This window comes from Mytilus galloprovincialis, chromosome 3 (assembly GCF_965363235.1).
Source record: "Mytilus galloprovincialis chromosome 3, xbMytGall1.hap1.1, whole genome shotgun sequence".
NCBI classification, from domain to species: domain Eukaryota; kingdom Metazoa; phylum Mollusca; class Bivalvia; order Mytilida; family Mytilidae; genus Mytilus; species Mytilus galloprovincialis.
The window spans coordinates 12,643,578-12,704,860 of record NC_134840.1 but is presented as its reverse complement, the minus strand read 5'-3'; the positions used below and the strand labels follow the sequence as shown (position 1 = coordinate 12,704,860).

Sequence of the window (61,283 nt, the reverse complement as noted above, 5' to 3'; positions counted from 1 at the left end):
ATTTTACTTTAGTTGAAAATTTATCAACAAAAAGTTAATATTTATTTAAGTCTGCCATAGACACTTCTCTTTATATTGTTCCTCTGAAACTGTACTATGCTATTCCACCATATTTATTTGACAATTTTGTGGGATTGATCAAACTTGGACTATTAGCTTATTGTACCATAATCTTGCTAAAGTGTGTAGCTGGTGTACCACAAGTCTACGCTGGTTTGTGACAGGGGAAATTACTCTGGTTTGTGACTGGTTTTCCATAAGTCTACTGTAGTATGTGTCTTGTCATTTGGCTACAATACGACAAGGTTTACTTACCATGATCTTACAAGGTTAGTGGCTACAATGTGTTTCTGGAAATCCATAGTCTACTATATTGATTGTGACAAGGGGCAGTTAGATACATAGCTGCTTGGGGAATTGTGTTCCAGAATTTAACCTTGTTTGGGACAGTGAACAATTGACCACAGTCTAGCTGGTGTACCTCAGTCTAGATAGTATACCTCAGTCTAGCTAGTGTACCACATTCTAGCTAGTGTACCACAGTGTAGCTAGTGTACCACAGTGTAGCTTGTGTACCACAGTCAATTTATGTATGTGACACAAAATATTTGGTTACAATTAAGCAATCTTGTAGTTATGAAAAGTCATATTTTATATTAAAATTATTTCATCATAAAATATTTGAGAATTTTGATTCAAGTTAGGAGCTAACATAGAAATGACAAGTTTACTTTTACTGTTGTTGAAAAATTAATCAAATGTATGGTATTTCATTTTTCTGGCTGAAATCACCTTAAAAAAAATTAAATGAAAAAAAATATATTATGATGGAAGTTTTTATTAATTTCTGGGTATCGAATTTGATATACCATGAACAAAGCACATACATATATACCTTATACCCATGCATAAATACTTTTCATAAAGCTTAAAAACATTCATGTATTTTACATTTGAAAAAATATGAATATGTCCATCTGCATTAAATGCAAAGCTTGTTTTATATAGACCACCATTGATATTGTAATTACTGTTGGGATTTGTATAAATGGAAATCTCAGTATTACTTATAAACATATTCTTTATCTTTTGTCTTTCTTTTTTATTTATGATCTTAAAATTTCTTAGGGCCTCGATGGCCAAATGGTCTGAGTAGTTTTGCTATAATCACTAGCCAGTCAACACTCAGGTTGGGATTTCTAACCTTGCCCGGGTTGGTGCACTCTACTCCAATCTTAATGGACTAGGATTGTCAGTTTTAGCCAAAAGAAAAGAAGAGGCTACAAAAATATTGAAAAACAACTCCTTAATCCATTTAGAAATAATGGACACAACAGCAAACATAGTCGACATTAAAATTCGAATGGACAAGGATGAAACTTGAAAGAGACAGGATGACAATTTATGTAATAAAAAAGTCAGGACACACTAATAAGAAAAGGGTAGGACCGAATAGAGTGAAAAATAAAAAGGCAGGACAGAGATTGCAAATCTCCCCGTAAACATCAAATGGTAGCTCTCAAATATGAATGATTCTAATCTTTGATCGAGTCCATTTCACTTTCTCAGATTAAACAAAATCAGTGGAGACCTTGTCATAATTAAAATCTTATTTAATTTCATTTTATTTGAGATGACATTTAAAAAATCTTTTACAATTTATACCATATCTTAATAAAATACTGTTTGATACAATGTTTACCGACGATAAAGCGAGTTACGGTCGATCTGAATTTCATTCAAATTGTGTTTTTCACTAGCATATTTTCGTCTTGAACATGCTGTCTCATTGGCACTCAGACCACATGTTCTTATATCTATGGAACATTGTAAAAACAGTGACAAAGAGAAGGAAGGAAAACAGCAACACAACTGATTATTCATAATGGAGATAGTGTCAGTCTCATTAAATTCCGATGTTCTGATACGCTAGCCTCCAATAAAATCCGATGTATCAGAAGTGGAGGGGTAGCGTATCAGAACATCGGATTTTAATGAGATTGAGATAATGTAGGCCTATTGGATCAACATAAGGTGTCTGCAAAATATAGAGGGAATCGGAGGCCGAGTGGTCAAAGTAGTCGAACTTCCTACCACTAACCTCCTAACAGAGGTCATGGATTCTCTCCTTTACTCAGACTTTCTCCACCAATAAAAACTAATACATCGAAATAGCACAGTTGTTGTGAAACTTGTGTTAAAACTTGTTAAAAATAGCAAAAATAATCAGCAAGACATCTACAAATCAGGCCGCATGACTGACAAAAATCGTTAGTTGAATTCTTATTGAGGTTATTGCGCTTGAAAGAAGATTTTTCCAGTTTTTTGCATGTCTATCATCTTGCAATATTCAACAGATAGATAAATAGATCGAAACATTGAATAGAACTTTTTTATCAGCAAGACAAAATCTACATATGACCATCATATCTGAAATCTTCAGTCGACTATTATTGGAGTTATCGCTCTTATTATAATTCGCCTTTTATCGTGAAATTTATCATTATAATCAAATAGAAACTATAAAAAAGGAAATGATCAGCAGGATAAGATCTATACAAACGCAAAAACGTGAATGAAATTGTCAGCTCTTTATAGATGCTTGATTTCTTGATTGACAACATATTTTTTGCGTTTGGAGGAAATGTTTTTCAACAGATTCGGAATTCAATGGGAAACAGTTATCTTACAAAACGTAATGTCCGCCTTATATGGTTTATGGTCTCGCCTTGACGAAGTCAAAAAGCGAGAATAGGTATGCTGTTTCCGGAGTCGGCGGCAACGTCAACAGTGTATAAGTATGTGATGAGGTCTAGCTTATGGTAAACCACTAGTGGTAGACCAATGATATTTGGTATGCAGTTATAAAGGCATTGGCATATCTCATTTCAACGGAGATATTTGCCCTGCCCCCTCAGTCATGGTCTATTGACTTTGAAACTTTTGCTTAGTTTAGATATATGACTTTATGACTATATAAGTTTAAGATGAACCACTAATGTCAAGTCAATGAATTTTGGTATGCAAGTTCATTGGCAACTGCGAGTCTCATTTCCATTGAGATTATATCCCCCACCTTTTCATCATGGTTTATTGGCTTTGAAACTGTTGCACAGTTTGCCGGAAGTTAATTTTTTTTGTGTTTAGATTTGTTTCAAGGAAAAGACTTATGAAAAGTCAATGGTATTTAGTATACAGTAGTATAAGCATTGACACATCTCTTATTCAGGGAAATGTTTTAACCATTGACGTTCAGCTCAGGCACTTGTCTTATATTAAGGTTTGCAGGAAAAAAAATTCTGAGACAAGTGCCTGTGACGTTCAGTCATAAATCATTCAAGTGTCATTGACTTTGAAAATTTGGATATCTTGAATGTTAAAGTAAATGCTATTATAATTTTAACATTTGTATTAACAAAATTTGTAAAACGCGAGAAATGTCTATGGGTTAACAGTTTATTAAACACATTGATGCATTGCTTAAATAGTTTAATGTCTTTAAATATCACACACCATTGGTTATAATATATATAATAGCGGTAGTTCGTAAAAATTGTCAATGATAGTGTCAACAATCTAATTATAAATCGAAAGGAACCTCTAATACTGTGGTAATTTCTCGTCCGGCCCGAAGATTTAAAGTAACATTTACAAGATCAGGATTGTATACTCCAAATGTCGGCCACAAAGGTCGACTAACATCGACATTTCTGAATCTAAAGATAAACTTTCTACTTTTTGCATCTACAACAATCCATTGTTTATTTCTTGTATCAAGCAAGAACCCGTATGTTGTTTTGTGGGTAGTGCCTGGAGGAGAGTTTTCTGTTGCTGGTGTGTGAAACAAACGCTGCCCATTGTTCCAACACTGAAGACAAATCGTGCGGCAAATATTACATCGACGTGCACAGAACGTCCATGCAAGGGCATGGTTGTCCAAAGTGTAATTCATATCAACTTCAGATTTGCGAGCAATTCCAATTTCAAATATCAGATCTTGGCGTAGCTGACGTTTTACGAAGAAGTGGACCGAACATTCGAAATAATGTTGGTTTGTTTTCCCCAGTGGTTTAGTTGCTATGGTTCCTCTGTAGTTTTGGAAAGCAGTAGACAAATCACGTGATGGTGGTCGTCTTGACTTCTGGTTGATCAACGTTTTATAATCTTCCGACAGTTCATACTGATGATAAGTGCTTTTGAGGTCAAACGAAAATTCTGGGCCTGAAAATATATATAACAATATTTCAAATGTTAACTTTCAGGTATTTTATTGAAATATGTAAATCAGAGAGACGAGAAATTGTCTTGTTGAAAAAAGTGGCTTATTATATTTATATACATGCATTGCGTTAACGTTAAGACTGAAAATCCACATTGTTTAGAATAAAAATATAACATTAAATTTTACCACCATGACGTTTCTTACTATACAAACTGTCGAAAGAAAAGGGGTAGTTCCATATTAACATATGTTATACGTTCCGAACAAGAAAAAGTCTTCTGTAAATACGTATGGTCATAAACACTAAGCATACAATATAATGCGTTTGCTTTACGGTTGTTCATATGAAGCAGAATTTCTTAACTTGCAAGATGAAGAAAAAGTTTGGTTAGATAATTTCCTTCAAAATTTGATATTCACAACTTTTCAATAGATATCTACCATGTTTACTAACCTTGACTGCGCTAGTTTAACTGTGACCTTATTGTATCAAGATTAAAATTTTAAATAAGTCTTCAGAAAGGAAAAGAAACTATTGCTACAAATGTTAAAACATACAAATAATTTCTCCTACAGCTCTGTAAGGTGGAAATTCGTTAACATTTGAATTTCGGTCTGCATTTGAATCGGCATCTGTGTCTGAAATTATAAATGGAATTTCACAGCAAATAAAAAAAAAAATGATTTGGCGTAATAACAACGAATTGACTTATTGGAATTGATTTGAAACATAGAAAACTTGAAGGAATACTAGTACATTGATAATAGAATGGGATACATAGACAATTCTATATAAAAAATTGTCGTTTAAAATTTAAATGATGGCTTATTCTAAGTAATTTAGTATTCAAAAACCGTATTACGCAAAAACATGTTTACCGACTGAAAACCACACAAAAACAAATCTAACCAGGAGAAACGGCAAGTGGAAACCACGCACTATTACACCATACATATAACCAGGAGACAGGATAATTGGAAACCGTGCAATAGACAATTTAACCTGGAGATAGGATAAGTGGAAACTTCACCAAATACAAATCTTACCAGGAGAAAGGATAAGTGAAAACCACACAATATTCAAATATAACCAGGAGATACGATTAGTTAAACCACACAATTTCAAATCTAACCGGGAGAAATGGTTAGTGAAACCACAAAATGTCAAATCAAACCAGGAGATGTGGTTTGTGAAACCACACAATATCAAATCTAAACAGGTGATGTGGTTAGTGACACCGCACAATATCAAATTTAACCAGGAGATGTGGTTAGTGACACCACATAATATCAAATCAATCCAGGAGATAAAGTTAGTGAAACCACACGATATCAAATCTAACCAGGAGATATGGTCAGTGAAACCGCACAATATCAAATCTAACCAGGATATATGCAAAGTGGAAACCCCACACTATTACACCAAAATAACTAAGAGATTGCTTTATATACTGGAACCACAAAATACTACATTCAAATTTAATAGTAAATATAGGGTTTGTTAATAAAGGCCAAGTTTGAAAACAATATGTATATATGTAGCTAAACAATACCAGTTAATTTCCAAATTTCCATAGTTTTGAGAACAACAACCTACCGCTCATCATTCCACTTGTGACTCTAATATCAGTAGATCTGTCCGATATTTTCCCTGTTAGAGGCTGTGATTTTCTAGCTGTTTTGGTCGCTGTAAAAATTAAAACAGTTAAGGATTAGTACTAGTGGAACATTACTTACCCGCGTCAATTTAGATTTAATTATCGTGTTTATTTGTATGTACGTGAATAACATTCAGGTCTTTACAAATTAGTATGAAAAATAAAGAGATTTGTTATGGTTGTATATTTTGTCGACATAGAAAAACGACTGTTCAAAATGGCCAGAGTGCAACCAAGAAATAACCGATCTCACAACAAACCGCTTAAAATTTTCAAATGCTTATAGTTGTAGTGTTTTCTTGTAAACAAAACTGTCAAATATTTATAGTAGTGACAGATTTCAAATAGTTATGCTTACACGTGGATTTAAGGTTAATACGAAGATCGGCTTTCTTCACTGTAAGGTCTTCGTTCACCATAAATCCAAAACCGTCCTTTGATAAAGTTAAACCAAGCATTGTTACATAAGCCCTGTGCTCTCCAGAACGTACAGGTGTAAAGTAGACTTTGTAGGAGCCAAATTTCTTCCCATGATCCACTACAATACCTTGGTAACGTTTTCCTTTTGAGTCGAGTATATCCACTTTGATGTCAATTCCGCTTTCGTTGATTGGTCGATTGTGAGAATCGTGAGGCGAGATAATGAGAACTACTTGTTCCTTACCCATAGAAATATCGAATGTTTGAACCCTTGTCTTCGGTACATAAGCGGCTGTTGCCCAAATGTCACCCATTACTTTTCCAAATTCCCTGAACTCGTCCTCCATGTTTACCAGCTCAAAAGCCATCTCTGCTGTGGTGTGTGGTGTAGTGTCTATCTGTTGATCACGTAGAGCATTTGTCCTACTGATAATCTGATCCTTCATAATCAAGAATTCTGCTCCGTTGCTGTAAGCTAAATGGTCTTCAGAAAATTTAATAGCTTGATCTATTGAATCTTTCTTTGTCGAAAGTTCATCAAGTTGGAGGTCAAGAGCGTTCTTCTTTTTACCAGACACATCAGAAAGCATTTGCTTTAGAACTGCCTTTCGCTCATCTAGGACATCAAAGCATTTTGTAAAAGCCTGTTCAATATCTTGTTCAATGGAACTCTCTTTCAAATATAAATTCTGAACTTCATCATTTAACAGATCTATGGCTTCATCCACTTTGGTTTTCTTGTGTCGTATGTCTAAAAGATTATTTTCAACTATTCGTTTCTTTTCTACGTATACATCGTTCAAATATTTTACGTCGTGACCATCATCTCGCTGATGAAATTGGACTAAACACAAACTACAGATAGGTTTGTTGCAAGACCTGCTTTCACAAAAATGTGAAAATGGCTGTCCCTCGTGTCCTTCTACGGTGCATGTAAGCTTATTATGGAAGTCTTCTAGTGGCGATTCTTTCAACATATCCAGAGATAAAACAACATGACGTTTGGTTAACTTTGTACGATTATGTGCATCGGAGCAAGTTTTACACAGAAATTCGTCGCAGTCTTTACATCTACTTGCAGCTACCACTTTGTTAGGATGGCACTGGTTGCAATAGAATTCCGCAGACTTCTTCTGCACACGGTAACAGTCTACTACGTGACGTCTACCGCTATCAATCGGGAAAGCGCTGATGTCATTTCCTCTTGCTTCGAACGTTTCGTTGCAATCTGGGCATTTCACGTTCTGGTTTTCTATCCGTCTTTTCAAGCAGTTCGAGCAGACTGTATGTAAACATGGTAATACGTGAGGTGATCTTCCTTTCTCCCCAAAGTATTGTTGACAGTCAACACAAGTTAGAAACGATTCGATATTTTGTTTGTTGTTAGCCATTGATCTGAAACGAAGAAAACCTTTACAATAGAAAATAAATGTCTATATGTCTTTTAAAAAAATTCTATGTCAACACTTAAAAACCAACATTCTTCAAGACAATTCTGTACAATCTTTTATTCCATAAAATTGTGATCTCTATGAATGTGTAATGTGGTTCGATATTTATTGCTTCGGTTTAAATGCGGTAAACATATTAGTTTTGTCTTCTTTTCTATATGCACTTGTTTCCCATTTTTATTTCTTTTTTGTATTGAACGGGTTTCGGTGGTGATTATGATATTGGATTTGTGTACAATGCTGATATTGCTGGCTGTATTATTATTGGGTAATTACTTATTTCCTAATAAATGTACAGTGTTTTGAATGTTGCAAAGTGGTACATGTAAAATTATTGTCATTTTAATTTCCTGATGAAAGTAAATAAAAAAATACGCTTCCGACGAACCAATTTCGTTACTTGTAATTTTTCGGGCATTGTATCAAAACAAGTTCCAGCATTGATTTTAGAATAACTTTGTCTTGTTGCTGGGATTTGTATGTTGTTTTGAATATTTGTATTGTCAGCTGCCTTACGCAACTGTAGTAATAACAAACGTTGAACAGTTTTCGTCAAGCTAAAGTGTATTATTTCACATGTTTTAAAAGTATTCAAGTTCAACTAGGTTATATTTTGATGTTGACTGAATAGTGCTACCAATTATATGTTCATATATAAGAGCTGTGTGTTTTTATTATAACTGAAATTTGGTATTTTCAAATATTTTTTTGTCTTTAAGTATTTATTTGTCACCTTAATGCATAATGTACCCTACTTTATCTGTCACTTTATATAAAGTGTATAAAGTATAAGTCTTTTAGATTTTTTGGTCACTTTACGTAGTCCTGTAGACTTTTTTGTCACCTTACTAAAGCTGTCATAAGTCATCTCGACTCTATCGGTCACTGTACCTAAGCTGTAGTCAGTCTGTTAGACACAGGGTATTACATTTACTTTGCAGCGGTTATTCTTTTAATCCTGTCGGTCAAGTTACTTTAAGCTCTATAACTCCTGATATAGATTGTCTATCATCTTACTTCAGTTATAGTAATAACATTGTTAAACCTACATAATACCACAAGTCCTATGAATTTACATCATTACTAATAAGCCCTCTCACTGGTAAACCAATTTTGAACTGAAACAGGTCATAAAGGTCATTGCAGTAAAACCAGTACTGTTCAGACAATTGGCTTGTAGTCAATCAAGATTGGTTAACTTTTTAGAATTGGATCTTTAATGCCCTTCTACTTAGTATTTTATTTTGCCTTTTCACATTTTTTTTATTTGGGTCACTGGTGAGTCTTTTGTAGACAAAACTTGCGTCTGGCGTACAAAAGTTATTAAGACTAGTACATTGGTGATTTATTATTTAGTCTATTTTCAGACAGTTCAGTAGTTGATAATCACCTGACGTGTACAGAATAACAGCATACTGAAATTCCTGTAAAAAGTACTAAAGTCTTTAAAAGACCAAGGTGTTCCTTCCCCAGAAATAAATTACATCAGCTGTATTTAGCAAAACCTTTCGAAATTTGGGTTCTCAATTATCTCTAACTTCATAGTATATCTGAACTTTTACTGTTCTTATTTGAGTGGCGATGATGAGTCTTTTGTGGACAAATCGCGCATCTTATGTACAAAATTTATATACAGGTATCTACTATTAGTTTATTTGACGGCAATCAAACTTTCTGAACAGTACTGAATTTATAACAAGAAAATGTCTAAAAAAAATAACTTTAACTCGTAAGAAGACTTAAAACTTATTGTTTCAGACTTTTCAATGAATTATAAGACCAAAATTACCATTTAAGACTAAAATTAATTTACTAGTGTCTTGACTTGTAAACTGAACCTTAACTGTAATATGTTATCAGGTCTTAAACAATAATGAGTACGCTTGATTATGTTGTTAACCTTAACAGGGGACTAAAATTTTATAAGTCCCCTTGATTTTGTCGTTTACTTAAACGATAACCATAATAAATCCTTTTTTCTAGTCCTTCTTATTATGTCGTTAATCTTACCTCAGTCGTTATATGTCCAATGTACCTAACCTTTAGAAGGTGTTTTCACTTTGAGGTCAAGACGCAAATAGCTGTATCCACTTTGTAGGTCTCTTACCTTATAAAAATAAGTGCAAGCAGATATAATTCCTTTACTACTATATATCAAATGTCTCGTCAGTAATATTTCCCAAATTTCATTTTAATGTTGTTCTTAACAACTATCTTTGTCAAGTTTCGTGTCCACACACTGAAAGTTTTCACGATCATATGAAACTTAAATCTTAAGCGGTGGAAAAGTGATTTTCAATTGAATCAATGATGCGCATGGAAAGCGCGATTGTTGTGAAAATGGTCGTAAGTAATTTTATATTTCTGTTATATTGGACTGGTGAAAATATATAAAGAATTTGTGCACGTATACAATCATTATACATCACGTTGTCAATAATCCCAATTAAAAAGAGCTTTTATATTTTAGAAAATGAAAATAACACTTTTTAGCGATGATATATAGTGATGTTTTTTTAAGTCATTGATTCAACTGCATTGAAGATGTTTATTGTCTATTTTGGTCATTAAGAGTGCTAATATGAATAATTAATTAAATTTGAATTTATTGAAATTGTTCATTGTCTTTTTAAGTCATTATCTGTGTTCAGTTTATTGGAGTAGTTTGTCTGTTCGGGTCATGTTTTTGGTTTATTGAAGTGTTTGATTGTTTTCAGTCTTTTGTTCTGTTTATTGGAGTAGTTTGTCTGTTCGGGTCATGTTATTAGTTTATTAAAGTGTTTGATTGTTTTCAGTCTTTAGTTCTGTTTATTGGAGTAGTTTGTCTGTTCGGGTCATGTTTTTGGTTTATTAAAGTGTTTGATTGTTTTCAGTCTTTAGTTCTGTTTATTGGAGTAGTTTGTCTATCTTATTCGTGTAATCAGTTAATTTTAGTTGTTGATTGTCTATTTAAGTCATGTATTTAGTTTAATGGGGTTGTAAAATATCTACTTGGGTAATGCAGTTGAGCTGCTATTGGAGTTGTTAATTATCTATTTAAGTCCGATATATTCAGTTTAATGGAGTTGTTGTTTGAGTCATGTATTCAGTTCGTTGGAGTGGTTGATTGTTTATTTGAAATATTTTTTCAGTTTGTTGGAGTTATTGATTGTTTATTTTAGTCATTAATTCAGTTTGTTGGAGTTGTTGATTGTTTATTTTAGTCATTAATTCAGTTTGTTGGAGTTGTTGATTGTTTATTTTAGTCATTAATTCAGTTTGTTGGAGTTGTTGATTGGAGATTTTAGTCATTAATTCAGTTTGTTGGAGTTGTTGATTGGAGATTTTGATTGTAGTCAACAATCCAGTTTGTTGGAATGCTTCATTGTTTATTGGAGTCATTAATTAAGTCTATGTGAGTTGTTGGTTGTTTATTGTAGTCATAATTTAAGTCTATGTGAGGTGGTGGTTGTTTATTATAGTCATCATTTAAGTCTATGTGAGTTGTTGGTTGTTTATTATAGTCATAATTTAAGTCTATGTGAGTTGTTGGTTGAATATTATAGTCATAATTTGAGTCTATGTAAATTTTTGATTATTGCAGTCATTATTCAAGCCTATTAGAGATTTTGATTGTTTATTCAGTTGTCAATATTCAGTTTATCACATTAAAAATAGACTAATAATCTTACTTTTTTAAGATGTTAAACCAAGGAAATATGTCTCTAGTCAGTTGAAACACAGACATATCGTATATGTCAAACAATTCTGGATTGTACTGAGTTTCTATAAGATTCTTTATTTGTATAATCCACAGTGAAAGATCCAATCGCGGATATATGTGCACTTGAAGTAGAGTACTTTGTTCAGTACCCTCGATTGTCATTGAGCAAACGATGTTTTTTCATCCACGTGCTCCCTCCATTTCGTTACTGTTTTTGAAGAAAAACTGAGTTCTGTTGGTCTTTGTTTTATGATATATTGATTTAAGTTATTTGTTGGGTTTTTTGCTTTTGTTTCTTATCTTTCCACAATATTTGAGTGTTGGAAATTACCACAATTATTAGCTTTGACTTGACGTGTATCTCTTATCGGTGTAAGTTAGTTGGTTGATTAAATAGCGAGCGCCAATCCCTCGAACACTTTATAGAACTTCATCAATATCTTATGTTTTTCGCCGTTCATGGAGAGATAAGATCTCTAGATTCAATTCAAAGCACAGCTGTCACACATCCTAAAACTCTGGATTTGTAGTTGTGCAGGATGATTGTTTCGCTCTTTTCTGTATGTTTCCAAACTTCTCTATTTCGTTGGATCCTAACTCAGCACTATACTTCATTATGGATCTTACTTTTTGGTAGGTTGGTCAGTTTGATGCTCTTTTGTTCTTTTGTTGACATATTAATTGATATAAGTTTCTTCTCAGAAAAACTAGCAGTTTGTTTTCCTAGTAATTTTCGTATATGGCTAGTCGGCTTAAGATCATCTGACATATTAAGACTAGGTAAGTTTCTGTTTTCAAAATCTTCACCTATTTGTGGTTATCTATAACTGATAGAAGTGTGTCATTTGTGTTTTATACTCATAATTGTGTAGCATTTTTAGAGTTAATGTATTTTCCAATTTGTCCCAAACGTTTATGTTTGTCCGATCTTTTCGGTATATTAAGCAGTCGTTTTCAAAAAGCCGAACTTAAGATTTTACTTAGGAAGGTATAGGTCCTAAAACTGTGCCTTGGTGATCATAAAACTTATGTGGTGACGATTTCGGTCGTTGTTCTTCAAACCTCTGTCGAAACTATGTTATTGTCAGGAGCACACTTCTGTTCTGAATCTGTTTGGGTAAGTTGTAGAATTCTTATGAACTTCATAACAACGGGAATGATTTCCATAGAGTGAATATGCAAATGCGTAGCGTATCATTTGAGGTTATCATACACAATACGATGGAACAGACGATATGCTACTGAAAGTGAAATTAAAGATCTTTCCAAAATTATTTTGCGTTTGTCTGTGTAAATAGTTATAAAAGGTACCAGAATTATAATTGAGTACGCCAGACGCGCGTTTCGTCTACATAAGACTCATCAGTGATGCTCATATCAAAATAGTTATAAAGCCAAACAAGTACAAAGTTGAAGAGCATTGAGGATCCAAAATTCCAAAACGTTGTGCCAAATACGGCTAAGGTAATCTATGCCTGGGATAAGGAAATCCTTAGTTTTTCGAAAAATTCAAAGTTTTGTTAACAGGAAATTTATAAAAATGACCACATTATTGATATTCATGTCAACACCGAAGTGTTGACTACTGGGCTGGTGATACCCTCGGGGACGAAACGTCCACCAGCAATGGCATCGACCCAGTGGTGTAAATAGTTATCAAAGGTACCAGGATTATAGTTTAGTACGCCAGACGCGCGTTTAGGTTTTGTAGGAGAACGAGAACAAGTCGGTCAATGTTGAACAATTAGTACCCATGGGTCATAGAAACACTGATTATCTGTGAAAAATAACTTCCCCAAACTCAACACATATGTCTAGTCTTTTTCGATAATCTTCTTTTGTTTATTTGTTGAATTCTGCTTTCTTTTTTATAGAGAATGCGAGTTTCAAAGATTGTGGTCCTATAAAGTAATTGTACAATATTTCAATTCTTCGAATGTTACGTTTCGTTGTTAATAAATCCAGCAAGTAAAGAACTTCATCCTCATCTTTCTACCCAGATTTGACAGGTTTGGGTTCCCTTTCTTCTGAATATTTGTTTTCTAATAATTGTAAGAAGTATATATGTTCCAGACTATTCGATATAAATATATATAGAGAGTTCCCTTACAGAAATATTTTCGAAGGTCAGCATACTATTATATATAAAATACAGTTGCCTGTTGTGCAATTCCATCTCAAGTAGTGCCCAGTGCTCCAATTAACAATAGCACTGCACCATTTGATGTTCTGGTTGGTAAAGGTTGAAAGCTTTAATTTAAAAGGTTGTCAAGTGGAAAATGTTCATGTATCCAACAGCAAATTGTTTAAAGATAAACTCTCAACCATAAATCAATCTGGGTAATACATATCATGATTGCTCGATTGTGTAAGTTATTGGAGGATTTATTCCATTCGAACAATGCGCCCAAGATATGAGAGAATAGCTAGAGTTTTCTTCTTGTCATCCTCAATCTAGCATTAAGTTCGTGTTTTCGTTCAGTTTTGATGTAAGATTTCCCGAATGAGTTGTATCTTTTAATGAGTCTGGTGTTATTTTCATGCATAGTCTATTTACTTGTTGACCAATCAACTCTCGGTAAGGAAGGCTGATAATGAATAACTGCATGACTAAAGTGAACTTTCAGGAAACCCTCATGGAATTTGAGTAGTATTATTATGTTATGAGAAATAACGGTTCCGAATAATATATGCCTGTTTTCAACTCTTGTTTCATTAATTATGAATGCAGCAATTCGCAGACATAATACTGGCTTCTGTAACAATTTATAAACCCTAACTGTTGAGTATATTGTATGAAGTAGGTACTAATTAAATGTTGCCGTTGGGATATATGGTACTTTTGACGAGTTTGGAGAAAATATGCGTAGCTGGATATCCTGACTCCTAAGTAATATTCTACCAGACATCACTGGCGTATAAATATCCGACTTGTCTAGAATAGGCGATACTATGCAGATACTGTGATATCGTGACACCAAATCGCCTGCACTGCAGCCGTCCCACTAGACCACACGACCACCTGGGCTCTCAAAAAAGAGCTTTCGCTGGCCATGTGTTACCTTTCCTCGTCAGTTTTAATCTAGCGGCGTACTACAGTACATGATATAGAAGACATGAAGATGTTATTGTTACAGATCAGCTAAATTATCTATAGTAAAGGATCCTACAAATTAATGTAATATACAGTCACAGAAAATAATTATATTTATAAGTACGTCTGAGTCAGTAATATATATATTAACCATATTAACCTGGAGGAGGAGGCACAAATCCGACTAACAGCACATGTAATGAATATATTTACACACAAGTAAAATTATCAATTTGCCATTATCAGAGTTTAAAATATGATACAACACAGTTTTACAGCATTATATACAGCATAGAAACAGAAATTGTACGAAAAGTTACATAAATCATATTGTACAAGCAAATCCCATTTGAACTTTAACCGGGTTCTAAAATACATAATCATCGAGAATACATTTTATTAAACATTTAATTTCCACAAAAAGATTTCTAAGAATTTATTTATTCATTAATGAAATGCACGTTTATACCCCGAGGGTTAAAGGTGCATATACACAATACAGTACTCTGGTAACAGAATATATAAGGAGCATATTCTAAATATTCGGAGGTAATTTCAAATTCACAAAAGAGGGACGAAAGATACCAAAGGGACAGTCAAACTCACAAATCTAAAACAAACTGACAACGCCATGGCTAAAAATGAAAAAGACAAACAGAAAAACAATAGTACACATGACACAACATAGAAAACTAAAGAATAAACAACACGAACCCCACCAAAAACTAGGGGTGATCACAAGCTGCTCTCATTTAGTTACTGATGTCATAGACGATGTGTGAGTCAGTTTATTTCGTCATTTCAGAAGTTTCGAAAGCCATTACCGTAACTTTACTTGTGTCATCGGCATAGATTTTCAGGGTACTGCATAAAGCATATGTTTTTATCTTTGACATGCAAAACAAGACACAAGGAATGCACACTACGAAATGCCGTGTGAAGACTGGAATTAATGACAAGAAAGGGACTTCTGGAACTGAAAATTAGGCCAAACAAAAAGTAAATAACAAAAATACCGACACTCCAAGACACTCCTAGGATTAAAGACCGCTCTATATGAACACTGCCCATATCAACGGCGCTCTCCTCCATCCCGCTATTTATAGGATTCGACACGTATAACAATATAGATACAGATATTGAAAGTTGGCATATATAGGCCGAAAGTGTGCACATCAGGAGTCATCTCTTTTCAACCGAAAAATTTGAAAAGTGGGGCGAAAGATACCAGAGGAACAGTCAAACGCATAATCGAAAATAAAGGCTGACAACGCCATGGCTTTAAATGAAAAAGATAAACAGACAAATAATAGTACACAAGAACTTGACAACATAGAAAACTAGAGTGAGAAACACGAACCCCAACAAAAACTTGGGTGATCTCATGGGTACCGGAAGGGTAAGCAGATCCTGCTCCACATGTGGCACCCGTCGTGTTGAAACTTGCAGTATTTCTATTTGCATTTTTCCATCTAATATTAATCTGGGAATATATACTTATATTTTCCAAGAACTATTTCCGACTGGAACAAACTACCGGATAACATTTTAAATTGCACTTCAGTAGATTCCTTCAAATCTTCAATTTCAAAGCATCAATATTAACTCAATTACAACATCTTACTTTATTAGTACAAATCATTTTTTTTTCTTTTTTTTTCTTTTTTTTCATATTTTTTTTAAATTGTACATTTTTCAATCTATGTTTTGTTGTAAGTTTCCTCCTGTGACATAATCCGTTCAATTTGTTGAAGTCATTGAAGGCGGTCACTATATGGTAGAAAAGAATAGAATATAGTTAATATACCAATATAACAGTGTGCAATTATGCCAATATAATAGTCCCATTGTTTGTCTATTATTGGTTTTTTTTTCTAAATCAGAATTATTAATTAAGGAACGACCATTTAACTTGAAAAGGGGGGAAGGTTTTTTCCTTTAAAAAATATTCCAATTGATCACACAATTTGATGGACAGAAAAAAAAACTTCTGAATCCAGATTTCCCCATATCTTTTTTATTTTGACAAATATTTATGTTTTATTGAAAGTGTCGAAAAAATAAATACAAATGAACAAAATTTTCCGACTCGGTTAAAAACAATAACCTGTTCCCGTCGGGTACCTCTGAAAATGATAAACCGGATATGGATATAGTGGTAATTATTCAATATGGTGGACATTTTCGACCAAAGATCATGAATGGGGTAAAATTATCTATTAAATAGCAATAAAAACAATAGTTTCCTTTGGCAAAAATAAATAATGATATCGTATATAGAACAACACATCACAAATTATATAAGATAATTGGTGTTATGCTACTATAAAGCGCAAGGGCATGCAATACAGTTACAGCCAAATATAGGGGAGGTAATGACGTCGCTGTCAACGTAAAATGTTATTTTCGCGACGTCAAAATGTGTCGTATTGGGAAGAAATGCATCATTTAATGATTTCAATCATAAGGTTGAAAACGGGAACATGTGCCCCTTTCTTAAAATTGACATTTCGCTTGATAATGTATGAAGATCATGTGCACCAATTTTTATAACCAAAACATCTATGACAATATTATGAATTATTTTTATTTGATAAATTGCATAATTGATAGATTACATCACAACAGTCAACTGACCAATCAAATAACTCCAATTAGTATATTGGGAATGGGTTAGTTTTTTTATGGGACTATTATACTTATAATTAGTATAACACTAACAGTCCAAGTTATTTTAAATACCTATAAACAAACTGGGATTAAAAATAATGTAATTTTAATTTCTAAGAATCTCTAAAAGTGGTTCATAAAGATAATAACTTTTTTTTAACATATTTAGAATAACTGGTGTGGGTGTAAAATAGATTGTATACAAATTTTTGAAAAAAATCATACTGGTCGGATCGGGGATATAAAGTGTGTATAATACATGCTCTTAAAATTTTTAAAATGACAAATTATGCCAATACAGCATTGAAATACTAGACATTATTTTTTTTTTAAATGGAAACGGTCAGTATATCTTCAGAAATGTTCAGTTGAGCTTTAGCAGCTCTATTGAAACAGATTAAGTTTTTATTAAATTCATTTTGATGACAATACAATACATTGTAATATCTATTAATATCAGTGTTCTCCCCAGGTCGTTTTAGCACAGCGATTTTCAGTGCTATCACAATTTCCTGCTGTTCTATTGCACTGACCGTAGCGCTATCAAACGCAAGCGCGTCGCTATATTTTTTTCATAATTTTCGTATTTTTTTTTCAAATTTCCCGCTTTTTAGCTCACCTGGCCCGAAGTAAAATTGTTTATCAGGTCAAGATCTATCTGCCATGAAATTTTCAGATGAATCGGACAACCCGTTGTTGGCATGCTGCCCCTGAACCGGTAATTTTAAGGAGATTTTTCTGTTTTAGGTTATTATCTCGAATATTATTATAGATAGAGATAAACTGTAAACAGCAATAATGTTCAGCAAAGTAAGATTTACAAATAAGTCAGCATGACCGAAATGGTCAATTGACCCCCTAAGGAGTTATTGTCCTTTATAGTCAATTTTTAACAATTTTCATAAAATTTGTAAATTTTTATTAACATTTTCCACTGAAACTACTGGGCCAAGTTCATTATATCTCTTAGATAGAGATAATTGTAAGCAGCAAGACTGTTCAGTAAAGTAAGATGTACAAACACATCACCATCACCAAAACACAATTTTGTCATGAATCCATCTGTGTCCTTTGTTTAATATGCACATAGACGAAGGTGAGCGACACAGGCTCTTAAGAGCCTCTAGTTTTGGTTTAAGTTCCAAATTTAACAACAAAAAAATACGGGCTGTCATACTATTGTCCCGACATGTAAATTTTGTGCAGTTTTTGGAAATTTAGAACTTGTTCTAAATCTTTACTTGGCACTGGCCTCCATAACAACAGGACAGGTTAGCTACTGTTACTAAATGTATTCACACTGAAATATAGTTCCCTATGGTTCTCATGTATGTGCACATAAATGTAAAACACATATAAACTGAAAAAAACTGGGTATATTATTGGAGCAGTTCATTCAAGAATGTATGTCATTAAGGTGTGTTGATGTGCAGGCTTTTTTTTTAAAACATTGATTAGGTAACTGGGTATTGATTCAACTAAAAGTATGATTGACAACCGTCATTATCACTAAACAATCAGAGACAAGGTGGATCTTTAATTACAATGCCCCACCTCCTAAACTGCCAATCAAATTGACCACATTACTTATCAACCTCAGTCTTACATAATTATACAGACCACTAAATATACATATAATTCTTAATACACAATTATTTGACCTCATAATTGAATCCACAAATGTGTATATTAGATGTTTGATATTTATAAGGATGATAGATTTATTTATTGCCAATTACTTTTGATCTACATTACATATAGTGATTCTGTAAATTATATCTGAAAGATAAATTATTAATGAATTAACAAGATCTTTAAAAAAATGAAATATGAATATAAATATGAATAAATAAAAGGTATTCAAATAAGGCCTATAATTTACTTGATAAATTTCTAATAATCATCTGTAATTAATCAACAATTAAATTAGTACACTTTTTTTCATCAAGAATTGGCTTGAAACAGTTTAAAAATTTTAAAACTTTTAATTATAACAAACCATTGTTTATTAGTTTATTTCCCATCAATCAGTATGTCTATTTTAGTCATTTGAATTTTTATTAAAAGTGAATATATATTTTTACAATCCAGAAAGAATCCACATTTCAATAAGATAAGTTTTTTAATTGGTTAACGTTGAAAAAGTACATTTTCAATGCCCTGTGTTGAAAAATACTTTAAACAAGAAAGTGTCCCCAGTACAAGAATGCCCCACTCGCACTATCATTTTCTATGTTCAGTGGACCGTGAAATTGGGGTAAACCCTCTAATTTGGCATTAAAATTTAAAAGATCATATCATAGGGAACATGTATACTAAGTTTGAAGTCGATTGGACTTCAACTTCATCAAAAACTACCTCGACCAAAAACTTTAACCTGAAGCGGGACGGATGAACGAACGGACGAACGGACGGACGAACGGACGCACAGACCAGAAAACATAATGCCCCTCTACTATTGTAGGTGGGGCATAAAAATGATCAAAAGGCACTCTAAAACTTTTAATCTTCAATGCCATATAACCTCTGTTTCAACTTACAAAATTCCCCAAAACAACATTTTTCTATTTTTTTTGTTGACACTTGAGAGTTTTAAGATGTTGGTCTAGATTTATGTCTTACAAGGATAGTTGGTAACATTTACTAGAAGAATTTTTGCATTTTTTTGTTTTTTTGAAACATGTTCAGAACCGGCAACATAATTTCGATAAGATATAAACTGCAGTTTAAATAAAATTGTGCAAATTAAGAGACCGGGCATATTATTTAATTTGAGCTTGTTTGATCCTCATACTGGAAAAGCAAGTTTCCTTCTAAAGACCTGCTGTAAATGCAATTTTCAGTAAAAGTGCTTTATAAATGTTCATTTTTCCCCACCATACCTTAATATGAAATAATTCAAACTACTCTTCTAATCTTTCCATGAGTGATTTCCATCACTTTGATTAAATCAATTGCAGAAATTTACAGAGAAAAAAGAATATTTCAGACTTGATGACATGTAGCATATATATAAGATTATGAGTTAAAACACAAAATGTCATACCTTTGTACGTGGAGTAATTCTGCATAGGGGAAATTCTTTAAGTGAATAGAAATAAAAATATGACTTTAAAATAAATGCATGAAATGAGGTTAATTTGTTAAATTTAAATGATAAATATGATAGAATTATTTATTTTACTTTGTTGAATGTTACCCTCATTCCAGATTCTAAATAGAATTAATGAATGGAGTATAAAGTCAATATAAGATAATATTTAAATGGATAATTTGTAAGAGTTGATTTATCCAAGATCAACAAGATCAAAGAGGTATATGTTGTTATTGATAACAGCTTGTTTAAAGGTATACATAGTATATATATATGTATATGTTAAGAAATTGAGGCTTCTTCCTTTGTAAGTTTATATCCATTTACAGTTGAAGGGGAGTTTTCCTTATATGTTCAAGATGTTGATGCTGTTCATTCTATATTACTAAACCTTTGTTTGCTACAGCTATGAAGATAAGGATGTTAATTTAAGATATATATATATATATACAGAGCAGCTTACAACGTGTACAATGCAATAGGAATTGAATGATTTCTTGACTATTAAAACATGCTAGAAGTGACAGTTCTTGAATTTTAAGGAAATATGCAAAGAAAGCACTGCAAGTTCCTCAGCTAAGCTGTTTCTGACTTGCATGTACATCATGTGCGTTTAAAATTTATAGAAAAGGACATCTTGAGTTAAAGCCTGCTGTCAAAATTTATTTAAATTGATGCCTCATGAACTTGAATTGCTTTGTTTGCACCTGTTTAATGATTTGTTTCTGTGCCTCACACAACTAGATACATGAAAGAGCATTTAATGTTTAATGATTTGTTTCTGTGCCTCACACAACTAGAGACATGAAAGAGCATTTAATGTTAAATGATTTGTTTCTGTGCCTCACACAACTAGAGACATGAAAGAGCATTTAATGTTTAATGATTTGTTTCTGTGCCTCACACAACTAGAGACATGAAAGAGCATTTAATGTTTAATGATTTGTTTCTGTGCCTCACACAACTAGAGACACGAAAGAGCATTTGATGTTTAATGATTTGTTTCTGTGCCTCACACAACTAGAGACACGAAAGAGCATTTAATGTTTAATGATTTGTTTCTGTGCCTCACACAACTAGAGACACGAAAGAGCATTTAATGTTTAATGATTTGTTTCTGTGCCTCACACAACTAGAGACACGAAAGAGCATTTAATGTTTAATGATTTGTTTCTGTGCCTCACACAACTAGAGACACGAAAGAGCATTTAATGTTTAATGATTTGTTTCTGTGCCTCACACAACTAGAGACACGAAAGAGCATTTAATGTTTAATGATTTGTTTCTGTGCCTCACACAACTAGAGACACGAAAGAGCATTTAATGTTTAATGATTTGTTTCTGTGCCTCACACAACTAGAGACACGAAAGAGCATTTAATGTTTAATGTTTTGTTTCTGTGCCTCACACAACTAGAGACACGAAAGAGCATTTGATGTTTAATGTTTTGTTTCTGTGTCTCACACAACTAGATACATGAAAGAGCATTTAATGTTTAATGATTTGTTTCTGTGCCTCACACAACTAGAGACATGAAAGAGCATTTAATGTTTAATGTTTTGTTTCTGTGTCTCACACAACTAGATACATGAAAGAGCATTTAATGTTAAATGATTTGTTTCTGTGCCTCACACAACTAGAGACACAAAAGAGCATTTAATGTTAAATGATTTGTTTCTGTGCCTCACACAACTAGAGACACGAAAGAGCATTTAATGTTTAATGATTTGTTTCTGTGCCTCACACAACTAGAGACACGAAAGAGCATTTAATGTTTAATGATTTGTTTCTGTGCCTCACACAACTAGAGACACGAAAGAGCATTTAATGTTTAATGTTTTGTTTCTGTGCCTCACACAACTAGAGACACGAAAGAGCATTTAATGTTTAATGATTTGTTTCTGTGCCTCACACAACTAGAGACACGAAAGAGCATTTAATGTTTAATGATTTGTTTCTGTGCCTCACACAACTAGAGACACGAAAGAGCATTTGATGTTTAATGATTTGTTTCTGTGCCTCACACAACTAGAGACATGAAAGAGCATTTAATGTTTAATGTTTTGTTTCTGTGCCTCACACAACTAGAGACATGAAAGAGCATTTGGTATATCCACATTCCTCATCATAGGCGAAAATAAAATTCATGACAAAAATCTTTATTTTGTTGATCTTGAATAGCTTATCATTTAGTACGTTTAGTTTCTCTCTATCTTATTAGTTTGTGCTCAAAACACAAAAAAGGGTAAAAAAAATCCTAAATTAAGGGCTATCACTTCTATCATGTCTATAAAGAGTGACAGTATACTAACTATATCAGCACATTAGACTTGTTAATAGATCTTGTCCTGGTAATCACTTATGCTAATTTAAGTTTCTATACGACCACAAAAATTAAAAAAATTATGGTGATATATTGGTATCACATCGTTCGTAGATGGATGGTTTCCAGAAATTAACTTTAGTATAAGTGAATAGAAATCTATAAAAGATTAACATGAAGTTTAAAACTACTAAAGGGAACTTGGGATTGATTTTGGGGGTTATGGTCTCAACTGTTTAGAAATAAAAGGCAAAAAAGGGGGAAAAACAAGTTTTTTTTCTGGTTGAGGACAATTAGACAATTTAAAAGCAGTCTAAGGGAGGTAATCCAATCCCAATTTAAAACTTTAAAATGACAATGTTTGATTACCTCACTTACACTGCTTGTTAATTATGTATTAAGAAATGATGGGAGGGGAGACTATTTTTCTCAAAATTTCAGATATCAAAAATTAAAAAGAAAATTTCTTCAAATATTTTTTTGGGGTTATTGTTCAACAGGATAGTGTATTGCACAAAAGCAAAAAACATTTTATTTAGGGGGAGGGGTCCAGAGCTCCAGATAAGAATTCAGAAATTGGGTTTTTTCCCCACCATTTTCTTATATAATTGGGTGATAAAGTTTTTTAATTGCATTATCAATTCCAATTCACCCCTCATGTTAATATCAAATTGGGTTTTTCACCACCAAGCTCCTGAATGTATTGGGTTTTTTCATCAACACAATATTGAATATTTAGGCAATATCAACCCCAGATTTTTTTCCATCTTAAATATGATTCTTTCTTTGTTTTATAGCTGTTTTATTTGGTTTAGGGTTAGGGTTATTTGCTAGCTGTTTTATTTGGTTTATTCACTGAGGAGCAATCGTAGGTTTAATTTGTGTCCCGTTCCAAACCTTCTGCCAGTTTTGTATTTTCTCACAAAAACGGATATGTGTATTCACAGGCACTCGTCTTGCATCTTTATATAATAAATTCTGAGACCAGTGCCTGTGTGTGTATTCATTAATTAACCGTAAAATGAAAAACAAAATACTACATAAACTCTAATTATACTTGAATGATTTTGGTTTATTCAATTTATATATCATGTCATAATTGATTTGGCCTTTCACTTTTTCCAACTGATTTCGTTTTTGACGAAACCCCGTGTTTATTAGCAATGTTCTCGTTAGAAGGTACGCACACACGCCCGTGCTTTCGATGAACGCTTCCTAAAACACTGGCTGTGTCTTGTTATCATAACTTTCCCTCAGCTTTCCAAAAGAAGCAGAAAACATGCTTCTATTTAATATTTTTACCGGACATTCACTTTCGTTTTAATTCAATGTATGTTATGATAAATCTCGAGCAATGCAAAAAAAATATGACTTAATGACACACGCTAATTGGATAAACGCAGAGAAGACAGAAATGTTTTCAAAAACACGTGTACCTATTGAGCAACGGAAAACTCCAACAGGGACCCATTTCAGCTACTTGTTTCAGGGATCTATTTTAGAACGAAAGGAAATTTCCAATTAAAAATATTATAAACATAGATTTACGCGACGACTGTAAACAGATAAGGGTAAATAACGCAAACAGTAGCCAATTAAATGGTTGAGAACTCATGGTTTGGGCATATAATTGGGTTTTCCTTTGAATTAATTGGGTTATTGAACCCTGCAATGGGCAATTGCATTGGGTTTTTTATTATTTGTATTGCGTGATCACGCAAATACGCAGCTTATCTGGAGCTCTGGGGGTCAATTCGCAACCGCACAGTGTATTGCACAAAAGCAAAAAATTGTATAAATTCAAATCATATAACCAATTTTTAAGTTCTTTGACTATAGTTATCCTGTGGCAGAAACCTGTTATGTGTCAAATTTTTAAATACAATCCAAATTCAAACCTGTATTGAGCGTGAATATTGTGTGGTCATTGTGGCCCCAACTTTTCAGGGTTGGACATCTGCGGTCGTATCTAGCTGTGCTCAGTGAAGCAATTTATTATCATATAAGGCACAATGCTAAAACAGTGGTAAAAATCGTCATAGTTGCCAAATGATGAGACATGGGCCAGGTTTAGCTAATAAAAGGGCAAGCTTCAGAAATATTTAATGAAGATAATTAAACATCAATCAATACAAGTATGTTGTATTATATTCTTATAAAGGTAGTACAGTTAAACTAATGCTGTTGTTATGATTTATAATCCTGTAAAATGTATTATTGTATAGCAATATAATATTTCCCACAGAAAGTAACCAAAAGTGAGTGTGCAATAAATTCCAATATTGCACTAGTGCAATAAATCTTCAAAATTCATGACGTCATCAACGACAAAATGTTAGTTTAAACCAATTTTTACTTTCAAATATTATATTGCTATACAATAAAAGGGTTATTGCATGAATATTGGGGAATATTGTCACTCGTAGAACATATATTGCACTCGCAAGCTCGTGCAATATAAAATTCTACTCGGGACAATATTCCCCAATATTCATGCAATAACCCTATATTATTATCTGTAATGCATCCTGTAGTTTGTAATTTGTAACAGTGTCAGAATTCTTATTGACTATTTGCTTTTGATTAGATACATCCAATATTCAGAATCAACAGAAAACACATGTAGCATAATAATTAACAAACAATCAAATTATCAGCATCACAGTAATGAGGCATCCCATTTAACATGCTCAAAGAAACAAAACCCTCACCTGGCCTTGTCATGCTTGTGGGAGACTGGGGTGATTCAAGGTACCATGGAAGGGGAACATTGTTAATATCTCGCAACAAATAAAAAATTAAAATTGTCAGTATTAATAATTAAATGTTTTGCAAGTTTTAAATATGATGTATAAATGTAGTAACTTTCTCTTTTTCTCATTTTATTTACAAATGCAGGTCTAGATTTATGATATGTTTTTAATAGTTTCGAGGAATATCATGTTTGGAAAAGTACTTGAGCAGAATTTTTTTTTAAACTGTTATTAACATGATGGTTTTATAATTATTAGAAACCATGGCAATGAAGTATCCATATAAAAAAATTTAATGAAAGAAGCTTTCAAGTTCACTAGTGTTTAGTAATAACTATTTCCAACATGTAGGTACATTAATTTGTACCCAGGTATAAATATATTTAAATTGTATTGTGGGAGGTTGTAAGTGATCACTTATTTGTAATGTAACTTTTATTGATTCTTTTATTACATTTATATATGATAAACACCCCTTTATACAACAGATACATGTCATTATTGGTAAATTAATTCCCTAATTGTGCCTCAATTTAACCTGATCAAGAAAAATGTGCTATGAGGGAAGACATAGGGGGTACACTGATGGTATAACAGACAATATTGATGTTTACATGAACAGGTTGTAGTGTACATATTTTGGCATTTATTTGATTAAGGGATCAATACCTATAAGTCATAGGTAGGTATACTTTACCAATTATATACATGTATACACTGCAGGTAGAGTAAGATAATACATTATGTACCTTGCATGTGTTATGACATAATGTGCATACTGCAGGTAGGATGATACTGTTTTTGAGTTGATTTGTTCACCACACAGGTACATGAATTATAAATAAACATATAATAAAGGAGGAAATATGTACTGTAAACTCAGAAATTATTTCTTGCATATATTATTTCAATCATTAAAGAATGGACAAAAACACAATACTAATAATTATTGTGATTTTAGGAAAATTTGCATATAGATAAATGTATCAGATATCAGAATGAGAGTTCTTATGCACAGTAAAAAAACTTGCAATAAAATTTAAATTTACAGTAGATTATGCTGCCTTCATAAATTGTTAATTAAAAAAAATGTCTACAGTTCATACCATAATCTTCAACCCTCCTCCAAAACCTAGTTGCAAAGAACATATATATATATATTCTACATTCTACCAATCAATTAATATAAAAATGTATATATTTTTGGTCAGTGTGAAATAATTGTACAGTATTCAGTTGTTAACATTAATGTTCTGAAGTTTCTAATATTAACTAGGCTTTTGCTCTAGGGTCTCAATGTGATTTTATGTATATTTTCAGATATTTTAGTCTATGAAGTTTGTATACGGTCTTCAGTCATTGATCTGGATGAACATCTTGCATCTAATAACTGCAGCCAAACGAGAACCCTCCCCTGTTTTACAGAAATTACAGGAATCATGTAAAACATCAGGGACCTGTGAAGTACACATCCCTAAGGAGGAACTCAAATCCAGGTTAACTCCCATGCAGTATCATGTGACACAAGAAAAAGGAACTGAAGGGTGAGTAACCAATGACATCCATAATTATCCACCCTGCATTACTATCACATGTACGTCCTGGGTATACAAAGGAACTGAAGGATATATGACCAAAGACATAATCATATCTACCCTGCATTACTATCACATGTACCAGGGTATGTAAAGGTACTGAAGGGTATATTACCAAAGACATAATCATATCTACCCTGCATTACTATCACATGTACCAGGGTATGTAAAGGAACTGAAGGGTATATTACCAAAGACATAATCATACATGTATCTACCCTGCATTACTATCACATGTACCAGGGTATGTAAAGGAACTGAAGGATATATGACCAAAGACATAATCATATCTACCCTGCATTACTATCACATGTACCAGGGTATGTAAAGGTACTGAAGGGTATATTACCAAAGACATAATCATATCTACCCTGCATTACTATCACATGTACCAGGGTATGTAAAGGAACTGAAGGGTATATGACCAAAGACATAATCATATCTACCCTGCATTACTATCACATGTACCAGGTTATATAAAGGAACTGTAGGGTATATTACCAAAGACGTAATCATATCTACCCTGCATTACTATCACATGTACCAGGGTATGTAAAGGAACTGAAGGGTATATGACCAAAGACATAATCATATCTACCCTGCATTACTATCACATGTACCAGGGTATGTAAAGGAACTGAAGGGTATATTACCAAAGACATAATCATACATGTATCTACCCTGCATTACTATCACATGTACCAGGGTATATAAAGGAACTGTAGGGTATATTACCAAAGACATAATCATATCTACCCTGCATTACTATCACATGTACCAGGGTATATAAAGGAACTGAAGGGTAAATGACCAAAGACATAATCATATCTACCCTGCATTACTATCACATGTACCAGGGTATATAAAGGATCTGAAGGGTATATTACCAAAGACATAATCATATCTACCCTGCATTACTATCACATGTACCAGGGTATGTAAAGGAACGGAAGGGTATATGACCAAAGACATAATCATATCTACCCTGCATTACTATCACATGTACCAGGGTATATAAAGGATCTGAAGGGTATATTACCAAAGACATAATCATATCTACCCTGCATTACTATCACATGTACCAGGGTATATAAAGGAACTGAAGGGTATATTACCAAAGACATAATCATATCTACCCTGCATTACTATCACATGTACCAGGGTATATAAAGGAACTGTAGGGTAAATGACCAAAGACATAATCATATCTACCCTGCATTACTATCACATGTACCAGGGTATATAAAGGAACTGAAGGGTATATTACCAAAGACATAATCATATCTACCCTGCATTACTATCACATGTACCAGGGTATATAAAGGAACTGAAGGGTATATGACCAAAGACATAATCATATCTACCCTGCATTACTATCACATGTACCAGGGTATGTAAAGGTACTGAAGGGTATATTACCAAAGACATAATCATATCTACCCTGCATTACTATCACATGTACCTGGGTATATAAAGGATCTGAAGGGTAAATGACCAAAGACATAATCATATCTACCCTGCATTACTATCACATGTACCAGGGTATATAAAGGATCTGAAGGGTATATGACCAAAGACATAATCATATCTACCCTGCATTACTGTCACATGTACCAGGGTATATAAAGGAACTGTAGGGTATATTACCAAAGACATAATCATATCTACCCTGCATTACTGTCACATGTACCAGGGTATGTAAAGGAACTGAAGGGTATATTACCAAAGACATAATCATATCTACCCTGCATTACTATCACATGTACCAGGGTATATAAAGGATCTGAAGGGTATATTACTAAAGACATAATCATATCTACCCTGCATTACTATCACATGTACCAGGGTATATAAAGGAACTGAAGGGTATATTACCAAAGACGTAATCATATCTACCCTGCATTACTATCACATGTACCAGGGTATATAAAGGAACTGAAGGGTATATTACCAAAGACATAATCATACATGTATCTACCCTGCATTACTATCACATGTACCAGGGTATGTAAAGGTACTGAAGGGTATATTACCAAAGACATAATCATATCTACCCTGCATTACTATCACATGTACCAGGGTATATAAAGGAACTGAAGGGTATATTACCAAAGACATAATCATATCTACCCTGCATTACTATCACATGTACCAGGGTATATAAAGGATCTGAAGGGTATATTACTAAAGACATAATCATATCTACCCTGCATTACTATCACATGTACCAGGGTATATAAAGGAACTGAAGGGTATATTACCAAAGACATAATCATATCTACCCTGCATTACTATCACATGTACCAGGGTATATAAAGGATCTGAAGGGTATATTACCAAAGACATAATCATATCTACCCTGCATTACTATCACATGTACCAGGGTATGTAAAGGAACTGAAGGGTATATTACCAAAGACATGATCATATCTACCCTGCATTACTATCACATGTACCAGGGTATATAAAGGAACTGAAGGGTATATTACCAAAGACATAATCATATCTACCCTGCATTACTATCACATGTACCAGGGTATATAAAGGAACTGAAGGGTATATTACCAAAGACATAATCATATCTACCCTGCATTACTATCACATGTACCAGGGTATATAAAGGAACTGAAGGGTAAATGACCAAAGACATAATCATATCTACCCTGCATTACTATCACATGTACCAGGGTATGTAAAGGATCTGAAGGGTATATTACCAAAGACATAATCATACATGTATCTACCCTGCATTACTATCACATGTACCAGGGTATATAAAGGATCTGAAGGGTATATTACCAAAGACATAATCATATCTACCCTGCATTACTATCACATGTACCTGGGTATATAAAGGAACTGAAGGGTAAATGACCAAAGACATAATCATATCTACCCTGCATTACTATCACATGTACCAGGGTATGTAAAGGATCTGAAGGGTATATTACCAAAGACATAATCATACATGTATCTACCCTGCATTACTATCACATGTACCAGGGTATATAAAGGATCTGAAGGGTATATTACCAAAGACATAATCATATCTACCCTGCATTACTATCACATGTACCAGGGTATGTAAAGGAACTGAAGGGTATATTACCAAAGACATAATCATATCTACCCTGCATTACTATCACATGTACCAGGGTATATAAAGGAACTGAAGGGTATATTACCAAAGACATAATCATATCTACCCTGCATTACTATCACATGTACCAGGGTATATAAAGGAACTGAAGGGTATATTACCAAAGACATAATCATATCTACCCTGCATTACTATCACATGTACCAGGGTATATAAAGGAACTGAAGGGTATATTACCAAAGACATAATCATATCTACCCTGCATTACTATCACATGTACCAGGGTATATAAAGGAACTGAAGGGTATATTACCAAAGACATAATCATATCTACCCTACATTACTATCACATGTACCAGGGTATATAAAGGAACTGAAGGGTATATTACCAAAGACATAATCATATCTACCCTGCATTACTATCACATGTACCAGGGTATATAAAGGAACTGAAGGGTAAATGACCAAAGACATAATCATATCTACCCTGCATTACTATCACATGTACCTGGGTATATAAAGGAACTGAAGGGTATATTACCAAAGACATAATCATATCTACCCTGCATTACTATCACATGTACCAGGGTATATAAAGGATCTGAAGGGTATATTACCAAAGACATAATCATATCTACCCTGCATTACTATCACATGTACCAGGGTATATAAAGGAACTGAAGGGTATATTACCAAAGACATAATCATATCTACCCTGCATTACTATCACATGTACCAGGGTATATAAAGGATCTGAAGGGTATATGACCAAAGACATAATCATATCTACCCTGCATTACTATCACATGTACCAGGGTATATAAAGGAACTGAAGGGTATATTACCAAAGACATAATCATATCTACCCTGCATTACTATCACATGTACCTGGGTATATAAAGGAACTGAAGGGTATATTACCAAAGACATAATCATATCTACCCTGCATTACTATCACATGTACCAGGGTATATAAAGGATCTGAAGGGTATATTACCAAAGACATAATCATATCTACCCTGCATTACTATCACATGTACCAGGGTATATAAAGGAACTGAAGGGTATATTACCAAAGACATAATCATATCTACCCTGCATTACTATCACATGTACCAGGGTATATAAAGGAACTGAAGGGTATATTACTAAAGACATAATCATATCTACCCTGCATTACTATCACATGTACCAGGGTATGTAAAGGAACTGAAGGGTATATGACCAAAGACATAATCATATCTACCCTGCATTACTGTCACATGTACCAGGGTATATAAAGGAACTGAAGGGTATATTACTAAAGACATAATCATATCTACCCTGCATTACTATCACATGTACCAGGGTATATAAAGGAACTGAAGGGTATATTACCAAAGACATAATCATATCTACCCTGCATTACTATCACATGTACCTGGGTATATAAAGGAACTGTAGGGTATATTACCAAAGACATAATCATATCTACCCTGCATTACTATCACATGTACCAGGGTATATAAAGGAACTGAAGGGTATATTACCAAAGACATAATCATATCTACCCTGCATTACTATCACATGTACCAGGGTATATAAAGGAACTGAAGGGTATATTACCAAAGACATAATCATATCTACCCTGCATTACTATCACATGTACCAGGGTATATAAAGGAACTGAAGGGTATATTACCAAAGACATAATCATACATGTATCTACCCTGCATTACTATCACATGTACCAGGGTATGTAAAGGAACTGAAGGGTAAATGACCAAAGACATAATCATATCTACCCTGCATTACTATCACATGTACCAGGGTATGTAAAGGAACTGAAGGGTATATTACCAAAGACATAATCATATCTACCCTGCATTACTATCACATGTACCAGGGTATATAAAGGATCTGAAGGGTATATTACCAAAGACGTAATCATATCTACCCTGCATTACTATCACATGTACCAGGGTATATAAAGGAACTGAAGGGTATATTACCAAAGACATAATCATATCTACCCTGCATTACTATCACATTTACCAGGGTATGTAAAGGAACTGAAGGGTAAATGACCAAAGACATAATCATATCTACCCTGCATTACTATCACATGTACCAGGGTATGTAAAGGAACTGAAGGGTATATTACCAAAGACATAATCATATCTACCCTGCATTACTATCACATGTACCAGGGTATATAAAGGAACTGAAGGGTATATTACCAAAGACATAATCATATCTACCCTGCATTACTATCACATGTACCAGGGTATATAAAGGAACTGAAGGGTATATTACCAAAGACATAATCATACATGTATCTACCCTGCATTACTATCACATGTACCAGGGTATGTAAAGGAACTGAAGGGTAAATGACCAAAGACATAATCATATCTACCCTGCATTACTATCACATGTACCAGGGTATGTAAAGGAACTGAAGGGTATATTACCAAAGACATAATCATATCTACCCTGCATTACTATCACATGTACCAGGGTATGTAAAGGAACTGAAGGGTATATGACCAAAGACATAATCATATCTACCCTGCATTACTATCACATGTACCAGGGTATATAAAGGAACTGAAGGGTATATTACCAAAGACATAATCATATCTACCCTGCATTACTATCACATGTACCAGGGTATGTAAAGGAACTGAAGGGTATATTACCAAAGACATAATCATATCTACCCTGCATTACTATCACATGTACCAGGGTATATAAAGGAACTGAAGGGTATATTACCAAAGACATAATCATACATGTATCTACCCTGCATTACTATCACATGTACCAGGGTATATAAAGGAACTGAAGGGTATATTACCAAAGACATAATCATATCTACCCTGCATTACTGTCACATGTACCAGGGTATGTAAAGGAACTGAAGGGTATATTACCAAAGACATAATCATATCTACCCTGCATTACTATCACATTTACCAGGGTATGTAAAGGAACTGAAGGGTAAATGACCAAAGACATAATCATATCTACCCTGCATTACTATCACATGTACCAGGGTATGTAAAGGAACTGAAGGGTATATTACCAAAGACATAATCATATCTACCCTGCATTACTATCACATGTACCAGGGTATATAAAGGAACTGAAGGGTATATTACCAAAGACATAATCATACATGTATCTACCCTGCATTACTATCACATGTACCAGGGTATATAAAGGAACTGAAGGGTATATTACCAAAGACATAATCATATCTACCCTGCATTACTATCACATGTACCAGGGTATATAAAGGATCTGAAGGGTATATTACCAAAGACATAATCATATCTACCCTGCATTACTATCACATGTACCAGGGTATATAAAGGAACTGAAGGGTATATTACCAAAGACATAATCATATCTACCCTGCATTACTATCACATGTACCAGGTTATATAAAGGAACTGAAGGGTAAATGACCAAAGACATAATCATATCTACCCTGCATTACTATCACATGTACCAGGGTATGTAAAGGTACTGAAGGGTATATTACCAAAGACATAATCATATCTACCCTGCATTACTATCACATGTACCAGGGTATGTAAAGGAACTGAAGGGTATATTACCAAAGACATAATCATATCTACCCTGCATTACTATCACATGTACCAGGGTATATATAGGAACTGAAGGGTATATTACCAAAGACATAATCATATCTACCCTGCATTACTATCACATGTACCAGGGTATATAAAGGATCTGAAGGGTATATTACCAAAGACGTAATCATATCTACCCTGCATTACTATCACATGTACCAGGGTATGTAAAGGAACTGAAGGGTATATTACCAAAGACATAATCATATCTACCCTGCATTACTATCACATGTACCAGGGTATATATAGGAACTGAAGGGTATATTACCAAAGACATAATCATATCTACCCTGCATTACTATCACATGTACCAGGGTATATAAAGGAACTGAAGGGTATATTACCAAAGACATAATCATATCTACCCTGCATTACTATCACATGTACGAGGGTATATAAAGGAACTGAAGGGTATATTACCAAAGACATAATCATATCTACCCTGCATTACTATCACATGTACCAGGGTATATAAAGGATCTGAAGGGTATATTACCAAAGACATAATCATACATGTATCTACCCTGCATTACTATCACATGTACCAGGGTATATAAAGGATCTGAAGGGTATATTACCAAAGACATAATCATATCTACCCTGCATTACTATCACATGTACTAGGGTATATAAAGGATCTGAAGGGTATATTACCAAAGACATAATCATATCTACCCTGCATTACTATCAGATGTACCAGGGTATGTAAAGGAACTGAAGGGTATATGACCAAAGACATAATCATATCTACCCTGCATTACTATCACATGTACCAGGGTATATAAAGGAACTGTAGGGTATATTACCAAAGACATAATCATATCTACCCTGCATTACTATCACATGTACCAGGGTATGTAAAGGAACTGAAGGGTATATGACCAAAGACATAATCATATCTACCCTGCATTACTATCACATGTACCAGGGTATGTAAAGGTACTGAAGGGTATATTACCAAAGACATAATCATATCTACCCTGCATTACTATCACATGTACCTGGGTATATAAAGGAACTGAAGGGTATATTACCAAAGACATAATCATATCTACCCTGCATTACTATCACATGTACCAGGGTATATAAAGGAACTGAAGGGTATATGACCAAAGACATAATCATATCTACCCTGCATTACTATCACATGTACCAGGGTATATAAAGGATCTGAAGGGTAAATGACCAAAGACATAATCATATCTACCCTGCATTACTATCACATGTACCAGGGTATATAAAGGATCTGAAGGGTATATTACCAAAGACATAATCATATCTACCCTGCATTACTATCACATGTACCAGGGTATGTAAAGGAACTGAAGGGTATATGACCAAAGACGTAATCATATCTACCCTGCATTACTATCATATGTACCAGGGTATATAAAGGAACTGAAGGGTAAATGACCAAAGACATAATCATATCTACCCTGCATTACTATCACATGTACCAGGGTATGTAAAGGAACTGAAGGGTATATTACCAAAGACATAATCATATCTACCCTGCATTACTATCACATGTACCAGGGTATGTAAAGGAACTGAAGGGTATATTACCAAAGACATAATCATATCTACCCTGCATTACTATCACATGTACCAGGGTATATAAAGGATCTGAAGGGTATATTACTAAAGACATAATCATATCTACCCTGCATTACTATCACATGTACCAGGGTATATAAAGGAACTGAAGGGTAAATGACCAAAGACATAATCATATCTACCCTGCATTACTATCACATGTACCAGGGTATGTAAAGGTACTGAAGGGTATATAACCAAAGACATAATCATATCTACCCTGCATTACTATCACATGTACCAGGGTATATAAAGGAACTGTAGGGTATATTACCAAAGACATAATCATATCTACCCTGCATTACTATCACATGTACCAGGGTATATAAAGGATCTGAAGGGTAAATGACCAAAGACATAATCATATCTACCCTGCATTACTATCACATGTACCAGGGTATATAAAGGATCTGAAGGGTATATTACCAAAGACATAATCATATCTACCCTGCATTACTATCACATGTACCAGGGTATATAAAGGAACTGTAGGGTATATTACCAAAGACATAATCATATCTACCCTGCATTACTATCACATGTACCAGGGTATGTAAAGGAACTGAAGGGTAAATGACCAAAGACATCATATCTACCCTGCATTACTATCACATGTACCAGGGTATATAAAGGATCTGAAGGGTATATTACCAAAGACATAATCATATCTACCCTGCATTACTATCACATGTACCAGGGTATATAAAGGAACTGAAGGGTATATGACCAAAGACATAATCATATCTACCCTGCATTACTATCACATGTACCAGGGTATATAAAGGAACTGTAGGGTATATTACCAAAGACATAATCATATCTACCCTGCATTACTATCACATGTACCAGGGTATATAAAGGATCTGAAGGGTATATTACCAAAGACATAATCATATCTACCCTGCATTACTATCACATGTACCAGGGTATATAAAGGAACTGAAGGGTAAATGACCAAAGACATAATCATATCTACCCTGCATTACTATCACATGTACCAGGGTATGTAAAGGTACTGAAAGGTATATTACCAAAGACATAATCATATCTACCCTGCATTACTATCACATGTACCAGGGTATATAAAGGAACTGAAGGGTATATTACCAAAGACATAATCATATCTACCCTGCATTACTATCACATGTACCAGGGTATGTAAAGGAACTGAAGGGTATATTACCAAAGACATAATCATACATGTATCTACCCTGCATTACTATCACATGTACCAGGGTATGTAAAGGAACTGAAGGGTAAATTACCAAAGACATAATCATATCTACCCTGCATTACTATCACATGTACCAGGGTATATAAAGGAACTGAAGGGTATATTACCAAAGACATAATCATATCTACCCTGCATTACTATCACATGTACCAGGGTATATAAAGGAACTGAAGGGTATATTACCAAAGACATAATCATATCTACCCTGCATTACTATCACATGTACCAGGGTATATAAAGGAACTGAAGGGTATATGACCAAAGACATAATCATATCTACCCTGCATTACTATCACATGTACCAGGGTATATAAAGGAACTGTAGGGTATATTACCAAAGACATAATCATATCTACCCTGCATTACTATCACATGTACCAGGTTATATAAAGGAACTGTAGGGTAAATGACCAAAGACATAATCATATCTACCCTGCATTACTATCACATGTACCAGGGTATATAAAGGAACTGAAGGGTATATTACCAAAGACATAATCATATCTACCCTGCATTACTATCACATGTACCAGGGTATATAAAGGATCTGAAGGGTATATTACCAAAGACGTAATCATATCTACCCTGCATTACTATCACATGTACCAGGGTATGTAAAGGAACTGAAGGGTATATTACCAAAGACATAATCATATCTACCCTGCATTACTATCACATGTACCAGGGTATATATAGGAACTGAAGGGTATATTACCAAAGACATAATCATATCTACCCTGCATTACTATCACATGTACCAGGGTATATAAAGGAACTGAAGGGTATATTACCAAAGACATAATCATATCTACCCTGCATTACTATCACATGTACGAGGGTATATAAAGGAACTGAAGGGTATATTACCAAAGACATAATCATATCTACCCTGCATTACTATCACATGTACCAGGGTATATAAAGGATCTGAAGGGTATATTACCAAAGACATAATCATATCTACCCTGCATTACTATCACATGTACCAGGGTATGTAAAGGAACTGAAGGGTATATGACCAAAGACATAATCATATCTACCCTGCATTACTATCACATGTACCAGGGTATGTAAAGGTACTGAAGGGTAAATGACCAAAGACATAATCATATCTACCCTGCATTACTATCACATGTACCAGGGTATATAAAGGAACTGAAGGGTATATTACCAAAGACATAATCATATCTACCCTGCATTACTATCACATGTACCAGGGTATATAAAGGATCTGAAGGGTATATTACCAAAGACATAATCATATCTACCCTGCATTACTATCACATGTACCAGGGTATATAAAGGATCTGAAGGGTATATTACCAAAGACATAATCATATCTACCCTGCATTACTATCACATGTACCAGGGTATGTAAAGGAACTGAAGGGTATATTACCAAAGACGTAATCATATCTACCCTGCATTACTATCACATGTACCAGGGTATGTAAAGGAACTGAAGGGTATATTACCAAAGACATAATCATATCTACCCTGCATTACTATCACATGTACCAGGGTATATAAAGGAACTGAAGGGTATATTACCAAAGACGTAATCATATCTACCCTGCATTACTATCACATGTACCAGGGTATATAAAGGATCTGAAGGGTATATTACCAAAGACATAATCATATCTACCCTGCATTACTGTCACATGTACCAGGGTATATAAAGGAACTGAAGGGTATATTACCAAAGACATAATCATATCTACCCTGCATTACTATCACATGTACCAGGGTATATAAAGGAACTGAAGGGTATATGACCAAAGACATAATCATATCTACCCTGCATTACTATCACATGTACCAGGGTATGTAAAGGTACTGAAGGGTATATTACCAAAGACATAATCATATCTACCCTGCATTACTGTCACATGTACCAGGGTATATAAAGGAACTGAAGGGTATATTACCAAAGACATAATCATATCTACCCTGCATTACTATCACATGTACCAGGGTATATAAAGGAACTGAAGGGTATATGACCAAAGACATAATCATATCTACCCTGCATTACTATCACATGTACCAGGGTATATAAAGGAACTGAAGGGTATATTACCAAAGACATAATCATACATGTATCTACCCTGCATTACTATCACATGTACCAGGGTATATAAAGGAACTGAAGGGTATATTACCAAAGACATAATCATATCTACCCTGCATTACTATCACATGTACCAGGGTATATAAAGGATCTGAAGGGTATATTACCAAAGACATAATCATATCTACCCTGCATTACTATCACATACAATGTATATAGAGAACCTATATATATACAGACTAATTTTAGACATTACGTTATACATCCACTGACATAAAGTAAGCATGTTTGCCTTTAGTGCTAGATTCTCTGGTTTAATCCTCAGTTTGATCAAACTAGATACACTTACAGCCTTGGTTGTCTCCTGCCTCATGGTAGGATACTTGCCTTTAGTGCTAGATTCTGAGGTTTAATCCTCAATCGGATCAACCAAAGACTTATTGCCTTGGTTTTTCTCATGGTAGCCATAGGATGCTTGTCTTTAGTGCGGGACTCTCTGGTTAAATCTCTGGTTAAATCTTCAATCAAACCAAAGACTTATATCCTTGGTTGTCTCATTGTAGGATGCTGAACTTTGGTGAAGCATTCTGATTTATTTTTCAATCTGATCAAACCAGAAACCTTTGTTGTCACATGGTAGGATGATTGCCCTCAGTACTGGAGTCTTGGTTTTATCCCCAGTCTGATCAAACCTAAGACTTACTGCTTTGGTTGTCTCATGGTAGGATGATTGCCCTCAGTACTGGAGTCTTGGTTTTATCCCCAGTCTGATCAAACCTAAGACTTACTGCTTTGGTTGTCTCATGGTAGGATGATTGCCCTCAATACTGGAGTCTTGTTTTTATCCCCAGTCTGATCAAACCGAAGACTTACTGCTTTGGTTGTCTCATGGTAGGATGATTGCCCTCAGTACTGGAGTCTTGTTTTTATCCCCAGTCTGATCAAACCTAAGACTTACTGCTTTAGTTGTCTCAGGGTAGGATGGTTGTCCTCAGTACTGGAGTCTTGGTTTTATCCCCAGTCTGATCAAACCTAGGACTTACTGCTTTGGTTGTCTCATGGTAGGATGATTGCCCTCAATACTGGAGTCTTGTTTTTATCCCCAGTCTGATAAAACCTAAGACTTACTGCTTTAGTTGTCTCAGGGTCAATGATTGCCCTCAGTACTGGAGTCTTGGTTTTATCCCCAGTCTGATCAAACCTAAGACTTACTGCTTTGGTTGTCTCATGGTAGGATGATTGCCCTCAATACTGGAGTCTTGTTTTTATCCCCAGTCTGATCAAACCTAAGACTTACTGCTTTGGTTGTCTCATGGTAGGATGCTTGCTTTAAGTGCAGGAGTCTCGGTTTGTTCCTCAATCGGATCCAGCTAAAGACTTGCAACCTTTATTTTCTCAGGGTAGAATGCTTGCCTCAAGTGCAGGAGTTCCTGGATTTTATTTTCAGTCAGATCACATCAATTACTTGCAAATTGCTTTTTACTGCTTCTCCACTCAGCTTTTAATGCCTGATATTATATGTAACATAACGTATTATACATTATCATATACTTAGACTAAATAACATATAAATTTTACCGTATGATAATAGCATTAAATTGACGTAAATTCCATATTTTTTGAATTGGTGCTTAGCGGGCTGATATGAAAAGTTTATCACATGCTTCGATTGTTATCACATGCCTTTCCGTAACGTTATCACATGGCATTCCGGTAATACTCGGCCAATTCCGGAAAATACACCTCAGTGCTACGTATTCAGTGAAAAACATTACAAAGTAGTGTACAAAACAATTACTTGAACACTGGAAAGTATATTGTTTAAAATAATAATAAAAAAAACCAAACAAACAAACAAATTATTTAATAAATGCATTTTTTAAAGTTTTTCTGAAACATAATTTAGAAAGTTTCTTTAAAAAGTTGACTTTTCCAAACAATGATCATTATGTGTATTGTTGAATTATTTTTTTGTAGATTCGTCCATATTAAAATGGGTTTTTTTTCCTCTCTCTGTTGAGGCATACGATAGAAAGATTTGATATTGAATGTATCAAATTTTGGGTCCGACGGCCGTGAACTTTTTTACTCTTTAAACTTCGGGAACCACGTAAAAGGATCAATTTATTTTTCTCTACTGTTGAAGCATATGATAAAAAGATCATAACATGTCATTTTTCATATCGCATGTATTATCAGCCCTAGGTTCAATATCAGCCCAAGAGCTTTAATTGTTTCCTCTGGATATAAAACTGCCATTAAATCAAAACAATTCACAAGAGATTGAAAAAATTCTGAGTTAAAGTGGAAATTTAACAAAAATGTATATTTTACAGGAAGAATGCTGGTCAGTTTGTGCACAACAAAGCAGAAGGACTGTATACCTGTGTGGTTTGTGGGAACCAGTTATTTTCGTCGGAAACAAAGTTTAATTCTGGATCAGGATGGCCTTCATTTTATAATGCTATAGACAATGACAGGATAAAGCTGGTAAAAGACACTTCACATGGTAGGTATATACATGTAGGGTCCATGTTACAAATGGTAAATATCCTGCAGGGTCCATGGGGTCTTAGATACACAGAGCCCGTGTTTAGGATGGTCAATAAGCAGGGCCCATGTTTAGGATGGTCAATAATTATAAGCAGCGCCCTTGTTTATGATGGTAAATATGCAGGGCCCATGTTTAGAATGGTAAATAACCAGGACCCATTTACAGGACGGTAGATAACCTGTGTGGTCCATGTTAAGGATGGTTGGCCTATAGGATAGTAGATAACCAGGGTCCATGTTTAGAATTGTAGGTCTATAGGGTCCATGTTAAGGATATCAGATCAGGCCCCATGTTTAGGATGATAGGTCTATATGGTTTATGTTAAGGACAATTCATAACCAGGTTCCATGTTTAGAATGGTAGGTCTATAGGGTCGATGTTAAGGATATCAAATCAGGGCCCATGTTTAGGATGGTAGAGCTGTATGGTTTATGTTTATAAGGACAGTACATAACCAAGGCCCATGTTTAGGATGGTAGATCTATAGGGTCCATGTTTAGGATGGTAGGTCTATAGGGTCCATGATAAGGATAGGACATTACCAGGGTCAATGTTTATGGTGGTAGATAACTAGGGTCCAGTGAGAATAACATGGTCCACATGTGTGCACCTGTTGTGTTGTTGAAATATATATATATATACACGAACACAACATGTATACATATAAAAACAAGTCTAAAAGGGTACAACATCACCAAAAATAACAATTAAAACGAACAATATGTTAAATATTTCGAATAATAGATATCCTTCATCAGTATGATCCCAATGTAAAATGAATCATGTCTATCTATTCTGATCATACTATCACAATCTTGAATTTTATACAATAAAACAGTTAAAGCGAACATCAGAGACCCTGATACAATTTTCAAATTTCCAAACTCAGCGCAAAGACCGCAAAGATATGCAAGCTGCTAAAATAAGATAATTATTTGCAATATGAACTGGCACAACTCTGAAAATTCTAAAGGTGATGACAGTTAAGATGTTACAACACCTGCAGAGAAATACAGTCCCAATAATTTTAAATAAACAACCCTAACCAATCTAAGCTGGTATAATATTTAAAATATGACAACGGTAGGGCAATTGCAACATCCCAAATATATAGTAATTTATATTTTAATGATTAGAAAAATGAGTAATAATTTTTTTACTAAGGTTAAATAATTGAACGTGGCTACGTACTTGTACATCCCTGCCAACTCTGTAATTAAAACTAGTATAATTCAAAAATTCCTGAAATGTGTAAGAGTCCAGTACGGAAGCTGGAGTTACTGGACACAAGTGATAGCAGGAAAATGAGTGATAGTAGGGAAAATGAGTGACTCTTCTATGCTTTTTCATTAATGCCCTCTGGGGAAACTGTCCTGAGCTTTCTTATCCAAAAACTTTCCAGTGCAAGTCTTTCAGCCCTTGACCAATCCTCGTTGTCATCTATGATGGTGATGGTAAGGTTTCTTAGATCAGCTTTGGGGTTCCCAGGTGATCTCAAATGATGACTTGCAGGGAGGTCTGGCTTGCAGGTGTAGTCACTACGATGACTTTAGTGTACTGTATCATAATTATATGACGTAAGATTTATCGTTGACTATTTCTTCAGTCATTTCATATATATATATATTTATGTAAATATATTGTTAAATCCAACTTAAGCTTACTGCATTGATCATGTTGATTTCACACATAAAGGGTTAACTCCTGTCATCATACAGAAAGCAATCACAAAAGTTATATTTCAAATAAGAAATGTTTTACAAGATATAATTTATACAGTGTTTAATGTGGTTTTGCATTTGTTGATGCCCAAAAAAATCTACAATAAATTTAAACTTGCAACTTAATTGAAGTTTATCAGCATTAAGTCAACACAGTGTTTATTACTTAATTATTCGGTAATACACAGAAACATTTAATCATTTATATGTTTGTGATTCTTCATGCATGCACTTTTGAAATGAATTAGATTGGAATATATTCAAAAGTTGATTCATAAGACCTTCTGGTAATACTCCCATTCTTATTTAAATAAAAGACAAATCAAGCCATATATTTTTATCTAAAAGATATAACTGATTTTGCTTTTAATTACTAGTATTGATGAATTACTAAACAATATTTAAGATTTGATCCCTTATTTACTTTTAATGTTATCATGGTTACTGTAAGATCTAGAATAAAGATGAAAAAGAAATTAGGAGAAAAAACAGTCCAAATGACTTCTTTTGATTACCCCCCTTTGAATGGCATGCAGCACTTCCCATTCTTTCCTGGTCAAAATTTGTTGTAAACAAATGTTTGTTTACTTCTTAGGTATGGTCAGAGTGGAAGTGACTTGTGCCAAATGTGGGGCACATTTAGGGCATGTCTTTGATGATGGTCCCCCGCCAACCGGAAACAGATACTGCATGAATTCTGCAGCTCTCAACTTTATGAAAAAAGAGGACATAAAACTAAAATCAGAATTATGAAATAAAATTACTGAAGTTTTTTTCATTTCAAATTTGATAATGGCAGTTTTGTTATATTTATTTATTTATTTATTGTCCCTTCCTTCTCCTAGGCAGTGGGGATTACAGAAATTGTGTATGACCATCTGTTTGAGACCAGAAAGCTTGCATACTTAGTAGAATTATTTGTCTTTCTTCTCCCTTGTCAGCTTAATTTGAAAAAATTTACAGAAGTAATGGGACTTTGACCATGAGTTCAAGAAATGAGAAACTTTAACTGTTATATTTAAGGCATGTAAATTGTACATTGAATTCTGTATTCCTTGTTTGATTTCCTCTAAACTTAACATTACTTAGGGGATTGAGGAAAGGAACCTCCCAGTGAAACATGACATATTTCTAAAAAATATCTTTGAATGAAGCAATAAATTTAATTATGCAAATTATCTGAGTGTAAAAGTTTAGTTTGAGGTCTTTTTCTTCTGGAATAGAAACTAGAAACACTGTTGAAAACAACAAACACTGAATTCGAGGAGCCACAGCTGCTTTTGAGAACCTATTAACCAATCCTTTTAAAGAAATGGAGGTCAGGTTTAATATTGGTGATTTGCACTTTTTTTTGGAGAGTTAGGCTCCTTGATTGATTGGAGAATTGCTTTTATGTTGATTCCATATAGACTTAAAAGTGTTGATCCAATCATTTTCAAATTTTGATATGTTATTTCTCATGAAAAAGTGGAGGACCACAATGGTTTTGAAGACTTTAATTTTAATAAAAGGAGATGTAAGATATCAACAGTTACCTAACAAATAGATGCAGCAAATCACGATCTGTTTTGATAGATTAACAGCAACTGAGCATATGATTCTTCATCAAATGACATGAGTTTAAAACATATGACATGGTCTATTTGTGTGACAAGCATATAATATGACATTGGTCTTCCTCATTTGTTTTCAATACCTTATGAACATTAAAAAAAAAATAAAGAGGAGTATTTGAAAAAGAATAAATCATAAAAAATTATAATTGTATTAGTTGTTGAGGTTTGGATGAAATTCTTAAAAGTAAGTTTTTACATTTATTAAAATTTGCATGTGTGGTTAGAAGACAAATGAAAATTACAAATTGTAAACCAGTGAAAATGTCAGAACAAGAAAAAAATACTTGTTATAGAAAACAGTGAAAACAAATATTTATAGATAAATTAATAGACTTATGTTGGTTTCAGGTATGCAGAGATTAGAGGCTAAATGTGTAGACTGTGGTGCTCATTTAGGTCATGTATTTGATGACGGTCCAAAGCCATCACAAGTTAGATACTGTGTTAATTCTGCTTCCATGTGCTTTAAAAAACATACAACTGTGTGACAACGAAGCGTTACAGATGGAATTTAAATGGCATCCATATCTTGACATGTGAAAAAACTACAGAACATTAAAGAAAGAGTTAACACATATGACCGCTATTCTAAACTTGCATTAATGCTTAATCATAAGATATTTTTTTGCTTTTGCTTTTTCAAATGAACTTAATATAATCTTATCTTTAGTATTGAAAATTGAATTTGAAAACTTGTCCTGTGAGCATGAATACAGTAATTTGACACATACATGTATATATCTTTTATTGTAAATGACCACTAGGCTCAATACTAATATATATATTACACACAAAGAGTCATAACTCTTACTACAAATTCTACCTCTCTTCTTATTTTTCCCAGCTGTTAAGTTTATTTCAACTGTAGTATGTATTGAATCCGGTTATTGATTATGTTCTAATTTTTGTAGCAATATTAAAGTGCAATTGTCTGATTACGATTTTGAGTGCATATGTTTAGATTTAATGTGCACTGATTGTTTTTGGTACTTTGAATTTATTTTCTCCACCTTTATACATAAGATTTACATGTTTTTACACAATTTGAATTTGACTAAGAGAAGGGTTTGCTCTTGGAATCCCTCACTTTGGAACCAAAGCTGTTACCTATCTATCTATTTAAGTTTATATGACATGAAAAGTAATTAAAAGTGCCTTTAATTTGTACTCAAACAATTTATGGAACAGTCCTATACAAATTTGGTATGATGTTTTGGGACAGATTAATGTTGTATATAAAACTCATGAAGTTGTGTATAAACTTATTTTCTACATTTGTAGTACATTTATTGCAGTCAAAAATAATAGGAGAAACAAAGTAATCATTATTATTTTCTTACATTAAAGTTTAACTAGAAAAGGTTGAAATGGGTTTCAATTTATTTTAAGATTTGAATAAATAAACTTTATGACAAGCATAGCAGGAGCATAATCTTTTTAAAAAAATAGTGGCGACTTGGAATTTGCCTAACTTGTAAATAGCTTATGCTTATTGTTTTATTATTAATATGTAATGTGGTAAAGATTAGCCATAGTGCCAATATATGCATGGTTTGTTAATACATTGTAATTACATGATTGTAACTTATGGTATGCTATTAGAAGGAACCTATTCTTTTTATATATTTCATTTGTGTTTTTTTTCATTATTTTTGGAGTTAATTATGAATTATTTCATTATTGATCAGAAGTCGGTTTCACAAAAATGCATATTGGACATTTCAGTATACTTACGATCAATTCTAGTCGTAAGTTTTTTTTGTGAAATTGACTCCAGAGACCTAACTTCCAAACTTACAACAAAAAATGATGACATACCTTTGTTTTAAATCATAGATTTAGTTCATAAGATCAATAATTCTTATATAAACAAAAGCAAAATAGGAGAAACATATTATTGATCCTTTTGATATTGAGTATTACATGTATAATATTGATTGCAATGAAATATTGTGTGATTTTCAATTCAAATGAAAACCTAACAATTTAATTAGTAAAAGAAATCCTATAATTTTCTACTCTGAAATGCATTCTCAAGTTCTCAGAAAGTAGTGCTCATGAAAAGATCATAGTAATAATGTATAGTTAAGTTCCTTGTAAGGTTATACTTATTTACATTAAAAGTCAATGTTTTAAGTAAAAAGAAAATATTAATCCAAAAACTCAAAACATGAAAAAATATATGAATTCCTCTGAACAAAAATGACATCACTAAATTAATGTGTTGATAGATTACTTTATGGATATATTTTTTTTAATTTTAGGGGATTATTTTATTCCAAAAATATTTTCCTAATATATTATTATTTTAAAGAAAATGTAATTAAACATGCAAAAGGTTGTACTTATATTGAATATTTTGGCTTGACAATGACATGTTTTTATGTACATATTACTCACATGTCTAGTATTTACAGAGAAGTTATATGATAAAAATGTCAGTCAGCTAATAAAATTAAAGAAACATGGTTATTTTAATGGTATTTTTTTCTTATACATGTACTGGCTTTTTTCTACAAACTTATGTGATAAATTCAGATGTGGTTGCATAAATGTAACATACTGGTTATTGGTAATAACTGTTTATTTTGACTATGTATAGTAATAGAGATGTCTTTACCATCCATGTACAATTATGTTAATAAACCATTGACTTTTGAGATTATTATATGTTGAAGTTTAAATAATAGTTGCTCTGTAAAGGATGACTCTGGAACGCTAGACATTTGAAGTTATCATGAAATAAACTCCAATTGATTATCCTAAAGTTTATATGTTTGCCTGAATTAGAATTTTGTTATGACCTTGAACTTGAAAATATTGACAAATTTGGTGTATTATATACCGTTATTTGACAGAGGATGTACTTATATAGATAATTATATTTATTTGATGTGTTACCTGTGCTCACAGATTTTTATGTAACTTTTAATTGTTTATTTAATTTGTTAACTAGTCTCAGATTTTATTTGTTAATTTTTATTAGACCACTAAAATTTGCGGCCATATAATGGTATGGTAATGTTGTCTTGGTCCTCAGTCAATAACATGAGTACAAGTGTTTGGATATCTATAAAATTGTACAAAAATATTCCATACCACAAAAGGAAGGTTGGGATTGATTTTTGGGGTAATTGCCCTAAGTGCTTAAGACCATGAAGATTGTACCACAAGATTCCACAACACAAAATTAAGGTTGGATTGAAAGTTTTCAAGGGGGTCCAAACTAGATTGCAAAATAAAACTTTGATAGATTTCAATATGCTACATCTAATAGTGTATTTTGGATTTAAGTTTTGGACCAATTTATCAAATTTGCTCCATATCTGGGTTCAAAGGGTCTAAAATTAAACTGAGTTAGATTTCAACAAAAATTAAATGGTAGGGGGCTTTTGGTATGTAATTGTATATTTATATGACATTTATTTTTTTAATTTACCAGATTTAACAATATTGAAAATTGCAATGAATATAAGGACTGATCATCAACATGACCAAATGCAGATTTCTGTTAGCAGCTTTATGATTATATCTATTTATATCTGTAAGTCTCTTTTATAGTATGTTTTTTTTAGGTTTTGCTATTCCATTGTAAGCTTGACATATCTTGTAGGAACAATAGATCTCAGATAAACCTCTCCACTGTTATTGTGCTGTATGAAGCATGTAAAAGTCATAATCTTCAAAATTTAATGTGCCATATTCAAATATAAATAAATATAATAGTTTTACATGATTCACTTGACTAAGATATTTACCTAATGAATAACTTGAAATTTAAAGCTTACAAGATATTCTTTTTTTTTCAAGTTTAATGTCATTTTTGATTAATTAGTGCTGTAATTTTATGAAATTTTAGCTATCTTGTTTAATAGATGGATTCAGGACAAAGCAAAGCATTGATATATAGCACTAGAAAGCACAAATGCTAATTATCTAAGGTGTAAATTATAGATTTATGGTCAGTTGGACTTTCAAATGACAGATTAAATTTGTTGATACAATTAGCCTCCATTTGGGGGGAAATTGTTTTATTTTACAACATTTACCATATTTAAGATAATTTAATGTACTAGTTGTTTTATTTTGTATTTTCCCAATGTTTTTCTTGATTTTCTGATTGTTGATCATAAAATAAATGAAAATATTTGCTATGCTTAAATATATATGTTGTAAGTTATCTTTAGACATCATTTGCACGCTATGGTAAGGTATCTCCTGATTGAACTGCTAATACTATATGGAATATTGTCACTGTATGCTCCTGTTACCACATATGAAGAAGAATCTGCCTACCCTTCAGGGGCAAATGAGATGATCCCTCCTTTTTGTTTGGATTCTTGTTGCTCAGGGTTCGTTCTAAGCTTAACATTCTTGATTTCAAAATACAGCACAGAAGGGTTCTGGGCTTTAGAACATAAAATATACAAACACATATCAAAGTAATATAATAAAAAATGAATGAAAATTGTAACATACTAATTTAAATAGCGAAGAGAAATATTCCTCCATGCACTAAACAACTGAGTCGCTAACACTTTGAATATTTTAGAAGGTAAATGTAAATTAACACCAATAAAAATCCAAGACAATAAAACTAAAATCGAAATAGTCAACATGTTGGTTGTGTTAATAAAACAATAATAATGGTACATCAGAAAATAGTACTTTAAGAGTCGAAACGAAGATCAAGAAGGATCAGAAGATTAAGTTCAGTGCCACAAGATATCAACTTGTTTTGTTTCACCAAACTAAGGGCTATTGATTGGTAATTCGTGCAAGTTTCGAATTTAGGTAAGAAAAATCATGTTTGTCATGTTTGGCCCATTTTGTTTTTATAATTTCTGATATTCAATGTTCTTCAACTTCAGTTGTGATTAGGCCTTCAAGCTATATTGATTTGAGCACCACTGATGTATCTTGTGACAACAAAATGTGTGTCTGGTGTACCAAATTCTAAGCCTAGTATCTATGATGAGTTTTTAAGCAGTTACAAATAAAGGTAACAACAAAGATTGATGATAAAGCAATGACAATAAAACAACTTATTGTCATAACAAATAAACCCATTGTTGATAAATCGCCATGGCGTCATTACTAGAATATCAACAGGTCGACAAAGAAATCATAAGCGAACTCAACACTATTTATTCCGGAATGTTTTGAAATATTGCCCATAAGAATGAAAAGAAAAATCATATATTTCGTGTCTTAAGTACTATATGAAAGTACTATAATATGGGAACCCTACACATCTGCATTCGTCAACAAGCTTGAAAGGATCATACAACATCTAGCACCAATACTTACAACATAAGACTACAACTTTAGAGGAAGATGGCTGTCTGAAATATGCAACCAAACTGGATCTTTAAGATCTCCAAACAAGCCAGTCCAGCTAAGAGCCTTTACTTCTGTACAACGTGGTTGTGGGGCTGGCTCTTGCTATAGAACCAGACGAATATTCAAAGAGTAAATTCCAAAATGAACAATTACTGCCAAAAAATGCAATAAAAAGTAAAATCACAAAAATACTGAACTTAGAGGAAGATCAATTTGGAAAGTCCATAATCACATGTAGTGTGAAAATAGTGTGAAATAGTGTGAAAAAACAAATTGAACACACATAGTGTTTTGACATTAAAACTAACAAAACCAACTCGAAGACACTGTAATGTGCGCACCGAACGTTGCGAGCTCCAAAACAGAGGGGCGAAAGATATCAGAGGGACAGTCACTATCTCTCTACTGTTGTATTCATACATAAATGGATAACACCATGTATAAAAAAGAAAAAGACAAAAAAACAAAGATACACAAAATATAACCGACAAAGTAAGCCTAAGAAACACGAACCCCACAAAATACAAAGTTGGGGATTGTTAAACAATCGAAACATCAAACAATAATAGCACGATTATATAAAGCACATTATTGTGATAACAAATTAGATGTCATCTTCCGATGTTGGGCTCTTGTTCAGCTGCCATCATGCGTTTGGCATTGATCACCGTTGATGTAAATAAGCTTGTGTTGAATTTTGTAATATAAACCACATTATTATGCGTCTATATAAATCAAAAAATATACTGACAACGCTATGGTTAAAAAAGAAAGACAAATAGACAAACAACCGTGTAGAAAATACAACATAGAAAACTTAAGACTGAGCAACACGAATCTGTCAATGTTTTTTTCGTTTGAATTGTTTTTACTTTTGTGATGTCCGAGTATTTATAACTTTCTATGTGGAAGTTTTTTTTATTGTTATATATAGGCGAGCGATGATCTGTAATTGTTTACTTTTATGTCATTTGGGTTCGGGTGAAATGTTGTCTCATAAGCAACCATACACCTTTATTTTTACAGTCTACTATTCTGTTTTAGACTTTTCAAACTTTGCAGTTACCAGGTTCGTATCGCATCATGTGATATCGTGTCCGTGTAGGTATTGTTGGAGGAAAATGTCGCTCTTTACACATTTTTCTGAGTTTGATTTCACATTGACCTGTTGGGTCCCGTGCCATGACTGAATAGTCTATCATAGGGTTGTGGTATTTTTTTTTTTTTGCGGCTATATTATCAATTTGTTTGTCCTGGAATAGTCTGATGGTAAATAACCCCTAAGAATTAAGTACTAATGTACTTGTTGGAGTAAACAAAAATCCAGTATGAAGATAGTGTTGATAAGTAAAACTGACTTGGTCTTGTTATGTCTTACTTATATTACTGTGCATTCATTTAAGTTTAAATTGATTTGTCATCAGCTTTCCAATTCTTCAAATGGTCTAAGATATTCCTTCAGTAAATGACTGTTCGATGTTCGATTTATGGCGTGCCTCTGAGTATTTGGTAGTTTCTGGCAAGGGATAGGAAGAAAAAGGTCTAAGCACAAAGATAAACCAAACGATCAAAGCATCTTTCAAATCCTACAGAACTTCTTGCTGTCGGAAGGAGGGAATGCTAGTAAAACAGCTATAACCACGGTGGTAGTTCCAAAACAAAAAGAAAACAAACAAATTACTAAAACACCAACACAAAATGTCATATATATAACGAGTGACAAGGCTAACAAAAAGCAAAATAACAACGGAAAGTAAAGAAAAAAAACCCTTTTTGAGCATTGTACATATTAAAACAACTATTGTGTGTACTAAAAAAAATTTTAGTTATGCAATAACATACAGAAATGTTCTTAATTTGTATTAACATTGTTTATTGTAACCAAAGCTTAAACGTTTGATTTCCAATAGCTTTGGAAGGGTTGCCAATGTCAAACAATCACAGAGGTATACGCCTCACAAATTGTAACCCATATCTTAACGATTATACTCGATTAATTAAGATAAAAGCAATATTGCCCATGCTTCATTAATCAAGGAAACACCCTGAAAATCTAAAAATGAAATGCTACATTCGAAGCAAAAGTAGTACAGATTGATATTTACAAATACGTTACAAAGACAAGTGCATACAGCATTCATCTATTTAACAGATCCTAAGACACAAATAATGTGTTTGGTGAAGACAAAGGTTCGTTGATACAATTACAGTTCTGTCATACCCAAAGTTCACAGATCCTAAGACACGAAACACGCATCTGACAGGTTAAGACAACGTTAACAAATCATAAAACACAAAACATGCTTCAGGTGAAGCAACGGGTATGCAGATACAATAACAAAACATTCAGACACAAAGGTTACAGATCATAAAACACAAAACATGCGTCAGGTGAAGACAACGGGTTTGCAGATACAATAACAAAACATTCAGACACAAAGGTTATAGATCATAAGACACAAAACATGCGTCAGGTGAAGACAACGGGTTTGCATTTACAATAGCAGTTCCTTCAGAAACAAAGTACACGTCAGCCGAAGACAATGTATTCACATAAATTTACAACAGATAATATACAATTATAAAATATATCTTTTCTTCAAATTAAATAGTTTAGGGGGTTACAGTCTTTGGTTATCATATGTAGTTTTTGTATAACTGTTGTTTCTCTCTTCGACGTTTTTCGCTTTTTTGTCAGTATTTTTACGTGGTCTCTCTGTTCTGAATCTGTCGCCTCTTTTTTTAAAGGTATTTTATGACTTATTGATTATTAAGTGAAAGTGTTGTTTTCAGCTCTCAATTAGACGAGAATCTGCCTAAACAAAATACAACTTTGAAGCTTTGTTAATCTCCGAGTTAAGTTTTCATCATCCCACACCAATGATAGATATTTTGCATATTTTGGTCATCATTAGACTAATATTATTAGTATATCTGTTGTCATATTTAGTATTTTGATTTGATAGCAGATTTTTGACGGTCCCTGTTTAATTAATTTACAAGTTCTTAAATTTGTATTTATTTCGCAATGAAAGAAGAAGTGAAATATATACTCAGGATGATTCAGAGCACATACATTTTTAAAGACATCTGCCGATCTTGTCGATTTATTGATGTTTTTTTTTTATTAGATACATACTTTCACTTGTATTTCTGTATTAAGTCGATTTTGTGACATGTCATAAGATTTTTATATTTTAAGAATATCAACAATATGTTTACACGTATGGCGTGCTGAAACAGGTGATGGAAAATCCTGGTGATCTATTATTAACGCATTGGACTTTTAGAAAGAGCAAAAACCTACATAACAACAGAAACACGAAATTACGAATTCAGATAAATACGATCGTGTTATCATTAGTATTTATCCGTTTACTAGTAGTTAGTTCTAAAAGAACATTTGGTTAATTTGAGATCTCGGAGATTTTGCAACGAGCACACACACGAATATCTTATTTTTCATATATTCCCAAATTAAGTACCATTATCATGATATGAATGATTACACCCTAAAGCTTATCAGGGTATTCAACAGACTGAAGCAGATCTTCGCATGGCGGGTAATGCATGTATAGCTGGAGACACGTACCATGTAGACGCACACCTCAGAGACGCACACGGTTTCTCTTCTTTATTACAGTTGTTATCCATTCCTTTGATGTGTTTGAGCTTTTTATTTTGCCATAAGATTAGGGACTTTTCGTTTTGAATTTTCCTTGGAGTTCAGTATTTTTGTAATGTTACTTTTTTCTTATGGAATTTAAACGATTCCATCAGATTTTATTTTGTTACCTTAAATGTCCTCTTCCTAATAATTCGATTTTAACACATATAAACTACTATCGCCTCAATTCATCAGATTGTAAAGACTCAAGAATTCCCTTGAGGTAGTGAAGAAGAGGATACTTATATCTTTGTATCACAACCAAACACTGTCATGGATTTTCTTACCCCAGGAGTAGATTACCTTAGCCGTATTTGGCACAACTTTTGGGTCCTCAATGCTCTTCAACTTTGTTTTTGTTTGGCTTTTTAACTATTTTGATCTGAGCGTCACTGATGAGTCTTATGTAGACGAAACGCGCGTCTGGCATATAAAATTATAATCCTGGTATTTTAGATAACTATCATGTTTAGTGAAATTTATGCTATAGAGTCGAATTCGTTTGACTGTGAAGGGTATATTAATGTGCATTTTTCTGAAGATGGATATTAGATATGATTCCTCGTGTAAGGAGAGAGTCATGGTCTCTGCACGTTTAGAACTATTTGACCGTTCTGTAACTGGACTGTCGGAAGGCAACCTATCTGTTCCTATCCAAAATACCTTTAATTCAAGTTGTACTTAAAATTTCTGTCATTTATCCGGGTCAATTCATTGCCGTACTTACACATATGATAATTATCATAATGGTCTCGGACGCTTCTTAATGTAAATAGACAACAATCAGTGTATTAACAAGCAAACCAAAATCTCTCTTATAACACTCTTGTGTTTTAGATATAGACTATAGACATACATTTAAAGACTGTTGAAAATCAAAATATTTAAGACGTCAGTTTACATTCTCTTATCAGAAATATAATATTCATGGATACATTTGTATTTGTATTAATTCACTTTCTAAGTTCTGATTTTGTTATACATTTTTAGAGGTATGCATATTATTTTCAATCATAAATATTGTTTCAAATGCCTCCTGTCTTATCTTGGTACTACAGTTAAAATTATTATTCAACTTTAGTGGCTTTTTAAATTTTAATGAGAATCGGCAAAAGCTAGTTTTGAAAATAATATACAAAACAAGGACTGAAAAAGTCTTGTATTGAGAATTTTAACAGTAACACATAGCTCTTGATGTCTTTAAACTACTAATAAACTCATCATAGATACCAGGATTATTTTTTATATATATACGCCAGACGCGCGTTTCGTCTACAAAAGACTCAGCAGTGACGCTCGAATCCAAAATGTTAAAAAGGACAAATAAAGTACGAAGTTGAAGAGCATTGCAAAAAGTTTTGCCAAATACAGCTAAGGTAATCTATTCCTGAGGTAGACAAGCCTTAGTATTTCAAAAATTCAAAGTTTTGTTAACAGTTAATTTAAAATTATGAACATATCATTGATAACTCAAGTCAACACAAAAGTGCTATTAGTTCAGCTGTTCATGTACTTGCCAAGGTCAACTGACAGTGTCCGTCTTTATTTAGAAATCGAAAACTTCCCATCTTAAAATAGTTATAAACATGTAAATTTCTGTATAAACACTATTTTCAGAAATTATGTTCTATAAGATGTTATTCACTGTAACTTCACTGCTTTGAAGGACAGAACAAGAATCATTATGTCTAGGTAAGTACTTTAATTCTTTACACCAAAGGGGATCATGTTTAAACGCGTGATTACAGAAAAGAAATATAAGTTATTTGACATTCTGCACCAAACAACCAAATATTATGCTTAAAATAAATTTCTATAGCTAAAAATCTTAAAACGCAAATCTGCGAAAATAAAAACAAGGTACAGCCTATACACGAATAAGACAGCACCATAACATTTAGTGAAAACTTTTTAATAATATACAGTGTACATGGTGTTCCTTATGTGACGTCTTAGATTATCATTTGTATTTACCTTTTTATAGCGACGAAGAAATTGTTGGACGTGTGGTGTTCGGACAATCTAGACGAGAGCCGACTGAAGGACAACGTTCCGTAGCATATACCATAGTCAACAGGGCAAATCACCCAGGTTTCCCAAACTCTGTTAGGGACGTAGCAAATCAGAGGACTGCATCAGGAGGTCATCAGTACTAAACTTTAGATCTAGAAGCACATAACAGCGCATGGAACGATCATAAAAGGAGGAATACACAAGAGTACATAAACGCCATTGAAGCCTCACGAGATGCTCTCAGTAGAAGAAAACCTGACGCAACTCACGTTGCTACGAGCTTCAACCAAAGTCCAGGACCTATCAAAACAAGAATAGAAAATCACTATTTCTACCGTAATTAGAGAATAGTCTGGACATATTATATATATATATATATATTTATTTATTTATTTATTCGTATATTCTTGCATATAATTTATGATAATACTTTATGATGTTTGGTATATAAATAATTAATTCAGTTGTTGAACTATGCTTTTAGGGGTTCTCAAAATTGTGCGACTTCTTCCGTTCTTTGAACTTCACCTTGAAATAAAATATCTTCATTTATCTATTCTGTAGTTTTTGGAGCCTGTAACAATGGAGATTATTATGAACTGTGCTTGTATCTATGATGAGTTTGTTTAATGATTTCTTATAATTTTACGGTTTTCACCTTCCAAACCTAAACAGCTATATGGTTTACTTTTATATACTAGTATTGTGACTTTGATGGACAAATGTCTCATTGGCACTAATACCACATCTTTTTATATCTATATGTTAATTTAAAATACCTCGGAAACATCATTGGGGTCTCTATTTCAAACGACTTCATCTGCTTGTTATAAACACCACACTCACAAACAAAACCGATGGTAATAATCATGAAACTAATCTGCTTACTTCTTTAAATTTTATTATTCGATACGAAACGAAAGTAGCTTGAAAAAACTGCCTGTTTTTTCTCAATCCAGCATCAAAGCGAATGTTAATACTTAAAAGTAATAATAACGATTAACTTATTTCTATATTGAATTTAGTAAGGTAAACTTAGGAACTGTCATAAAAATGACAGAGCTTGTAATATAAATAAATGATATGTCTTTTCTACACAATATATTATTTCAATTCAAGTAAACGCCACTGAGGATTCACGGTAGTCAAATTGATATGATCATTTGAAAATTATATAAAAACTCAAATTAAGTGGTAGTTATATACATGATCTAACTGTTTATTACCAATATAACAAATGAAACGAAAGTAGTAAAAGTACTACAGACGAATTCCATTTTTCTTAACAATATGATATCTAAAAGAAGACAGTTGTTCTATAACCACTTTTCCTATTTGAAATTCGCTAGGAAAGACGATATGCCTGTTTCTATAACCTTCAATCCCAACGAAAGCTATTCGTAAGGTAACCTGTAATTTTAAAAATCTACTGTCTACTGAATAATATAACAATGACAACAGAAGTATCATACTATATATATTAAATAAGGCAACAGTTTACCAGTATTCAACCCTCGTAAGTCGAATTAGAAGAGACATATCAAGTTAACACACACTGGTAGAATCGCATGTACTCCATGAACACACGAGATAGACTGGGAGCGTAGACGTGGTTATTGCCTCCTTCTTTGCATGCATGCACATGTATCATCAATAAAACAACCAAAACGAAAAATAATCAAAGCCATATCAATTATATGCCACATTCTAAACAATATCATTCACTTGAGAACAGAAATTGGGAAGGTGTCAAAGAGACAACAATCCGACCAAAGCATAAAACATACCATTTTATAGTTCAAGACAGGATTCGTCTTAACAGCAAAATTTTGTTGAATAAGAGAGAAACTTTTACCTTGACTTTCCCTCTGGTATATTTTCTCCTTCTTAATATATTGTTTATCAGACATATGTTGGTTATACACATACATGCAGCGGAAACAGAAAAGCGAAAATTTTACATAGAAGTTATTTATACCATCAAAATCAAAGAAATAAAACAAAAATGCAATTAATTTCCAAGTTATTTTCAAAATGAAGAAAATATCTGGATTGTGGAAACTGAGCACTTCTTGGACATAGAATTTCTACGATCTAATTGATTCATTTATTATCAGATACAATAGGTCTAGGTTAACTGCATGACGTTATTTGAAAAATATTTATTGTCATGTGTCTGTAACAAATTTCGCTAGATGTTATCCAAGTATACCAAAAGTTGAACTTGCGTTCATTGTATTACGATTGCCAAAATGCATTCTTTTTGAAACAAATATTTGCCTTTGTTTAAACAGAATATTTCTTTGTTGCTCAAATGGAGTAACAATGTTATATGATCTTATATTCTGGTGTGTAACACGGTGACGGTTAATGATGGTTCATTCTGGTGTTTAACATATTGTAGATTTATGATGGTACATTCTGATGTGTAACATATTCTAGGTTTATGATGGTACATTCTGGTGTGTAACATATTGTAGGTGCATGATGGTACATTCTGCTGTTTAACATTTTGAAGGTTTATGATGGTATATTCCGGTGTGTGACATCTTGTAGGTTAGTGATGTTACATTCTGGTGTATAACATATTGTAGGTTTATAATGGTACAGTCTGGTGTGTAAAATCTTGTAGGTTTATGATGGTATATTCTTGTGTTTAACATCTTGTAGGTTGATGATGGTGCATTTTAGTGTGTAGCATATTGTAGGTTTATGATGGTATATTCTGGTGTGTTACATATTGTAGGTTTATGATGGTACATTCTGGTGTGTAACATATTGTAGATTTATGATGATACATTCTGGTATGTTAAATATTGTAGGTTTATGATGGTACATTTTGGTGTGTAACATCTTGTAGGTTTATGATAGTACATTCAGATGTTTTAACCTCTTGTAGGTTTATGATGGTACATTTTGGAATTTAACATCTTGTAGGTTTATGATGGTGCATTCAGATGTTTTAACCTCTTGAAGGTTTAGTGTAGGTTTATGATGGTACATTCAGCTTTTTAACCTCTTGTAGGTTTATAATGGTACATTCAGGTGTTTAACATCTTGTAGGTTTATGATGGTACATTCAGGGGTTTAACGTCTTGTAGGTTTATGATGGTACATTCAGGTGTTTAACGTCTTGTAGGATTATGATAGTACATTCTGGTATTAGTGTTGTATGACTTCCTGTGCTGCTGTTTATTTTATTTTTATCTAGAATGAAATTCAAAACAGTGTGGCTGTGGCCATTGATTGACACATTAAATTCATCCATTGACTAAGACAATTTACGTGAACGTTTGTCTGTAACGACCACTGTTCAGGACGTACCTACGATAGACATTTAAACTGTGCGGTCGCCAAAGGTTTCTTAACGCCTTTAATTATAAAATAATTCCAAAAATTAATCAGGAATAACCTTTATGTTTTGATTTATATAATTGGTATAAATCAAAACATCGTGTTATTTCTGATTAATTTTTCGAATTACTTTATTTAGGTGTTGAGAACCTTTGGTGACCCCATAGTTTAAGTGTAGTTAAAAAGTACATAGTGATCAGTGGTCGTTACATACAAACGTTCACCTAAATTGTCCTAGTCAATGGATGAATTTAATGTGTCAATCAATGGCCACAGCCACACTGTTTTGAGTTTCATTCTATCTTATATCAATAAGATAGTCCTGCAGTAAACTACTGTCCGATGTTCAATTTATGGCGCGATAACAGGATTGAAAATTTGTATTTGCACCAGAACTACTCGTAGTGTCGCGATACGTGAACACAACAGGGGTCCAGTTTATTTACGGATTACGTCTGTAAACCAACAATAATGATAAAATAGTGTACACAGTTCCGTAATTTCGTATACTTTTCTTATCTTCACACTAAAGAGATCCAAAAGAGATCCAAAAGTAGGCGTGCTTAGGTGCACCGGGCGTGTCTCTCGGTGGTTAACGTCTCTCGATGGTTAACTTTGAGTGCCGACCCTCTCATGCACTGTCATTAAACGATTACGCTATGTCTTTACTGTTGTATTAACTCCAGTATAGGTATCCGCTACGTATTCATACAGATACAGATCATGACCAAATAAAGAGACGAAAAATACAAAATTCTTAATTCAAAAATAAACGAACAGCGCCATGCATATGGTTGAAAAAAAAGAAAAGGCAAACAGACAAACAACAATACACAAAACCCAACATAGACAACTCAAGACTGAGAAATACGTACCCCACCAAACATTGGGGTGTTTGTGATCCATAAACAATCGAAATGTCAAACAATTATAGCACCATTATATAAAGCACCTTATTGTCATAACAAAGATGTTAATTTTTTGTAGAACCCATTGTCAGTTTATCATTGTTGCAATGCTATGAAGTCTTGACCTTTACTTTCGGTGTATGAGACATAGTCTGCTGGTATTATCTTTATCATATTATCAGAAAATGTCATTGAAATTGACATTTTTGGAGAGAGGCAAGAAATTATTCAGTCTTCAGACAATCGGAAGAAGGAATCGTGCTAACTGACTTAGTTAATATATAATGCATATAGCCCTTGCAGTTGAAACATTTAAGATAATAAATGAACTTAGTACGAGTTTGGATATAATATTTTTTAATGGTTTCATCCTATTTACGACATTACGAAAAAGAAAGAATGAGAAAAAACTATTTTTTTTCGATAAGCATCAAGTTCGATTGTTTTATCTTTAAAGGTTAATATAAAAAAGAAGATGTGGTATGATTACCAATGAGACAACTGTCCACAAGAGACCAAAATGACTCAGACATCAACAACTAAAGGTCATCGTACGGCCTTCAACAATGCAAAGCCCATACCGCATAGTCAGCTATAAAAGGCCCCGATATGACAATGTAAAACAATTCAAACGAAAAAACTTATTTATATAAAAGAATGAACGAAAAACTAATATGTGACACATAAACAAACGACAACCACTGAATTACAGGCTCCTGACTTGGGACAGGAACATACATAAATAATGTGGCGGTGTTAAACATGTTAGCGGGATCCAAACCCTCCCCTAACCTGGGACAGTGGTATAACAGTAAGAACGAACTATAAAAATCAGTTAAAAAAGGCTTAACTCATCAGATGGACAAAAATTCAAGTGGACGTGGCCGGGTACTTGTACATCCCGACAACAAAAAGATAATATCGGAATTAACGTAAAAACCAGTATCTCAACAGTAAGATAGCATCTTCTAGTAAAAAACATGGATATCAGCATTTAGAGAGTATCTTCTGGTCAAAACAAGGATATCAGCAGGTTGGTGACATCTTCTGATCAGAGTAGGTATATATCATCACCTGGTCAGAATAAGGATATCAGCACCTAGCTTATTTTGGACAGAACAATGATATTTGAAGGTAGATAGCATCTGCTGGTCAAAAAAGAAATATCTGATTCAGATTGAATTCCGGTCATAACCATGATTTCAGTAGATCTTCTGTTCTGAACAATGATATTGATGGGCAGAGATTGGCGCGATTACATTCAAGGGAATTGATTAAATTATGAATACTTTGACAATTGTACGTTAAAAATGAGGCAATAATTACATCAAAGTAACTAATTAAATTAACGATGACATTGGTAATTAATCATGATAACATGTGATTACAATGAAGCCCAAAAATTCTAATTGTATGATGTTAATAAATAAAGGTTGTAGTTGTGGCACGATTTGAGTTTAGATTTTATTTGATAAAATG

The 61,283-nt window shown here is 33.3% G+C and overlaps 2 protein-coding genes across 4 annotated transcripts; one reads left to right on the top strand and one right to left on the bottom strand.

Moving 5' to 3' along the window:
* Positions 1-4,769: 4,769 nt before the first annotated feature.
* On the bottom strand, positions 4,770-9,996 carry LOC143069878 (E3 ubiquitin-protein ligase TRIM45-like). Its single transcript, XM_076244684.1, has 4 exons — positions 9,859-9,996; positions 6,239-7,695; positions 5,820-5,909; positions 4,770-4,861 (listed from the first exon to the last, which is right to left on the bottom strand). Exons 2-4 carry the CDS (start codon positions 7,689-7,691, stop codon positions 4,770-4,772), a joined length of 1,635 nt encoding a protein of 544 aa, XP_076100799.1. The 5' UTR covers positions 7,692-7,695; positions 9,859-9,996.
* Positions 9,997-16,682: 6,686 nt separating this feature from the next.
* On the top strand, positions 16,683-46,102 carry LOC143067204 (peptide methionine sulfoxide reductase MsrB-like). Of its 3 annotated transcripts, none has more exons than XM_076240302.1 (4): positions 16,683-16,754; positions 26,709-26,932; positions 40,965-41,137; positions 44,868-46,102. In XM_076240302.1, exons 2-4 carry the CDS (start codon positions 26,721-26,723, stop codon positions 45,005-45,007), a joined length of 525 nt encoding a protein of 174 aa, XP_076096417.1. In that variant the 5' UTR covers positions 16,683-16,754; positions 26,709-26,720; the 3' UTR covers positions 45,008-46,102. The 3 variants fall into 3 exon arrangements, with proteins under 3 accessions (XP_076096417.1, XP_076096415.1, XP_076096416.1); XM_076240300.1 differs by lacking the exon at positions 44,868-46,102 and adding an exon at positions 43,499-43,696; XM_076240301.1 differs by lacking the exons at positions 16,683-16,754; positions 44,868-46,102 and adding exons at positions 25,937-26,070; positions 43,499-43,696.
* The last annotated feature ends 15,181 nt before the right edge of the window (positions 46,103-61,283 follow it).

What these genes read in the sequence shown, in the direction of transcription:
- LOC143069878 (XM_076244684.1), bottom strand. Translation starts at nt 7,691, where the DNA reads ATGGCTAACAACAAACAAAATATCGAATCGTTTCTAACTTGTGTTGAC. An exon ending in TATTAACCTTAAATCCACGT is followed by an intron (nt 5,910 to 6,238) that starts GTAAGCATAACT and finishes TAATTTTTACAG; the next exon opens with CGACCAAAACAGCTAGAAAA. An exon ending in CACAAGTGGAATGATGAGCG is followed by an intron (nt 4,862 to 5,819) that starts GTAGGTTGTTGT and finishes TTATAATTTCAG; the next exon opens with ACACAGATGCCGATTCAAAT.
- LOC143067204 (XM_076240300.1), top strand. Translation starts at nt 26,721, where the DNA reads ATGAAGTTTGTATACGGTCTTCAGTCATTGATCTGGATGAACATCTTG. An exon ending in CAAGAAAAAGGAACTGAAGG is followed by an intron (nt 26,933 to 40,964) that starts GTGAGTAACCAA and finishes TATATTTTACAG; the next exon opens with GAAGAATGCTGGTCAGTTTG. An exon ending in GGTAAAAGACACTTCACATG is followed by an intron (nt 41,138 to 43,498) that starts GTAGGTATATAC and finishes TTTACTTCTTAG; the next exon opens with GTATGGTCAGAGTGGAAGTG.